This window comes from Zea mays, chromosome 7, assembly GCF_902167145.1.
Source record: "Zea mays cultivar B73 chromosome 7, Zm-B73-REFERENCE-NAM-5.0, whole genome shotgun sequence".
NCBI lineage: Eukaryota > Viridiplantae > Streptophyta > Magnoliopsida > Poales > Poaceae > Zea > Zea mays.
This window is the reverse complement of record NC_050102.1, coordinates 143,644,942-143,716,302: the sequence shown is the minus strand read 5'-3', so window position 1 is coordinate 143,716,302 and position 71,361 is coordinate 143,644,942. Positions and strand designations below refer to the sequence as shown.

General features: G+C 46.3%; 3 protein-coding genes across 5 annotated transcripts; 2 read left to right on the top strand and 1 right to left on the bottom strand.

The window, feature by feature from the left end:
- Positions 1-14,983: 14,983 nt before the first annotated feature.
- LOC100282732 (uncharacterized) lies at positions 14,984-17,447 on the top strand. 2 transcript variants are annotated; one of them, XM_008653238.4, is made up of 8 exons: positions 14,984-15,357; positions 15,682-15,828; positions 15,901-15,966; positions 16,079-16,147; positions 16,279-16,368; positions 16,502-16,660; positions 16,797-16,922; positions 17,117-17,447. In XM_008653238.4, exons 1-7 carry the CDS (start codon positions 15,124-15,126, stop codon positions 16,890-16,892), a joined length of 861 nt encoding a protein of 286 aa, XP_008651460.1. In that variant the 5' UTR covers positions 14,984-15,123; the 3' UTR covers positions 16,893-16,922; positions 17,117-17,447.
- A 13,257-nt stretch (positions 17,448-30,704) lies between these two features.
- LOC100282466 (uncharacterized) lies at positions 30,705-41,415 on the bottom strand. Its single transcript, NM_001155376.1, has 6 exons — positions 41,215-41,415; positions 40,166-40,244; positions 40,042-40,073; positions 39,341-39,582; positions 31,235-31,471; positions 30,705-31,142 (listed from the first exon to the last, which is right to left on the bottom strand). Exons 2-6 carry the CDS (start codon positions 40,216-40,218, stop codon positions 31,134-31,136), a joined length of 573 nt encoding a protein of 190 aa, NP_001148848.1. The 5' UTR covers positions 40,219-40,244; positions 41,215-41,415; the 3' UTR covers positions 30,705-31,133.
- Position 41,416: 1 nt separating this feature from the next.
- LOC109940757 (uncharacterized) lies at positions 41,417-52,219 on the top strand. Of its 2 annotated transcripts, XM_020540925.1 has the most exons (10): positions 41,417-41,782; positions 44,619-44,706; positions 49,943-50,086; positions 50,189-50,462; positions 50,540-50,642; positions 50,758-50,891; positions 50,961-51,042; positions 51,136-51,259; positions 51,399-51,553; positions 51,752-52,219. In XM_020540925.1, exons 1-10 carry the CDS (start codon positions 41,442-41,444, stop codon positions 52,185-52,187), a joined length of 1,881 nt encoding a protein of 626 aa, XP_020396514.1. In that variant the 5' UTR covers positions 41,417-41,441; the 3' UTR covers positions 52,188-52,219. The 2 variants fall into 2 exon arrangements, 1 of the variants encoding a protein (XP_020396514.1); XR_004851534.1 differs by lacking the exons at positions 49,943-50,086; positions 50,189-50,462; positions 50,540-50,642; ... (3 more) ...; positions 51,399-51,553; positions 51,752-52,219 and having other exon boundaries at positions 41,440-41,976; positions 44,619-44,822.
- Positions 52,220-71,361: the final 19,142 nt, after the last annotated feature.

Below are 71,361 nucleotides of genomic sequence, written 5' to 3'. Positions count from 1 at the left end.
GGCATGGGAACTTACCGTGAACACACCAGCCGCAGAATAACCCATACGCCGGTAAGTCATGCATGGAGTACTGGTACCAAACATGCATTCTGAAGTTTGTCTTCGTAGCTCGATCATACGTTCATACCCCTTCCTTCCAGGCATGTACCAATTCATCGATCAAAGGCTCCATGTACACGCCCATTTTATTCCCCGGATGTCCCGGAATTATCAACGACACGAATATATTCTGCCTTTGAAAGCACACACCAGAGGGGAGATTGATTGAGATAACAAACACGGGCCAACATGTGTACGGGGCAGCGCTCATTCCATAGGGATTGAACCCATTTGTGGCCAACGCAACTCGTACATTACGAGCCTCTTTGGCTTTCTCACGGTGAATGGCATCAAAGTGTTTCCATGCTTCACCATCGGATGCGTGCACCATCTTGTCAGGATTGTATCGTTTTCCATTTTTGTGTCATGTCATCTGTTTCGCGGATTCCTCTGTCATGTACAGACGCTGGAGCCTCGGTACGAACGGAAGGTGCCGTAGGATTGTCAAGGGGATGTCGAGCTGCCTCTTCTGTCCATCACCAGAGTCTACCTCCATGAACCTAGACGATTTACACTTGGGACAGTACTTTGCTTCCGCGTATTCTTTCCTAAATAGCACGCAGCCCTTCAGACAAGCATGAATCTGCTCATACGTCATCTTGAGTGCACGAAGGAGTTTCTGTGCCTCGTACATGCTCTTTGGCAGAACGTGATCATCCGGAAGCAGGCTCCCAATAACCGTCAACAAGCCATCAAATGCGTCTCTCTCATGTTGTACTGCGACTTGAACGCCATTACACGCCCAATGGCATCCAGTTGAGAAACCTTTGTCTGCCCGTGAAGGGGCTTCTGTGCCGCGTCGAACATGTCGTAGAACGCCTTTGCAGTCGGCTCTGGCTCGTCATCCATACATCCTCCCGTGTACTGTGCCTCCTGATAGTCGTTCAACATATCCGCTAGCCCCGCATCCGCGTCATAATCCTCGACACGTTGTCTCAACACCTCCTCTCTCGTACGATGCGCTTCACCATGAAATATCCACCGAGTATAGCCCGGCGTAAACCCATTCTTCCAAATATGTTCTACCATGGCCTTCTTTGGTTTTCTTTTCCGGTTGGCACATTTGTTGCACGGGCATGAGACTAGACTCGCTCCTTTAGCAGCTTCGCCATATGCTCGTTCCACGAAATCATCGGTCTTTCTAATCCATTCAGTGGTGACATCGTTCCTTCCTCTACGGCCTGTGTACATCCACTCACGGTCCTCCATCCTCTAACATAAGACTAGCAACAGAATTTCGGCAGCACCTCCCTTGTACGGGGAGGTTTCGAAATCCTGCAAATAAAACTATCAGCACGATGGCTGACATCCACACATAATTCAATGGCACGATGGCCGACAATCAACAATAATACATATTAACCTAATCATACACGTATTAAAACTAATCATTTCATATAAATCATACACGTAGAACATAAAGCAAGCAATCACCTTGGAGGTTTGGTCGCGGGCGAGACGACGGGGCGCGGGCGAGACGATGGGTCGCGGGCTAGACGACGGTTCGCGGGCGAGGCGAGTGCACGACGAGGGGCGCGGGCGAGGGCGAGGGGCACAGCGGGGGCAGGTGAGGGGCACGACGAGGGGCACGGCGAGCGTGGCGGGCGCGGGTGAGGGGCACGTCGGGCGTGGCTGCGGGCACAACGGCGAGGGCGCGGTCGGTGCGGCGCGGGGCGGGCGCGGCGGCGCGGGCGCGAGGGGACGACGGCGGTGGGCGAGGTGAGAGAGTGAGAGAAGTGAGAGAGTGAGGAAGAAGAAGAACTGACCAGCGCTATCTACGAGTACTTTGCCGAGTGCCCGTGATCTGGCACTCGACAAAGTTTTTTTTTAATTTTAAAATAAGCTTTGCCGAGTGTCCCTAGGCGACACTCGGCAAAGACTCTTTCAGTATACTTTGTCGAGTGCCACCCAGCTGACACTCAGCAAAGTACATTTGTATTTTTTTATTTTCCCAACCAAACTTTTTGTGGTGTGTTCCTACACTATGTAAACCTATATGTACCATTTTGGGACAATTATAACAGTGTTTGCAATAGCTAGTAGATTTAATTCGTTTATTTGAATTTCTTCGGGAAATTCAGATTTGAACTGCAGGTCACTCGAAACTTCGAAAATAGTGCATGAAAAAATGATATTCATGCTACTTAGCACAAGTTACGACCTATTTCAGTAGCGGACCGGAAACTTCGAGCACCATGCTCACTCAACATGGCCGTGAACTTGCCATCCAGGTGTTTAAAAATTGTATAAAACACAAACAAACTCAGAAAATCATGAAACCTGTCCACGTGTCATGATATCATATGTAGAGGTTGTGATAAAAAATTTAGAATGTTTGGAGAAAGTTGTGAGACATTATGTGTAGAAACCTAAGAGAACTACACATGAAATCATGGAGTTTCAATGTGGATCTCTTAGGTTTGTACACATAGTGTGTCACAGCTTTCTCGAATTTTTTTCAAATTTTTATCACAACCTCTACATATGATATCATGACACGTGGACATGTTTCATGATTTTCTGACTTTGTTTGTGTTTTATACAATTTTTAAACACCTGGATGGCAAGTTCACGGCCATGTTTAGTGAGCATGGAGCTCGAAGTTTCCGGTCCGCTCCTGAAATCGGTCGTAACTTGTGCTAAGTAGCATGAATATCATTTTTTTATGCACTGTTTTCCAAGTTTCGAGTGACCTGCAGTTCAAATCTGAATTTCCCGAAGAAATTCAAATAAACAAACTAAATCTACTAGCTATTGCAAACACTGTTATAATTGTCCCAAAATGGTACATGTAGGTCTACATAGTGTAGGAACAGACCACAAAAAGTTTGGTGGCCAAAATGAAAAAAACAAAAATATGGTTTGCCGAGTGTCTATAGAAGACACTCGGCAAAGTATTCTTTGCCGAGTGCCCAGTATTAGGCACTCGGCAAAGAAGTCTCTTTGCCGAGTACCAGTCCTCGGCTCTCGGCAAAGACTAACGGCCGTCAGCTTTATGACGGCCGCTAACGGCCCTTTGCCGAGCGCCTTCTTTGCCGAGTGTCCTGCACTCGGTAAAGAGGCTCATTACCGAGAGCCAAACTTTGCCGAGTGCGGCTCTCGGCAAAGCCGTCTTTGCCGAGTGCCCGAGAAAAGGCACTCGGCAAAACGTCCGACACTCGGTAAAGCTTCGGATTCCGGTAGTGAAAGGCTGTAAATGTATGTGTCTAGACCAATCTCTCTCTCTTTAGATTGAGTCAAAGATTATTTTTTGTAACATCTATATCAACTTAAAAATCTTAGTCGTATATATACTGTGTAATATATATAAAAGTGTTGAGCACCAAATTGAGCGCGGACGGTCCGGCCCTGAGGCCGGACGGTCCGCGGTCCGGACAGTCCGCGCCTGTAGGCCGGACGGTCCGCGCCTGCGCAGAATTGGTTAGGGTTCCGAGTTTTGTGCTATGTTTGTTAGCTATATTCGCGGATTTGGCTCGGAATCCGGTCGTGTAAAGGGTCCAGCCCCCCTCCTCTATAAAAAGAGGTCTACGGCCGATTTGTAATCATCAACAATCGAATCAATACAACTTCTATTCGCATTTATTTCCAGTACAATTAGGAGTAGTTCTAGTCTAGTTCTAGTTTAGCCTCTCGATCCCCAAATTCTCCTCCTCTCCTCGACTCTACGTCGATTAGAGGAGTCTAGGTCGGCCGGCCCGAGCCTAGACAACCCCTAGGATCTCTCCTCCCCGACGGGGTCCCTCCCGGGAGCGAGATCCAGGCGCCGCCGGCGATCTTCCGCCGCCCCTGCACACGCGCGGACCGTCCGGCCCCAGGGCGCGGACCGTCCGGACGTCAGGCAGGAAAACCTAGCCCCTGCGCCAGGTCGCGGACCGTCCGGCCCCAGGCCGCGGACCGTCCGCGCCTGACCAGAGAGCACCGCCGCCGGTTCTTCTTGAGTATTTGGCGCTCCGAAAAGGCGTCAACATACTTTTTGGCGACTCCGCTGGGGAAAACACATCTAGGCTCATCAAATCGGCCCTCAATGGCCGGTTCAAGGGAGAGCTCTGATATTTCTCCAAGCAACATCATAGAGCCGACTTGGGAAACCTTGCCGGCTGACGAGCAGCTCCAGTTTGAGGAGCACAAGGAGCGGATGATCCAGGAGGCGAGAGCGAAATTCTTGGCCAACTTCAAAGTGGACAGGAACAACAAGGTCGTCCGACATCGGGCGACGGATCCGGCTTCGCTCCAACCCACGCCAGATATCCCCAATGTAAGTAATACCAACGAGCTACAATCTCTTAGAAATTATGTAGAAGAGCAGCGTGAACAAATGCAGAGCATCATAGGGGGTATGCAAAGCGATGTTAAGAGACTAGTACGTGCATTCGATAAGTCTAACATCGCAAATTTTCCTTCACACGAGGTTGGGTTAGGAGATAACGCGTGTAACACATCGGTTACAGGTTGTCACGACCAGTCACAACCCCTTTATGGGATGCCGATGGACACATACCCTAAGCAACCGCAAATCGGCAGCAAACCAGCCGATCTGCACATACCCGGACCGTCCGCACGTGAGCGCGGACCGTCCGGGCCAGCAACAGTCGGGCCTATTTTTAATGAGTTACCTAGATATGCGCCCGAGCCACCACACACGGCACAGAACCCAAACTACCCAGTCGGACGGTCCGCATATAACCACGGACGGTCCGCGCATGAGTATTTTGAGGAGGATTATTACATGAATCCTCACCCGTCCCAGCAACACTTCCCATCACACTATGCGATGCACCAGCCCATTAATTCAGGATCCAAAGCACAGGAAAGCTTTCCGGCCCCACCTAGAAGGCCGGAAAGAAACGATCAAACCTATGACCCATATAGGGCAAATGAAAATGCACCACGTAACTCAAACCAATGGGGGGAAAGACAACATGCTAATATCCAGCCAACCCCACCTATGTTTGACCAGAGAGCCGGTGGTCTCGCACCGGCTGCCATTGATATAGTTAGGGAAGAAATAGCCGGGGCGTTCCGAGATAAGCTCGGAGTAAGCATGGTCCCTGGGGGGCAATCATATCGGAAACCTTATGACAGCCGATTTGATCACCACCCATACCCACAGGGAACCAGGATACCCGAATTCGCAAAATTTTCGGGTGATCAAGGAAAAAACACGCGCGAACATATAGGCCAGTTCTTAGCACAATTGGGAGAATTGGCCGACACAGAGGCATTTCGCGTGCGCTTATTTTCATTATCTCTAACAGGAACTGCGTTTGCATGGTATGCCACTTTACCTCCTAATTCCATTTCATCGTGGGGGGATCTAGAACAAAAGTTTCATGATCATTTTTTCTCTGGTGACTATGAGTTAGATTTGGTAGATTTAGTGTCATTACGACAGACAAAGGACGAATCGGTTAATGATTACATCCGGAGATTCCGCGATACAAGAAACCGATGCTTTCAAATTCATTTAGCAGAAAAACAGCTAGTAGGATTAGCCTTTAATGGTCTGCGATATTATTTAAAAGAAAGATTAGAAGGCATCCAATTTTTTACACTAGCACAATTACACCAGAGAGCTTTGGCTTGCGAAAGCCGAAGCAAAGAAACTGCTAAAACAATTCGTCACAACGTGCATGTAGTAGAATGCGACCAAAGTAGCTCAGAAGACGAATCAGCAGAAGTCTATGCTGCTGAAATGGTTTGGCCAAAACAGGCCAAATCTTCGGCTTGTGCCTCCTTACAGCCGGTTCAAAAGAAACGGCAAGAGGAGGTTAAGTTTACATTTAATGTTGGTAAGTGTGATAGAATATTTGATGAATTACTCAAAAATGGCAACATTAAAATAAATCACACTGTTCCGTCCGCCGACGAGCTAAAACGTCGTGCATATTGCAAGTGGCATAACTCATTTTCTCATGCCACTAATGATTGTAATGTATTCCGTCGACAGATTCAATCGGCCATTAACGAAGGACGATTGAAATTTCAGGAAATGCAGGTGGACACGGAGCCCTTTCCAATGAACATGATCGACTTTGAGGGCAAGAAAGTCCTGACTCGGCCGAACACAGCCGATGAAGGCAAAGGCAAAAAGATAGTCATCGGCAATGCAAGAGAGGCCGGTGGGAATCATAAAACTTCTTGCAGGAAAGTGGTGGCCGAGAAGACTCCTGATGGAGGGGAGACCTTGAAGGTGACCATCACAGCCTCTGACACTGGGGGGCAAACACAGACAGAGACACAGGCGCAAGAACCCATTCTGCGCATCGCGGACTGTCCGCCATCCAGACGCGGACGGTCCGACGCCTCCCCGGACGGTCCGGCGGACTCCAGCGGACGGTCCGACCACGCTCAAGACTCGCAGCGGCCACGTACCTTCAAGCCACGACGACCAGAAATAGGTACGTGGAAAACAAATACATTTAAAGCAGCTGGTCGGCTGATCAAGCCTGGCCCGACTTTCGATCAGTTGTTATCTAAATATGTGAAAAAGAAGGCCGGCCCCAGTGACCGGCCACTGAAGCGACCCCACTCACCCATTCATGAGCAACGTCAGGTTAGACCGATTGGACCACCTCACCAATCGGAAGAAATGAAAGGTCCTATTATACAAGTGAGACCTAACGTACCTGCATGGACACCTCCACCTCCATATCCACCACCTTATCCATCCATGCCATATCCATACACATACTTACCTCCACCATATGTTCCAAATCAAATGTGGGGTATGCCACCATATCCATTTGGGATGCCACAGTACCCCGCCTGGGGGGCACCCCAAACATCCGTTTTTGATAGGTTGGCGCCGCCAGTGCGAGACCGATTGAGCGCTGCTGAATCTGGTCACCAGGCACAGGCCCAACAAGATTGCCGGACTACTCGGCCTCCTAAGCCGACCAATCCGGCAGGGGGGCATATGCCTGTAGCAACTCAAAGAACAACGAAAAAAGACATCATCAAAATAGGCACTGCAGATGTTGTCATACAGGGAGACAATAAAGGGCCGATGATTTTCGGCGAATCGGCCAACACAACCGAAAAGGATACGGCTACCATCAAAACAGCCGATCCAAAATACTCCATGCCTCGATGGTGCCCAGCGGGATTGACACGATCCCAAAAGAGAAAATTGCAGCGCTTAAGAGCAAAGGAGAGCCAGGAGAAGGAGGCGGAGAAGACATTTAATGACACACATCCACTATACCCACCACCGCAAAAGAAATGGAGACCGAAGGCCGTTGAGAACAAAGAAACGGCCACAGAAATAGAAAGTCAACCTGCATCAGGCGCGGACCGTCCGGCCTCCGCGCACGGACCGTCCGCCGTTCACCAGGAAGCTTCTGGACAACCTGCACCAGGCGCGGACCGTCCGGCCCCCGCACGCGGACCGTCCGCCGTTCACCAGGAGACCTCCAACGACACGACAACATCAATGGAGGAGGACGATCTGCTGGGAGAAGACCTGGTCGACTACGAGGCTTCTCCAGAACGCCCAGGTATGGATGTAAATATTATTACATTTTCCGCTGATTGTACTATTATCGGCGACAATGAACCTGTTGTTGCCCAGTTTGATTTTGGTCCTAAAGAAGCCGCCTTTACTAAACCAAAGGAATCGGTAAATCATTTAAAGCCGCTCTTCGTGCGCGGTCACATTGATGGGATACCGATTGCTAAGATGTTGGTAGATGGAGGGGCGGCTGTGAATCTAATGCCTTATTCATTATACAGAAAATTAGGTAAACAAGATGACGAACTTGTCAAGACCAACATGACCCTCAGCGGTGTTGGAACTGATAGTTCGATCAAAGCCAGGGGAGTCACGTCCGTTGAATTAACCATCGGGACTAAGACCCTTGCTGCTGCATTCTTCGTCGCCGATGTAGAAGGAAATTACAGTTTAATTCTAGGCAGGGATTGGATTCACGCCAATCAATGTATACCTTCTACATTACATCAGATGCTAATACAATGGGTAGGCGATGACATAGAACAAGTACATGCTGATGTATCGGCCTGCATCGCTGTGGCCGATGCCCCTGTACTCTGGACTTATGAGACTGCTACATGTCTCACAGGAGTAGACTTTTCTGATTATCAATTCATAAGTATAGATAAGAAAGGTTTCATTCCTGTAATACTAGAGCCGATGGAGAATCGGCTAAATCCTAAATAAAGTTAAATGATGAATACACACAAAGTTCATGAGTCTTTGGTCACGAACAGTTCGGCCGCCAAGGCCGGATGGTCTGGTTTTTCACAAAAGAGTTCGGACTTTAAAACCGAACATATACCACAGCGAAAAGACAGTATTATGGATGATCCGGTCCCTGAGACCGGAAAGTCCGTCATCACACAAAGATCATCTGATTCCTCTGTGGGAGACATGATAGAGGAATTCAGAGATCTTGATAAACTAGGACAGGGGTTTACATCGGCCGATCCTTTGGAGGAGATTGACATAGGAGATGGTAAAACTCCAAGGCCGACTTTTGTAAACAAGACCCTGGAGACCGATTCTAGAAATGAGATGATCGGTCTATTGAAGGAATATTCAGATTGCTTTGCTTGGAATTATACTGAGATGCCTGGATTAAGCCGAGAGATCGTAGAGCATCGGCTGCCTATTAAATCTGGTTTCAGACCTTTCAAGCAAAGAGCTAGAACATTTCGTCCGGATCTTCTCCCACGCATCAAGGACGAAATCCACCGGCTGCTAGAAGCTGATTTTATCAGACCTTGCAGATACGCAGAGTGGGTCTCCAATATTGTGCCGGTGGAGAAGAAGGAGACAGGTAAACTTAGAGTATGCATTGATTTTCGCAATTTAAATAGAGCAACTCCTAAAGACGAATATCCCATGCCCATAGCCGACACATTAATCAATAATGCATCAGGAAATAGAATTATTAGCTTCCTTGATGGTAATGCCGGATATAATCAGATTTTCATGGCCGAAGAAGATGCGTCTAAAACGGCCTTTATATGTCCAGGCTTCATTGGTTTATTTGAGTGGGTTGTCATGACATTTGGTCTGAAAAATGCTGGTGCTACTTATCAGAGGGCTATGAATTTGATCTTCCATGAATTGTTAGGAAACACTTTGGAAGTTTACATTGATGATATTGTAGTCAAATCGGCTGAGTTTAGTTCTCATATAGCTGATTTGCGCAAGGCCTTTGATAAAATGCGTCAGTATGGTTTGAAAATGAACCCACGTAAATGTGCTTTTGGGGTGTCGGCTGGTAAGTTTTTAGGATTTGTCATACATGAACATGGTATAGAGATAGACCCTGACCGAATCAAGTCTATTCGGAATGTAGGGCCTCCGACCTGTAAGGTCGAGGTACAAAGGTTCCTCGGTAAGGTGAATTATTTACGAAGGTTTATTTCTAACCTAGCCGGGAAGATTGATGCGTTTACCCCTATTCTTCGGCTTAAGAATGATGCCGAATTCGCTTGGGGGACAGAACAGCAAGAAGCATTTGATCTCATCAAAAAATACTTATCTTCGGCTCCCGTATTAAAAGCACCACGAGCAGGAGTGCCATTTCGATTATACATTGCAGCTGAGGATAAGGTCATTGGGGCTGTTCTGATACAAGAAACTGAGGGGAAGGAGCATGTGGTGACATATCTAAGCCGAAGGTTGGTGGATGCTGAAACAAGGTACACTTTTATTGAAAAGTTATGCTTATGCTTGTTTTATGCCTGCACCAAATGTAGATGTTATTTACTGTCTAGTCATTGCACTGTTTCTGGTCAAGCCGATGTGATCAAATACATGTTGCACAACCCAATTATGAGTGGTAGAATTGGTAAGTGGGCTTATGCACTAATAGAGTATGACTTGGCCTACGAACCACTGAAATCTATGAAAGGCCAAGTCGTAGCGGATTTTATTGTAGAGCATCGGGTTAATGATGTTTATGAGCTAGACATGTCATACCTCACTATTACTCCTTGGACTTTATATTTTGATGGATCGGTTTGCAATGAAGGGCAAGGGATTGGCATTGTGCTTGTGTCACCAAGTAATGTCTCCTTTGACTTCTCTAGCCGATTGGAAACTCATTGCACTAATAATCAAGCTGAATATGAGGCCCTCCTATTCGGTTTAGAACTTTTAGATGGTATGAGAGTAAAACATGTGATGGTATTTGGTGATTCTCAGCTGGTTGTCCAACAAGTGTTAGAAGAATATCAATGTCTTGATGGTACTCTAAATAGTTATCTTGAGAAATGTTGGAGCATAATCCATTCTTTTGACGAATTCAGTATTCGACATATCTCTAGAATTGAAAATCATAGGGCTAACGATTTGGCACAAGATGCATCAGGTTATCGGATAAAGAGAGGGAAGTTTCACAAAACTGAAAATCTGATAACCAGTGCAAAGCCAAATTCCCAGGTCGCGGACCGTCCGCGTTATGACGTCGGACCGTCCGGGGTGACCAGAAATGTTCTTCTAATCAATTCGGCTGACAATGAAGCCGATGTAAGTGACTGGAGGACACCTATACTTAAGTATTTACGAAATCCCAATATCAGGACAGACAAGAACATTCGGCGAACAGCTTTCAAGTATGTCTTGATGAGTGATGAACTTTACCGCCGGACAGTCAATGACATCCTACTTAAATGCTTGGGCCCAGATGATGCTATATTAGCCATGGCCGAAGTACATGAAGGAATTTGTGGTACTCATCAATCAGCCCCAAAGATGAAGTGGTTATTGCGAAGGTCTGGTTTTTATTGGCCTAGTATGATAGCTGATTGTTTCAAGTACTACAAGGGTTGCCAAGTATGTCAAAAATTCGGCGACCTACAGTTGGTCCCTGCAGCCGAATTACATCCTATCATCAAACCTTGGCCGTTCAGAGGATGGGGATTAGACTTTATTGGAGAAATTCATCCTTCATCATCAAAGGGGCATCGGTTCGTGTTAGTTGCCACTGACTACTTTACCAAATGGACTGAAGCCGTTGCTCTGAAGAACATGACACACAAGGAGGTAATTGAGTTCATAACTGAGCATATTATTCATAGATTCGGCATTCCCCAGACCTTGACTACAGATCAAGGGACTTCTTTTATGTCAAAGGAGGTACGTGAATTTGCTGAATTATACAGAATTAAGCTGCTTAATTCATCTCCATATTATGCTCAGGCCAATGGTCAGGCCGAGTCTAGCAATAGGACATTGATTAATTTGATAAAAAAGAAGATATCTGATAATCCTAAACATTGGCATAAGATTTTGTCTGAAGCTTTATGGGCTCATAGGATATCTAAACATAGGGCTACTAAAGTATCTCCTTTTGAGCTTGTCTATGGGCAGGAAGCAGTGTTGCCTGTGGAAATAAGTTTGAATGCTGTCAGGTTTGCCAGACAAAATGATCTAACTGCTACTGATTATTATAATTCAATGATGGATAATATTGATGAGGTGACCGACAAGAGGATGATAGCCTTGGGAGCAATAGAAAAGGACAAGATCATGGTAGCCAGGGCATACAACAAGAAGGTCAAAGCAAAATCATTTCAGGTAGGGGACCTGGTATGGAAGACTGTTCTACCTCTAAGGAATAAAGACCGGAAGTTCGGGAAATGGTCACCAAGCTGGGAAGGTCCTTATAAAGTAAAACAGGTGATGTCTGGCAACACCTATTTGTTACAAACATTACAAGGCAAAGATTTACCCAAAGCCTTGAATGGGCGTTTCCTTAAGCAGTACCATCCTAGTATGTGGCAAGATGCATAAGAGAACCGATGTGATCACATCGAGTTGGTTGCTTTTGGTTTGCTCAGCTCCACCAAAAGGCAGGGGGGCATATGTTGAGCACCAAATTGAGCGCGGACGGTCCGGCCCTGAGGCCGGACGGTCCGCGGTCCGGACAGTCCGCGCCTGTAGGCCGGACGGTCCGCGCCTGCGCAGAATTGGTTAGGGTTCCGAGTTTTGTGCTATGTTTGTTAGCTATATTCGCGGATTTGGCTCGGAATCCGGTCGTGTAAAGGGTCCAGCCCCCCTCCTCTATAAAAAGAGGTCTACGGCCGATTTGTAATCATCAACAATCGAATCAATACAACTTCTATTCGCATTTATTTCCAGTACAATTAGGAGTAGTTCTAGTCTAGTTCTAGTTTAGCCTCTCGATCCCCAAATTCTCCTCCTCTCCTCGACTCTACGTCGATTAGAGGAGTCTAGGTCGGCCGGCCCGAGCCTAGACAACCCCTAGGATCTCTCCTCCCCGACGGGGTCCCTCCCGGGAGCGAGATCCAGGCGCCGCCGGCGATCTTCCGCCGCCCCTGCACACGCGCGGACCGTCCGGCCCCAGGGCGCGGACCGTCCGGACGTCAGGCAGGAAAACCTAGCCCCTGCGCCAGGTCGCGGACCGTCCGGCCCCAGGCCGCGGACCGTCCGCGCCTGACCAGAGAGCACCGCCGCCGGTTCTTCTTGAGTATTTGGCGCTCCGAAAAGGCGTCAACATACTTTTTGGCGACTCCGCTGGGGAAAACACATCTAGGCTCATCAAATCGGCCCTCAATGGCCGGTTCAAGGGAGAGCTCTGATATTTCTCCAAGCAACATCATAGAGCCGACTTGGGAAACCTTGCCGGCTGACGAGCAGCTCCAGTTTGAGGAGCACAAGGAGCGGATGATCCAGGAGGCGAGAGCGAAATTCTTGGCCAACTTCAAAGTGGACAGGAACAACAAGGTCGTCCGACATCGGGCGACGGATCCGGCTTCGCTCCAACCCACGCCAGATATCCCCAATGTAAGTAATACCAACGAGCTACAATCTCTTAGAAATTATGTAGAAGAGCAGCGTGAACAAATGCAGAGCATCATAGGGGGTATGCAAAGCGATGTTAAGAGACTAGTACGTGCATTCGATAAGTCTAACATCGCAAATTTTCCTTCACACGAGGTTGGGTTAGGAGATAACGCGTGTAACACATCGGTTACAGGTTGTCACGACCAGTCACAACCCCTTTATGGGATGCCGATGGACACATACCCTAAGCAACCGCAAATCGGCAGCAAACCAGCCGATCTGCACATACCCGGACCGTCCGCACGTGAGCGCGGACCGTCCGGGCCAGCAACAGTCGGGCCTATTTTTAATGAGTTACCTAGATATGCGCCCGAGCCACCACACACGGCACAGAACCCAAACTACCCAGTCGGACGGTCCGCATATAACCACGGACGGTCCGCGCATGAGTATTTTGAGGAGGATTATTACATGAATCCTCACCCGTCCCAGCAACACTTCCCATCACACTATGCGATGCACCAGCCCATTAATTCAGGATCCAAAGCACAGGAAAGCTTTCCGGCCCCACCTAGAAGGCCGGAAAGAAACGATCAAACCTATGACCCATATAGGGCAAATGAAAATGCACCACGTAACTCAAACCAATGGGGGGAAAGACAACATGCTAATATCCAGCCAACCCCACCTACGTAGTACAGCGCGCACAATACATACACACATGCATGTCTCTGCATTCAGCTAAGCAGCTTACGTATTGACGACCGCCTATGAGAGGATCTGAGTGGAGTGTTAAGTGTCTATTAATTATCTGGGTCACCCGGACAAGAAGCAATGCGCTCACGTGGATCAGAAGCTTCAGAACACATGCTGCACAAGTATCTAGCTAGTACTGTTACATATACAAGACCAAACAAGTTCATGCGTACAATGCAATGTGCACCATGTGTGTGTGTGTTCACGCGTGGGCCTGCTACTCGTACTTGAAAAATGAAAATGACCGCGCAAGAACCTATACGTACCTCTTTAAGACGAATAAATTAAATAGGAGGAAATAAGGACAGCGAGGTTTTAATTTCCTTGCCAAAATTCTCGTTTTTAAGAAATTTATCTATTTAATTTTTTTTTATTAAGACTACTCTAAGGAAATTTGATCGCCATGAACATTGTAGCGGCAGTTATTTTTATTTTAGGACGGATGTGGTGTAAAAAACATGAAAGGCGCGCGGTAGACGACTGACTGACACACGTCCGGGACCGTCCAGTGTCTGCACTGCATGCATGCAGCCCACTCAGAAGGCCGTCCTGATGACCACCGCCAGGAAGATCCTCAGTGTCACATGGTTTTTACTTGCAGTTAATGACGCAGCTACTTTGTAGGTGATGTTGCAGGCCGGGGACTACTGAAGAAGCGCATGCAGCCCATACCATATCTCAGGCAGGCAGGCAGGCTCAGCCGTCAATCGCGTTCGAGTGTTCTCCATTATTATCACGACGACCCAGGACCAGGACCGTTAGTTGCACGTAAATTTGATTTGCTTCTGTCCACAAAGCCTCGTAACCTTTTGTTGCTACGCGCTGGAGAAGAATGCTTAATTACCCTGCATATGGTAAAGTTGTAGTAGTTCACAGACAAACTTTAACCTGCTGTGTCCATTCTTCAACAGATAGGACGGCGCTAGAGATACAACCTTGCTTTGCAAATTCTTCATTCTTCACATAGTACACTTGTCTTCTTTGTCTAGTGTCCGGTATTAGACAAACCATCTATTTGTCGAGAGTGTGTTTCTTTGCCTAGTGTCCGAGGATTTGCTCTCGGCAGAGAATTTAGCACTAGGGAAAGATCGTATGTCCGGTAGTGTACTACTGGTCAAAGTTTAAAATTTGTGCAGCCTACAGGAATTGACATATTTCTTTCTTCGTTTCCTGGTTGAAACGACTATGGAACTACTGCTGACCTGCTGCTGCTATGTGTCCCCTCCCTTTACAATAATCCTCCTATTCTGACTAGTCCCTTCTCACTTCTAATAATATTGTACAAGGGAGAAATCAAATTAAATCTCTTCTAATAATTTGATTTGGTCTTATCATCTCCCTTAGCTCCCTCTCTCATTCGTCTCCCCTCTCCCCAGCTGCCTGTGTATATAAGCCAATGGCAAGTCGCCAAGATAACCAGACTGGAAAAGCATCGGCACGGGCGGTAGGATAAAGTAGCATAGCATACCACAAAAGGTGCTGCTTGACAGATGGCAAGCTTCCCACACCTCACGCAGATGGAGCATGGCCTAGCCAGTGGTGCCTCCCATGGCACGCCGAGCTTCTTCTTCTGCCATGGCACAGCCACGGCGGATTCAGCCTCGCTGGAGACCTCGTCTGGTGTTCTCGACACCTCCCCACGAGGCACTTCTTCTGACGACAACAAGGCCTGCAGGAAGCACAAGGAAGATAGTGGTGCCAGCTTCAGCTCTGCTCGCTCCAAGGTACGTAGTTCCAGTTTACCCCCAAGATTACTGGTGCATGTATAAGAATAGAACAATGTTTCATAGCTTTATTTAGCATTCTCGTAAAAAAAAATGCTTCATAACTTGTAAAACAGAAACTGTGTTGGTTCTTGATGGAGATTAATATATCCTCACCAAACGCTAGCACAACGTTTGACCATAACTTTTAGAATACAAGATTACGGTTCTCGATAGGGATTTTTGAAAAGGAAGTTCGTCGTTGTTGATAGAGATTAGTTTCATGAACATGTGTGATGGCTCTCAGTTTACTAGCTAGCTCGTCTTGTTTGGTCGAACAAGCAGGACTCAAACTCAAAGGAAAGCAGCAAAAGGAGCGGAGGAAAAAGAGACAGAAGCAGCAAGAAGGTGGACGAGGAGGAGCCCAAGGGGTACATACATGTCAGGGCGAGGAGAGGACAAGCAACGGACAACCACAGCCTTGCAGAGAGGGTACTGTGCACCATAGCATGCGTATTTTCACCGCCATCCTGCTTATCTGTTCTGCCGTTTAATTTCCTTCAGGTGAGGAGGGAGAGAATCAGTGAGAGGATGAGGGTGTTGCAGGCCCTGGTCCCTGGCTGTGATAAGGTTAGTTTTGCATTGGTTACCGACCAAATAAATTGGCCTTTAATTTGCATCTTAACGCATGGTAGTAATTAATTCCAAAGGGAGTCATGCATGTTTCCTTTAATCCATGCAGGTCACTGGAAAAGCCCTCATTTTGGACGAGATCATCAATTATGTGCAGTCCTTGCAGAACCAAGTTGAGGTGATAATACACATGGCAAAGAAATAAACAATAGCTAGATTAATTACATGATATATACATGTCGAGGCCCTCCTTTTTTGGTTAGAAAGATGTAACTATAACTGGAGAGTCCACTTGCTTCTTGGTTGCAGTTCCTTTCCATGAGGATTGCTTCCCTGAGCCCTGTGCTGTATGGTTTTGGCATGGACAGTAGTGATGCTTTCAGTGACCTTATAACTCAGGTATGCAACACACACACACACACCTCACAATCTCTGCTGTCCCCCTTGTCTTTTCCATATTCCACCTCTTGGCGCCATCACGGCGTTCACAAAAATCACAGACTTCCAAGTTCCAACTCACGTGTCTCAGAAGATCGAAGGGATGGCCCACCATGAGGCGTTCGCGATGCCTAGCAGCTCTGTCCTGAACGGCACTCCGTCGGAAGCTCTCGTGGACACGCACACCTCCAGCTCCTCCCCGTCCTACGAGGTCCACGGCGACGGCGGCACCGCCAGCGTCTCTTTCCCTCAGGTTTGCCTTCAATCTGTTCGTTTCCATCTACGTACCAGTACCACACGTGATCATTCAGGATTATTCGTGAGCTCCAAAGTATCGTGGTCAGTTTAGCCAGAAGCCTGACCCCCTGTCTGCGTCTTAACATCTTCAGGACAGTGGCAGCTACATGGTGCAAACAGTAGGTGAGCCAAGGCAAGAGCTGTTCAGCCAAGTGGTGTTCAGTAACCACATGTGCCCTTTCCAGTAGGGAGAGAGCGAGAGGATGGAAGGACGACAGGTAATGCAGCAAAATTCGGTGGATCGGAGCCATATGCCCATATATGTCTGAATCATTCTAACTATTTAGTATCTACTATATGATATAACTTAGTATATCTTGCAGAATGTGTGTATATCTTTATCAAATTTAATTCTGAATAATTATGTTTTCTGTTTTTTCTTCTTCTTCCACTTGTTTTTAAAAACTTGCAGGAAGCAATAATGTTGAGATCCTATGGAGGTGGAGGCCACCACCAGACGAGTTTGTGATGTTGGACGCAATCCATCCCCTCGTCGGTGGCCGTAACGGGAACCCCTGCGGTAGCTAGCATTAGCAGTAGTAATAATAGTAGGCTGTTGGTTACATCATCCTGTTAGATCTCAAGGTCTCTGTCGGTACCGCATCATCTAGTAGGCATTGTTGCTGCTTAGCTTTTGGGCTCTCTTATTACCAAGGGTTGCATGCATGCCATTGTATTGTACTCTCCAATTGGAAAAAAAAGAAAAAAAATCATTTGTTCATAAACACAGTCAATTTGTGCTCCCTCGCCTAGCTCATAGCATCCCCCCTCCCCTCTTTCGAATAGGCGGCAAGAGATTTGCCGCCAAGGTAATACTATAATATTAGAGATAAAAAAGGAGAGTACAGAGGTCCCAAAGAGACAACTTTGAATAACCGTGTGTCTCTACAACTTTGAATATATTTAGGGAATTGGAAATGGACAGCATTTTGCATGTTTACTAGCTTGATCGTGAATGCTCCTGATAAAACCATTTTTAACCTACTAGCTAGAAACTAGAATAGTGTACTGGATATATCGAGGAGTAAATGGCTATGTACCACTGGGCGCTGGTCCCTGCACGGACAATAAGTTAGCTGAGCTCTGTTCAGATCGGCGCTGTACCTTAAGAACAATTTGCATCACTCTGGACCGAAGGCAGCAAGGAGGCGCACGCCGTTTATTCTGATCCCCACCGGTATTGTCCGCGGAAACCTTAATTCAACCACGCCGTAGGGTTCACAGAATAGAGACCGAACACGACCATCATGTCGGCCCTCACTTCTATATTTTCAAACTGATCTTATAGCATAAACATATACCGTATGTTTGGTTGCCCGTGTCGCCTGGTGCATGGCCCATAGGATGCAGAAATAAAACAAACTCATTGTTTGGTTGACTATTTTCATTTTTGGACCAGGCCACACGCGTGCAAATACCCACGCTCATCCAGGCCCACGGCATACGAGCAAAATCCTCGTTCGTCGCGAGCCAGGACGCGCTCGCGCAGTCCGAGCTAGGGTTTTCTCTCGCCCTCAAGCTCTCTGCCTCTCCCCCCGTCTCCTCTCGCCCTCGAGCTCTTCGCCTCTCCCCCCCGTCTCCTCTCGCCGTCGAGCTCGCCCCCCGTCTCCTCTCGCCGTCGAGCTCTCCCCCCCGTCTCCTCTCGCCCTCGAGCTCTCCGTCCCCTGTCTCCTCTCGCCCTCAAGCTCTCCGTCCCGTCTCCTATCGGCCTCGAGCTCTCACTCCCCCGTCGCTTGTCGCCCTCGAGCTCTCGCACCCTCCACTCTCGTCGCTGGTGAGGATCTCAATCCTTCAGGGTGCGTCAAAAGGTATGAGGTTTGATATTCTCTTGCACTCTTCCCCTTGCTACAAGATCTTGGTCTGATTTGATTGTCCCAAGTGTTAGGTTTTCTCAGATCTAGTCCATGTCGAGCTCTTTCAATTGCCTGCTCTCTAGCTAGATTTGAAGGTATTTTCTTTTAGCTAGATTTCAGATCTGAGAATATGGGAATTTTATGTGTTGCGAAATGTTGGCTCTGAGCTCCATTTGCCTGCTCTCTAGCTAAATGTTGGCTTTGAGTATTGCTTGAATGATAGATCTCATACTTGTTGTAGCAGGATCTGTATACTTGGCTCTGTATACTTGGCTTTGAGTACTTGGCTCTGTTTACTGAATATAGCGAAATGTTGGCTCTGTATACTTGGCTTTGCGTATTCTGCTCTCTAGCTAGATCTTGCTGTTCTCATACTTGGCTCTGTTTACTGAATATAGCGAAATGTTGGCTCTGTATACTTGGCTTTGAGTATTCTGCTCTCTAGCTAGATCTTGCTGTTCTCATACTTGTTTTAGCAGGATCTGTATACTTGGCTCTGTATACTTGGCTTTGAGTACTTGGCTCTGTTTACTGAATATAGCGAAATGTTGGCTCTATATACTTGGCTTTGAGTATTCTGCTCTCTAGCTAGATCTTGCTGTTCTCATACTTGGCTCTGTTTACTGAATATAGCGAAATGTTGGCTCTGTATACTTGGCTTTGAGTATTCTGCTCTCTAGCTAGATCTTGCTGTTCTCATACTTGTTTAAGTCTCTAAGCTGTGATGTTACCTTGAATGGTATGTGATGCTTGAATCAATGGCATTTGTTTGAATATATTCATACTTTTTATTACTTTCTGAGCTGTCGATCAATGGTATGTGATGTTTCAATGCCTCTGGGTGGCGCATCTCTTATATGTCGCAGTCGTGGCTCGTGTAAGAATTTGTTATCATATATTTGCAACTAGCACATCACTATGTTAAAATTGTTATGTTCTAAGCTATAGATCAATGTTCTATGATGCTAATATGCCTCTGAGCTATAGATCAATGTTCTATGATGCTAATATGCCTCTGAGCTATACATCAATGTTCTATGATGCTAATATGCCTCTGAGCTATACATCTGAGCCAACTTAGACCTCTAATCTCATTTTTTCTATTTTATCACTCTAGCAATGAATCCTGCTATTGCACGCCGTCGGCTAATTGCAAAGGCAGTGGTCCTTGTAGCAGTTATGTCAGCTTGGTTGGATGCATGGTTGAGGCACCGACTGCATGCTAGGAGGTGTATCACTTATGGCCCAATGCACCAAAGAGACCAAGAGAGGCAAAACAACCTGAGATTCATTTATGAATCCACTGATGTTGAGTGTGCTGACTTACTCAGGATGAGAAGAGCCCCTTTTATGCAGTTGTGTGACCTTTTTCGCACTAGGCAACTATTGAGAGATAGCATTCATAGCTCAGTAGAGGAGCAGGTTGCCATGTTTTTACATGTGGTAGGTCATAACCAAAGGTTTAGAGTTATACACATGACCTTTCGAAGGTCTATTGAGACCATTAGCAGATACTTCAAGGAAGTATTGTATGCTGTTGGTGAACTGAGGAATGAGATGATCTTGCCACCTTCAACTGCTACACCAACCAAAATTAGAGATAGCCACAGATGGTACCCATATTTCAAGGTCAGCCAAATCCAAACACACCACTACTTTTCATGTTGGGTTTGTAGTAACAAATGTTTGCCCCAATGTGTAGGACTGTATTGGTGCCATTGATGGCACTCATGTGCTAGCAAGAGTTCCTAGAAATCAGAGGGTTGCCTTCCTTGGTAGGAAACACACCACAACACAGAACATCTTAGCTGCTGTAGACTTTGATCTAAGGTTTACATATGTTCTTGCTGGCTGGGAGGGATCAGCACATGATGCCCTTATCCTTGCTGATGCCCTTGAGAGAGAAGATGGTCTAAAAGTGCCCCAAGGTAAAAACTAGTTTCCTTGGTATCCCCTAATATTGGTCTACAATGCCCTAATATATGATATATGATGTTAGGTAAATTTTACCTTGTGGATGCTGGTTATGCTGTCAGACCTGGGTTTTTACCCCCTTATCGTGCCACACGGTACCACTTGAGTGAATATGGGGGGAGGAATCCACAGAACCCCAAAGAGCTCTTCAACCTTAGACATTCATCACTAAGGGTGACAATAGAGAGGGCCTTTGGTGCTTTGAAGAACAGATTCAAAATATTATACAACAAACCTTTCCATCCATACAAGACACAAGTAAAGCTAGTCCTAGCCTGTTGTATCCTCCACAACTGGATTCTTCGTCATGGGAATGATGAACATATTCCACTGGAAGAAACATGGGCTGCAAATCAAGTTCATGAGGAAGCTCCCCATGACCTTGTCATGGACAATGCTGCATGGTCTGCTACCAGGGACAATTGGGCTCAACAAATGTGGTAGAATAGGGCCTCACATAGGGGATAATGGTCATTATGTATTGTGCTAAGTTGGCTGAGAACATTGTCTATTAGCAATGATGAACTATCTACAAATTTGAACTCACTTTCTTTGTGCTAAGTTGGCTGAGAACATTGTCTATTAGCAATGATGAACTATCTTCAATTTTGAACTCACTTTCTTTGTGCTAAGTTCCTTTATGTGATGTGCTCAGTTGCAATGATGACATTACTTACATCATGATACCATTGTCGACTAGCAATGATGAACTTTCCTATGCTACTTCTACTATTTTGTTACTCTTCTATGCTACTTCTGCTATTTTCTTCTACTATCTCCCCCCTAATCTCTATCTCCCCCCTAATCTCTATCTCCCCCTAATCTTTTACTTGTTCCAGCTATGGCTGACATGGTCTCTGAGGTTGCTGGTCAGGGGGCTAGGCCTGCTCTTAGGTGGACTGCTGTAATGTCTGGGTTTGTTCTCCGTCGTTTTGTTGACTTGATAGGAAATGGGGTTAAGACTGACAAGGGTTTTAAGGAAATCCACCTTAACTCTGTTGCTAAAAATGTATCTGAGTTCTGTGGCCAAGAAGTAACAGGCCAACAAGTGTACAATCACCTTCGTAAGTGGAGGTCTAGGTGGGTCAAGGTTTGCAAACTGAAGGACATTAGTGGCGCTCTTTGGGATGAGGATAACTTTGTCATAAGCTTAGAAGAGGGTCATTATGCTGCTTACATCAAGGTTAGGACCAATACCTTCTATTTTTCTAACCTGTTAATGCCACTCTTCCACTTCAAATTCTCTTGTTCTAACTTGAGTTGCTAACTCAATAGGATCACCCAAAAGATGCTGATTACCTCAATAGGCCCATAGAGAACTATATGCCTATGCAAATCATATTTGGAAGTGGGGTTGCCACAGGTAAGTTTGCAATGGGTTCAATGAGCCTTTGGGCAAGCCAACTGACATTGTTGACATCCTAGATGATGGCATTGAAGTGACCTCAAAGTTTGTTGATTGTTCCAATCTAACTAACAAGGGGAAGACTGTTGACAAGGGTACCCCTGGTGAGTTCAATGATAACAAGCCTAACTTAGGGAAGAGGAAGAGGTTCATGACTGATGAGGATGTTGATGTGTTCAATGGGATGAAACAAGCTGTTTCAGATGTTGCTGCTGCTGTCCGTGAAAGCATCCATGCTGAAGCAGCACCTGGGATCTACAATGCTGTAATCAACTGTCCTGGGTTCTCTAGGGAGGCTCTCATGTATGCCCTAAACCACATGATGGAGCACAAGGCCACCTCCCTGGTGTTCCTGGACATGACTCCTGATGATCGTGACCTATGGCTCAAGACTTTCCTAGCCAAGCACTACCACAACTGATGTGATCTGATCTGTCTAAGAACAATGATGTACCCCTGAGTTCTATGGGTGTATGGGTTTAGGACATCTATATTGTTTAAGAACAGATTTGGTCCACTTGCTCTATTCCATCTATCCTAGATGCTACTTAAGAACAATGATGTATCCCTGAGTTCTATGGGTTTCCCTGTTTAAGAACAGATATGCTACAATTTATCTGATGTGTCTCTCCTTTATCCTGATTAAGAACAGATTTGGTACTTGAGAACAATGATGTTTCCCTGTTTGAGAACTGATATGCTACACTTGATCTGATGTGTGTGTCCTTTATGCCAATGATGATAACAAAAGTGAATATTAAGCCTACTCAGTTAGCCAGCCACTAATGACAGTCATTTATGTTGTTTTGCTGTTTTTGGTGTTTAAGAACAGATATGCTACACTTGATCTGGTTTTGGTTTTTGAGAACTGATACTCCTATCTATATACTTTACACTGTCATGTGTGGTTCTGTTCTGTCATCTTGAGCTGTTCTGTCATCTTGAGCTGTTCTGTCATCTTGAGCTGATTACACTGTCATCTTGAGCTGATTACAATGATGTTATGTCATCTTGAGATGGTTACACTGTCATCTTGAACTGGTTACAATGATGAACTGTTCTGTCATCTTGAGCTGAACTGAATATCTAGTAGTTGGCTACACTGTCATGTAGGATCAATTTTGATGAGATGAGGCTAATATTAATAACTATTTCAGATTTACACTTGATCTGTTTAGCTGAACTGTATATTCTATTTGCTTGAGCTGTTCTGTTCTCTCATGTGTGGTTCTGTTCTGTCATGTGTGGTTCTGTTCTGTCATCTTGAGCTGGTTACACTGTCATGTGTGGTTCTGTTCTGTCATCTTGAGCTGTTCTGTCTTCTTGAGCTGTTCTGTCATCTTGAGTTGTCATCTTGATGTTCTGATTACAATGATGTTCTGTCATCTTGAGCTGTCATCTTGAGCTGATTACACTGTCATCTTGAGCTGATTACAATGATGTTCTGTCATCTTGAGCTGGTATTTAACTGATGGTATTTGCTGCACTTGATCTAAGAACAGATTTTTTTGTCACCTTGAGCTTGTACGCTTCAACATTGTACAAACTGATGGGATCTACAATGCTTTATTCATGCCAAGAACAGATTTTTTGTCTTGATTGTGTAATTTATGACATTGTAATTTATAATTGTGTAAATTTACAAGTGTAATTTATAACTGTGTAAATTTATAAGTGTAATTTATAACTGTGTAAATTTGTAAGTGTTTTGAAATGCGTTTTAGTTTATGGCATTGTAATTTTAGATATGTAGCTGAGTCGTGCAACCAAACAGTAAACCAAACAGCGGCTCTGCTGATCCTGGTTAACTGTGGACAAACAACCAAACAAGTAGACTTGTTTTGGTTTGCACGAATGCATGCAGGCTATGCCCAGCCTGCATCTGGGCTTTGACCTGGATCACCTGATCCTGACAACCAAACAGCCGCATAGCAAATGCATAGTTGATGCATATATGACGATGTCTATAGGGCAAAGAAATGTGGGACGGAATAGAAGCCAAATATGGAGTTTTCGATCTAGATATTGAGTTGTATGTTATGTAACAATTTTATGACTATGGCCCTGTTTGGATAACTCTAACTCCAGAAAATTTGGTAGAATTGGTGAGTAGGTCATTAGATGCTCCAGAAAATCGTAGAGCTAGAGCTATAATGTCGGCGTTTCGAGACCGGGGGTCCCTGGGCCGACGAGTGAGAATGTCGCCGCGTGCCCCAGCCCAGATGGGTCGGCGCGAGGCCGAGCGCGAAGGGGGAAAGAAGGCGTGAGAGAGGTGGAAATCCCACGGCCTTCGTGTTCGTCCCGCGCCCAGGTCGGGTGCGCTTGCAGTAGGGGGTTACAAGCGTTCCACGCGGGAGGGAGCGAGCGGCCTCACGCGAGCGCCAGTCCCGTCCTCTTCCCCGCGCGGCCAACCCTCTCTAAGAGGGCCCTGGTCCTTCATTTTATAGGCGTAAGGAGAGGATCCAGGTGTACAATGGGGGTGTAGCAGAGTGCTAACGTGTCTAGCGGATGAGAGCTAGCGCCCTAAGTACATGCCATCGTGGCAGCCGGAGAGGTTTTGGCGCCCGGTTCGTGTGGTGTCGTGGCCGTCGGAGGAGCGCTGGAGCCTGGCGGAAGGACAGCTGTCGGGGCTGTTGAGTCCTTGCTGACGTCCTCTTGCTTCCGTAAGGGGGTTGAGAGTCGTCGTCGTCAGAGAGCGTGTGGGGTGCCATCATTACTTGTCGGGCGGAGCGAGCCAGAAGGGACGCCGGTCTCGTTCCCCGTAGCCTGAGTCAGCTTGGGGTAGGGTAATGATGGCGCCTCCTGTTGACGTGGTCGGTCCGTGCCCTAGGTTGGGCGATATGGAGGCTCCTCCGAGGTCGAGGTCGAGTCTGTCTTCCGAGGCCAAGGTCGAGTCCGAGCCCCTGGGTCGGGCGAGGCGGAGACCGTCGGCTGAGGCCAGGGCTGAGTTCGAGCCCTAGGGTCGGGCGAAGCGGAGTTCGTCGTCTTCCGGGGCTGAGCCCGAGTCCGAGCCCTAGGTCGGGCGGAGCGGAGTTCGTCGTCTTCCGGGGCTGAGCCCGAGTCCGAGCCCTGGGTCAAGCGGAGGCGGAGTTCGCCGTCTTCCGGGATTGAGCCCGAGTCCGAGCCCTGAGTCGGGCAGAGCGGAGTTCGCCGTCTTCCGGGACTGAGCCCGAGTCCGAGCCCTGGGTCGGGCGGAGCGGAGTTTCCTATGGTGCCTGAGGCCGGGCCTGACTGCCTGTTAGCCTCACTCTGTCGAGTGGCACAGCAGTCGGAGCGTCGCAGGCGGCGCTGTCCTTCTGTCAGGCCGGTCAGTGGAGCGGCGAAGTGACTGCAGTCACTTCAGCTCTGTCGACTGGAGGACGTGCGTCAGGATAAAGGTGTCAGGCCGCCTTTGCATTAAATGCCCCTGCGATTTGGTCGGTTGGCGTGGTGATTTGGCCAGGGTTGCTTCTTGGCGAAGACTGGGCCTCGGGCGAGCCGGAAGTATGTTCGTCGCTGGAGGGGGTCTCGGGCGAGACGGAGATCCTCCGGGGTCGGCTGCCCTTGCCCGAGGCTGGGCTCGGGCGAGGTGTGATCGAGTCCCTCGAATGGACCGATCCCTGACTTAGTCGCACCCATCAGGCCTTTGCAGCTTTGTGCTGATGGGGGTTACCAGCTGAGAATTAGGAGCCTTGAGGGTACCCCTAATTATGGTCCCCGACATATAAGTCATTAGAAGACATTTAGATAAGTCATTTCGTTTATTATTTAGATTAGAAATATTTTTAAGACTATTTAAATTAATATTATAAACTACAACTTTACACTAGAGCTGGAACATGGAGTCATTCTAAACTGGGCCTATATATATAATGATTGATGGTTATTCTATAGTAAAACAAGTTCATGAAATATATAAAGTGATGAAAGAACTCAAGAATTTTGGTTATTTGTTCCCGGATAAATTTATGATGGGTTGCATCATTCCTAAGCTACCACAGACTTAGATAGTTTTCGCTACTTCTCTAAAATATAAGAGACAACTGTTTGGCACCACCGATCATTTTAGCTCTTTAGATGTTAAAGGGAAGGTGGGTGAGAACCAAAGATGTCCACGACAAGATAGTTGTTGATGGGAGTATGGGAGTACTAATGCCCATGTGGCACCGAAAAAATTCTCAAACTTCCACAAAAACAAGTTCAAGCAAGACATCAAACAAAAGAACACCACTCCTTTTAATCTTAATAATAAATAAATAAGACGAGCCGATCAAACTTGGTATAAAAAAGTCAAACGAGTTATAAATTACAACAAAGGGAGTACTTATCTAAGTATGAAATATTTATTGGTAAGGGCGAAAGGCTTGTCTTCATCTGATGCTTGCTTTAAATCTATTTACCATATGAACCACGATAGTTAGATAGATATTTGGCATTCACATTTATGACATGTAAATTTTGGTTGCTTAACACACTTAGCGGGTACGAATTTGATTTCAAACTTTGATTTGCCGAAACCTAAAGATCGAAGAGTTATCACCTAGCATTGATATATATAATCTACTAGTTAGGTGCCCCGTACGTTACTACAATTTCTATGTATGCTTATGTATAGAGTATGAAACACAAAGATATATATGTTCTATTGCTTAGATGGGTGTGAATACGGGTTTGAAGTTAATAACTATTGTTTAAATCATCATTTGTGCTTTTTTGCCATTTAACTAAATGTGAGCAGCAGGGGGAGGAGTGAACGGAAGGGAAGGGGTGACGCACAATGATGATAGTGAAAAATAGTGGTGAACTAGAAACTTAAGCCTTAATTGCGTTCTAACATTCTATTCTCTCCCGAAATGACTGGTAAATTATTCCATGGATGTAGAAAGAATGAAGCAATTAACATGCCGGTTTCTTCTGCCGGCCAGGCCAACGACACGATGCAATGCGAAGTTGCAAGCTACTGGTTGCCGACCGCGGTGCCATCTGATGCATGGGGAGCGCGTGGACGAATAATCCCCACGGCCGTCCAATCGGCCGGCCACTATTCTCACGCGCGGTACGTCGGCACTCGCCGCCACCTAGCAGCATGTCAACTCGCGGCGTCTCGATCGCGCGACACGGGGACGGAGTCAGTGACGACGGCGACGCTGGACAGTGACGGCGGCGATCACCACCGTACCTCTGCAGGTGCGGCTCTGCCCGGACCCCGGCCCGCCGGCCTGTGCCGCTGACGATGACGCCGGAAGGAACGAGGCTGACACGGACGGTGACACTGAGTGACTAGCGCGCGGCAGGATCTTGGATTCGATGGATCGATCGATCGCGATCCGTTCAGCTAGCCCGACGGAAGTGACACATGTACAGAGAGAGACCGTTGTTGCGTGTCCCCGAGTGATGTCGATCGATGAACAGCGATGGCGCGCGGCACCCGACAAGCACGAGCAAGCGACGGGGCCGGGGGGCAGCGGGGAGAGCCGGCACGGCCGCATGGGCCGATGCGTGGCCGTGTCCCGGAGCGGTCGGTCGGCGCTCCCAGGCCCCAGCGGCGTCAGGGGACCCGGCCGGCCCGGTTCAGGCTGGCTCGCAAGGGGCACGTACGTACGCTACTTATGACCTAATCACTGCCTGCATGCTTCAACTAATCCGTGTCGTCTCGATTAAGAGACAAGAGTAGTGTGTGCGCGTGCCTGGTCCGATATGACTGGCTTCCGTGTGGGCCAACGAACGATAACGATTGATCCTGTAACGTGTGGTAGACTGGTAGTGAGTGCTGTACTACCTTGCTAGCTAGCTAGGGGTGCTCGATCTCATGTCATGTGCCATTCAGATGCCTGTGGGGCTGCCTAGCCTAGGCATGCATGCATGTGACCGCATTTTGATTTTGTGTATGTCCTACAAGCTTTCCGATTTATCTATCTTTATTCAAGCAGCATACGGTTGCACATGCATGTTTTTTGTGGATTGGATCGGAAGAGCCTTGATGTAATCGAAGGTGTATTTTTATACTCTACACATGCACGCACGCATGTGTATATAAAGTGATTAAACATACTACTAAGCATCAATCAGAGGCCATGCTGCATTGCCTCCCTGATGCAGTGATTCTCACCGCAGTTTTTTTTCTCTCTCCACAGACTGCAAATGCACGCATAAGATTCAGTGTACGAAGTACGGCTCGGTCAAAACAATCCAGCGGTAGCGGGTAGTACACCGCCATGATGCCTGCCACTGCCGCGCGCGCATTACATTTGCTGTGGCAAAGCACAGTAACCTGAGTCAATTCAGACGCATCGACGCAAAAGGCTGTGCTGCAACTGCATGCAAATCGACCACAGTTGCAACTTGCAGGCAAGAGCACTCATTCAATGCGAACGCAGAGAGAGAGAGCGCAGATTATTGTTGTTGTTGTTATTACAGGGACAATATAATTAGAGCCTGAGGCTTTTCGTTTGCCAGTCGTTTGCCGTCTTTAGGCCTTGTTCGGTTATTCTAATTATATATGGATTGGATGAAATTTGAAAAAATTTAGAAGAACTTTGACTTGCTTGGAATTTAAACCTACCCAATCTCACGCAAACCACATGTATTGAGAGATGGATTAAGAGCTAACCGAACAAGCCCTTATTAGTACGCGAAATGCCAGGCGGTGAGGCGGGCCTCGACGATAACTCTCCGTGCATGGACATGGACCTGGACCGGACCGATCATCCTCCTCCGGCCACCCCGCCCGACCTCCCATCCCGGCCTGCCGCCGGTCAGCGAGATGCCTCGTCGATGGTGCCTGCCCAGAGTCAAATCCCCCAACAGTGCACTCCCCGTCGCTGTCCTTGTCCCACTGGGACAGCTCCAACCGATCGGGGCCAGAGGAACAGCTACACATCCGTCCGAATAATAAAGCATCTTCAGACCACGCCATCTCCAGCACTCCCCCATCGCGTGGACACCTGCCGGTCTGGTCTGAGGCTCTGAGCGAGGCGCGCAGCCGCGGCCGACGGGATGCGTGCACGGCAGACAGCACGGGCGCATGCGCGAACGCACACGGGTGCCATCTGCCATACTATTACTACCCGGCAGCAAGGGATGGCCGGTCATGGAGCCCGGGTTCCAGGTGCATGCCGAGAAACCGATTTTTCGATCCCGCCGCGCGGATGGACATGGACCTGGTCCGGTTGCATGCGCGCGCGCTACCTCCCATCGGCTCCGTGCCACTGCCACCCACGGAGACGCGGCGCAGATATGGCAGGTGCCGACGCCGGCGGTGTGTCTGCACTGTGCCGAGGAGTGGCCGGCGTTTGGGACCGGGCGCCGGCGAGAATTGGGCGTGACCCTGGCCCGGGCTGACGCTGACGCGACGGCGCGAGGCTTTTGGGTGGGGTTGTCTGTAACTGCCTAACTGGTGTCTTGTTTTGGCCTTGCGTCGGGTCCATGGACGCTGCTGCGCTGGACGTGTTGCCTTTGCGTGCTTGTCCTAGGATCTATATATGCTACGTGTTGACGCCGGGTTTGCCGGCCTCGGCCGGCCACCTCTTACTGTCTGGTTTACTTTCAACAAAAAAAAAAAAAAAAAAAAAAAAAACTGGAGATGGAACTTCATTTCAGTTCCATTTCAGCTTGGATGTCGGTATGTGTCGAGACTACACAAATGCTTACTTGTTTTTATCTAAGGCGAGGTAGCTAACGACTTATGACTATTTAACAAGAGGTACAACTAACACTTAGCTGGTCTGGTCTATTAGCTAATCCGATCTGAACCTATCTGCTAATTTTAGTTACTGGCTAGTATTAGTTTTAGAGGTTTACAACATGGCCGCCCTTAATAGGTGCGCGAGCAAACAATGCTGCTGCAGCTTCATAGTAGTGATGCTCGCGTCGTAGTAAATGGCGGGCGCCCGATGCTGCAACAAAAGCGGTCACGTTTTCAGACATCAACTGCCGGCATCGGCCTGCGATACCAATGCAATGCAATGTCATGCCATCAACTGCCATCCGTCCGTCATTTATGGCGCGAGGCAGACGCGTTACCGGCCACAACGGCAAGTAACCGACCTGCTGCCTGCCGCCTGCGCCGGCCGCCACTCAATACATGCAGGTACGGCGGCCTTTTGGCGCTACTGCGGCCGCGCACAGCGTTCACGGCCACACCCCCCCTGCGCGCCGCTGCGGCACGGACGGACGCGGGCGGGGGTATGGACCTGCCTGCGCTTCGTGGTCCGGCGGCATGGTGGGCGCGGGCGCGCCGCGGCCCGGGCTGGCATGGCGCGCGGCCGCGGCACATGAGCCGGACCAGGGCGTGCGGTGGTCGGGTGGACTCGCCGCCCGCTCGCTGTCCGCGGTGCGGCGCCTTTTTACTCGCTTGTTCTGTTGCGTTGCGCGTCCCCTCCCCTGCCCTGCCTGCCTCCCCCACGTCTCTGCGCCGTGTTCCAGGCGGCAGACACGGGGCCGCCCGGATGCTTCTGGGCGGCCACCGCCGGCAGCACTGGTTCCCTGTTGGCCGCAGCACGTGTCGCCCAACCATTTGCTGGCCAACTAGTTAGAACTAGAAAGCCACGACGCTAGCTTCAAAAGCACAGCATCAGATCCTTCCAACACGAATCTGCTACCCCTGCCCGACCCCTGTGCCGGCAGCCTGCAATCCCCATCCAAAACCGACGCAATCCTTGCGCTTGCGCCCGGTCAAGATGATTTCAGAACACTTTGAATTCATACAGATAACACAAATAGGCTCAGATTTCGGAATCAACAATAGACAGTGCTTCCGCTGGACTGCAGCACTCGGCACGGCTGACGCTAAAGAGAAGTGAAGCTTTTAATGCGAGTCACGCGTAACATGTATCCAATAGATCAGCGGCCACATGATACTATCATAGAGACGGTACAACCATGGAAGAAGCACGTTAAATGACCAGGCAGTGAGCAGTAACGGTACGTTTTGCTTTGGACCAGAAGGACCAGTAGCCAAAGGGTCCGGACTAATAACATTGACTACTCGTTCACACAAAGGGGTCACTGGGTAACAGCCCCAACTAAGGCTACTCGCCCTTGCTATGAAAACAGAACAGCCTAATCATTCATCGCACAACAATCAGAAAACTAACAGAAACATTCTGGTACATTTTTTTTCTGTATCTCAGGAAGGCGCAGATGTGCAGCTAGGTTATCCTCACAATGGTACGATATAAGTCTCCCGGTCACCAGAGTCTCTCCACGCCCTCGGGATCCTATGATTTCTGTGTGGTAGTTCACGCAAAAGGATGCAGTAGACAGGTAAGAAGCGAAGAGATGTTCTATAGCGAAGTACATGAATAGAGGGAGTCCTCACCTGGATTGGAAGGTAGAGCTTGAACTCAGGCGGCAGCTCCTCCTCCGAGTAGAGGCGGTCAGAGAAGTAGATTCTGCGGAGCCGGCAGTTCGCATGAACTTGCACCCGCAGCGTCTCGACGTAATTTGTGCCGTACGCCCTTTTTGTCAGATCAGCAAGGTTCAACTGGATGTTGTTCCAGCCATCGTCGAGTTTCAACGGCATCGTGCAGATATATGGCTTCACCCTTGTGACAGACTGCAAAAGGGTTTAGAAGTCAGTGTGATTGGCATCACAGGCACAGTGTGCACACACAATTTAAGTGCCTCGTATTTTTTTTTAAAATAAGTGGCGGAAAAAACCGAAGGGATAAAATACACCAGCCATTCAACTCAAGTCCAACCATGCAAAAGAAAGTGTCAGTCAACCCAAGTCCACCTTACTAAAGAATAGGTCAACCATCATTATTACAATTAGTCAATTATTTTCATCAAATGCCTAAAGAAGGGTTGGTGGGGAGGTGAAATTATAAGACGAAATATCTGCATGCAGGCTGCAAGATTTGCACAGCCGTATTGTTAACTGATAAAAACATCATACACACCACAAGTGTAGAAGCCAACAAATCTCCTATCTCAAACTTCACTCTACAAACAATGTCAGAAGTATCATCTACAGTTTCGCGTCCCCTATTTTACACGATCCACCGAAGACATCCTAACAACAGCATGCAGGAAAGGGGCATTAAGGACTAGATTGACAGAAGTCCAGGAGTGCAAGTTTACAGGGTATAATGATATGTCCTATGTTTCAATTTCCCAAAGCCCAAGGCGAAGCAGAAGACATCTGAAGACTAGATTACATTTACACCACTCAAAGAAAAAATACTAGAATAATAAAACTTATATAAATTAAAAATCGCAGGTACCAATTGCCAATCCAAGACTTAATATATTTCTATTGTTTTTTTTTTCGAACACGCAGGAGAGCTGCGTATCATTGAATTAAGAAGAAGGGTCTAAAATTAGACCAAATACAAACACAACAGAAAAAAGAAATAAAGAAGAAAAAGAAGAAAGAAAGAAAAATAAACAAGGCCTACTGGACTCTCTACTAGAGCCCTACAAGACACCTGGAATGGGAGCTGTAATAAGGGCAAGATGCTTGGCCCCCGCAAACTTCCAAATAATAATTTCTTCTTCAGCTCTTCTAATAGCCCCCTCCAGGCTAGGTGTAACTCTATCAAAAACACATCCATTTCTATGGTTCCAGAGAGTCCAAAGCCCAAGGGTAATCAAGGAATTGAGCCCTTTTTTAGCAATTCCCTGAACCAGCTCACTGCTTCTGCTCCACCATTCCATTGCTTTAGCTTCTCCCACCACAGGAGCAAAGGCGGATAAGTTGACCTGTCCCAACAGCTGAAACCAAAAACTCCTAGCAAAAACACACCCCACCAAGATGTGATCAATAGTTTCTTGCTCTTGGTCACACAAGACACATTTGTCAGGATGGCTAAGTCCTCTCTTCTGCAGACGATCTGCTGTCCAGCATCTTCCAAGATCAGCAAGCCATAAAAAGAATTTACATTTGGGAGGGGACCAGGTTTTCCAAATAAGATCCCAATACTTAGCCACGGTCGAACCGATGAAGAGGCCATTATACGCTGCTTTTGCTGAATAAATTCCATCATTAGCGAACCTGAAAATATGCTTATCCTCCCTGTCTGGATAAAGCTGGACATTTTGAAGTTCATCCCAGAGATCAAGTAGATCGGCAAAGACACCTACTGTCAAGGCCCCTTTAATATCAGTTAACCATTTTCTGTCTGTCAAGGCCTCAAGCACAGTTCTGTTGTTCCTAATCCTTTTTGGCACCGCTGCAAGCAGCCGAGGAGCAATGTCTTCAATATTCTTTCCGTGGACCCAACGATCTTGCCAAAATAAGGTTGAAGACCCATTCCCAATGTTAGTGAGCAGGGCAGTGTAGAAAAAGGCCTTTATTTTGTTGGATATCTGCAAGGGCAATGAGGCCCAAGGCCTATCCGGATCTGTTTTGCGCAGCCACAGCCATCTCATTCTTAAGGCCCATCCTAGTTCTTTAAGACTAGAAATCCCAAGTCCACCAATTTCCAGAGGTCTACAGACTCTTCCCCAAGCTACTAAACAATGTCCTCCTCTGACCTCTTTCCTTCCACGCCAGAGAAAACCTTTTCTGATCTTGTCAATAGCTTTGAGCGAGGCTGTGGGTATGTCAACTGCCATGACTAGATATATAAGCATGCCAGTCATCACATACTGAACCTGCACTCTTCTGCCTGCCCTTGTCATGAGATCCGCTTTCCACCCAGAAAGTTGATCAGCCACTTTGTCAATAATGGGCTGCATCTGATTTTTGGACAGCTTTTTTAGAGACAAAGGCAGACCAAGGTATTTGCAGGGGAAAGACGAGAGTTCGCAGGGAAGCCAATCATTGAGGGTGACCAGCTCTTCCTGACCACATCGAATTGGATACACACTGCTTTTCTGAATATTAGTTTTTAATCCTGAAGCTTCTCCAAACAGATTCAGAATACCTAGAACAGTATGGATTTCACTCTCCCTTGGGTGGAAGAATAGAACTGCGTCATCAGCATAAAGTGAAATTCTGTGCTGTAGTGGTTTGGAGGAGAGAGGCTGAAGCTGTCCCTCCTCATCCGCTTTAGCCACCATACATCCAAGGATGTCCATTACTAAAATAAAAAGCATAGGGGAGAGGGGATCCCCTTGCCGCAGTCCTCTCAAGTGGTGGATGGTGTGCCCCGGAACTCCATTGAGTAGAACCTGTGTGGAGGCAGTTGCTAAAAGGCCACACAAGGTATCTCTCCAAATCTGCCCAAAACCCAATTGCTGGAGGACTTCAAGCAGAAAAGGCCAAGATACAGAATCAAAGGCTTTAGTGATGTCAAGCTTTAAAAGTACCCTTGGTTGGCCTTGCTGGTGAAGCAATCTAGCAGTCTGCTGGACCAACATGAAGTTGTCTTGGATGAAACGGCCTTTAATAAAGGCACTCTGCCTTAGAGACACTAGATCATGCAGTCGCTGGGACAATCTGTTGGCCATCAACTTGGTGACAAGCTTAGCAATGCTATGTACCAAACTGATAGGTCGAAAGTCTTTTACCTCCTCAGCCCCCTCCTTCTTAGGGATAAGGGTAACAAATGCAGTGTTAAGTCTCCCAAACTGCTGAAATTTTCTGCACCAAATTGCAGCAATAACAGCCATCACATCCCTTTTGATAATTGGCCAACAAACCTTATAAAATCTACCTGTGTACCCATCAGGCCCTGGAGCCTTGTCTGAAGGAAGCTGCATTATGGATTCCAGAACCTCATTTTCACCAATTTGCGCATCTAAATCAGACAGGTCATGTGAAGGTAGACCCAGGTAATCCAAATCAACAGTCAAGGATCTGTCCTCCTTGCAGCCCAGAAGCTTGAAATAAAACTCATCTACCGCTCTGGCCTTCTCGCCGTGGTCAGTGAATGTGTGCACCCCTGAAACAATCTTGGCAACAAAGTTCTTCCTTTGCCTGTGCCTAGCATGCATATGAAAAAGCTTGGAGTTGGCATCGCCTTCCTTAATCCAACTGATTCTGGACCGAAGGCGGGCAATAGTGCGCTTGAGGGAGGCAAGGGCTAAGGAATGCTTTTTAAGACCTCTCAAGAGCCATACCTCCAATGGTGACAAGAGTCGAGAGTCTTGGGCGATCTCCAACTGATGAAGAATTTCTCTAGCAAGTGCCAACTGGGAGGACACATGGCCAACCTTCTTAGCACTCCATCCCTGCAGAGCCTTGGCAGTTGATTTCAATTTCAGATCAAATGTCAGGAAAGGGCAGCTTCTTTCACTAACTGAATTCCAAGCTTCCGAAACTACATCTTGGAACCCTTCCAATTTTGGCCAAAAGGATTCAAAATGAAACCGACGCTTGCCAGAACACATACTGTTAAGCCCAAGAATCAGTGGGCAGTGATCTGAGTCCTCTGAAGCAGCACTTTGAAGGAGATGGTTAGGAAACAGTGCATCCCAATCAGTAGTGCATAGAACTCTATCCAGTCTGACCAGTGTTGGTGAAGTTTGATGGTTAGACCACGTATATTTGCGACCAACAAGGGGAGTATCAATCAGGCCAACATCATTGATAAACTTTCTGAAACGACCCATCATAGATCTATTAATATTATCATTATTCTTGTCTTCAGTCTTGTAGATGAGATTAAAATCTCCCACAATTACCCAAGGCTCAGAGCAGATGCTTCTGATATGCCTCAACTCTTGGAGAAAAAGGATCTTTTCAGTATTACTTTGAGGTCCGTAGACACAGGTCAGCCACCAAGACTGCCCAGTAATTCTCTGAAATTGCAAGGAGATACTATAAGAATCCACTCTGTTAAGCCCTGTCACCTTGATATGCTTTTTCCATGAAATCAGAATTCCCCCACTAGCACCATCTGATGGCAGCATTATATACTGATCAAAATCTGCTCCCAAAATAGTCAGCATCTTTCCTCTGCTGATTTCCTGCATTTTTGTTTCCTGAAGACAGATAACGTCTGCACCACAAGCATCAATGCACGTTCTAACAGAACATTGTCTAGATGCAGAATTGAGACCCCTTACATTCCAGCTCAAGATTTTTTTTGGATCCATTACAAACCACTTACATCAGCGACCTCTAAACGACAATTTAACAGGCACTAATGCCAACACTGGTACTACCCAACTTGAGATCATCTGGCACCACCCATCCAAAAAAGGACGCCAGCGCCTCAATATGTGAAACAGGAAGTTCAGTGGAGAACACTTTCAGATAGTCTTCTCTGGCCTGCTGGGTGACTGCCCCAGGGTCCCCAATTACTTTCAAGGCCTGCATGACTTTCTTTGTGGTTCTTGAAGATAAGTCCATCTTGTCAAATTCAACTCCCACGCCAGCAATTCGACGGCTGCGGCGTGGGATAAATTCTGCAATTTGGGCATTTTTCAACGTCATAAAAGGGGGGTCCCCTGGTGTTGCAAGAAGGCCTGAGATCTTTTTGGAAAGTTTATCAAGGAATTGTTTGTTCATGGGCTGTAAACTGTTTGTTTGGGTCTCCTGTAAAGCTGACTGACTATCTTCAGTAGTAACTGCCAGGCTGACCTCTCGCGCCGTGGGCACTGCATTTTCATCAGTATCAATCCCGCACGTCCCAGAAGCGTTTGGCCCACTCCGTTCTTCATTCAAGTTTCTAGATTTGTCCCTACTGTTGAATCGTTTTCGTGAGTATACCACCAGCTTCTTGAATGATTGACGGTCCCTAATTAGCAGCGTCCTTGGAAGTTCATTGCCAGTAGTGCAGTGACTGGGTTGGGGTAACAATTTCCTGGTTGAGGACTTCCGTTCACTGTACGAAGCATCAGGAGCACCCAGAGTCAAGGTTGTCCGCACAACCTTAGTAAGGTACACTTGATGGGTGAGATCCGTCATAGCCCATTCCACCGGGTCAGCCACAAGATCATCCTGGCGCGGTGACATCAGGTATCGCAGTTCTTCATCCAAAAGTCCCAAAGGCCCATTAGCTTGGGGCGAATCAGTCCGGTCCCCCTCCAGCGGCCCAGCAGCAGCTAACTGATACTGGGGCGAGGCTGACCTCGACTGATTCAGCGACCCAACAGCCAGTGTCCCCTTGGTTCTGTCCCCATCAATAAAGGAGTCAGTTCGGACCCCAATGTTGCTTGCCTCATTAACCAACTGTCTGCACTGCTTCCATGAAGGGGATGGCGACTCCTGGGTTTTTTCCTCCGTTATGAAGGAGTTGGCCCAAGCATCGAGCTGTACGTCAATTAATTGGGCAGCGCATGCATCAATGATCGGCTGGAGCTGCGCGTCATTTACTTGGGCAGCGCATGCATCAGTGAACGGCTGGCTGCATATCCGCCTGGAGGAACCCGAGGTGCCACCGACCAGCTGCATTTCCCTCTCACCTCCCCAGGTCGGGAAGTCATTAAGGGGCTGCAATGAAGGTTGTTCATTAAATCCCGAGGCGCCTGAGCCTGTGCATGTCCTTTCAGCTTCCTCAACCAAGCACAGCGCCCTACTCCTTCCAGACACAAATTGGGCGCCTATCCGAAGGTGAACAGATTCCCTTGGTGGCTGAGGTGGAAGGCGGCGCTGCTGGGAGTTAGCTGGATCGCTGTCATCTTCTTCATCACACTGGCCATCATCAGAGGAAGGGGATAGAGTGTCAGTGTTATTGGTCAACTGAAGGGCCACCGGTGACACTGTCATAAAAATGTTGTATGTCAGACACCGTTTCTTCTGTTCATCAATGCCCGGCTCGACGATATGAAGTTCCATTTCCGAATGCAGTCGTTTTGGGTCAAAACACCAGGCGCGTAGCAGAAATGATGTTCCTGAATCCCTTAACAGTTCCAAAACCCAGCACGAATCCTGTAGGAGCATTTTTGCCGTGGAGAGATCCCAAGCATGTGCTGGAATTCCTCGAATTTCAATATCAACCAGTGCCGCCATAGACGTCGTCGAGGCGTGTGAGAATCTCGTCCATCTTTTAAAGCTGAGAGAAAATCCAGGGCCTCTGAAAGGTCTTCCTTCATTAAGAATTTGGGTCGCTGTGTGTTCATCAGGCAGGAATAATAGGAAATCCTCTGGCGTGGCCTGCTGGATAGACATGTCGGCAGGGCTGATGCCAAAACATCGCGCCAATTCCTCAATCACCTCTTCCCCGCGAACCGTCGGCCTGGTGCCAACCACCGAAACAAACAAGGCTCTCCGAAGAGCAGCTTCCTTTCTTGCCAGATCAGCGGAGAACTCCAGGACGCAGGAAGGTTTCCGAGGCAAGGTGATCCGGACAGCATCAGGAGGATTGGGGTGTGGCTGACTTAGCCCCGAATTCAGTCCCGAGCTGCCTTTCCCGCGCTTTGAACGTCTTCTCTTCTTCTTCATACGTCCCTCAGTCGGATGCATGTCCCCCTGTGCTCCTTTCTCCACTACTAAGGAGTTCACTGGAGGGGAGAGTCTTCGCCAAACTGGGGGCTTGCGCTGAACGGCTGGACGATCCATCGTCGGTGGACCAGAAGTGTCCTCACCAGACAGACGCAGCCACACCGGAGTACGATCGCCACTAGAGCCCAAACGCTGCCACACCGACTTTCGCCCAGCTTCCGGCAAGGAGCACCTTGCCGCTTGATGGCCAAACTTGAAGCAGCGATAGCACCTCGTAGGACGTCGGCAGAAAGCTACCAGGTGGGAGGTGGATAGGCACTTGTAGCACTTCCCTCGGAGATCCACTATGGATCCTCGACGAGGAAGATGGCGCCTCCTGTGCTCAACCACCCGCCAGCCGTCCTCCTTTCGACGTCGACTATCAGCACACGATCCTTGCACCTCCAACTGGCCACCAGCCTTCGTCTTCAAGAGGGGAGGGGGAGGAGCAGGGGCGAGACCAGCATATCCAGAAGGGTGAAGGAGAGCTTCTTTATAAGAACGAGAAGCAAGGGAGGATCCTCCCGACGAGTCACCACCATTAACGTCTTCACACCAGCGCTGGGACTTGGAACGTCCTTCTTGCTGGGGGATCGGGCGACTGACCTGGCTGGGGGCAATCACCGAGGGGGTGGGGGCCGAGGAGTTGGTCGACGGGTCCGGAGTGGATTTCGGCGAGAGGCTGGTGGAGGTGGAGGTGTGAGGGGGAGACGGCTGGGCGGGGTAGGGAGAGGGAGAGGGGCTGGGAGAGGGAGGGGGAGAGCTCATCGTGGCGAGTCTTTTTCCTGCTTAGGCAATTCCATATTTCTATTGTTATTATTTTTTATTACAATATATGTTCTGAAGTTTGAAATAAAATTGCAGGCATCAATTGTTCATCCTAGAACCTCATACAATTCCACCATTTTTTTTGCTATGATCTATGTGTTCATGTGAAATACTATTTATGGATAGCAGGTGGTGTTTAACAGAAAGGATCAACAAAACTGAAGTTAGAAAGGAAAAGAAAATGATAAGGGGCCATTGATGAAGCATAATCAAATCTATCATATAAGTAAGGCACACAATTTACTTCTTCAAAAAATGGAATGATCAGCAGCTCTTACACACTTGAAAATTTGATGCTCGAAATCGACGTCGGACATTCTTGTCATCCAGAACTTGGATCTCAAACGTGAAGTATTTCTTAAGATTTTTCACAATAATAGCCAGAAATGGAAGCTTAATCCCAAGAGTAGCAGAAGGATCAGCTGGGCATGTGATGTAAGTTGACTGTACATTTGTTCCAACAATTTCAAGTACATTAGATTGGATATCTTCATCTTGGGGTCGTTTAATGTGCCCATTCACAACTGCAAACGGATAAAACATTAAGAAACGGAAATGGTACATTTGACACAGGTTCGTGAGAATGAAGCACATATGTATTTATTGTTTAGGTCCCAGAAAAAGCTAAACTAGCAGGTTGCAGTGTATGTGCTGATGGACAAGTTTACACTTTCATGTCAAATATTTCATGAAGATTTAACATTGCTGCTGGAAGCCAACGATCAATAACAATCCAATTATCCAATGATATTCTAGCTGATGAAGTTCATGTTTTTCAATTTTCATAATCTATCCCACACACAAAGTAAACAAAAGTTAAGAAAGGCAGCATCAGAAGCAGATAATGCTTTAGCAACTGAAAGCTCGAATCCTAACCAAATTAATCGATGCTCTTATTTCGTGTCAGCACTCAGCAGAACAAAATGGAACAAAGGAAATCAGTATTTGAGCATTAAAGAGGACACATCAAGAAGATGGCAAACCTTCCTTATCCCATATCTGCAATGGCTTGGTCCTGAACAAATCACAACAGAAATGCATGATATATCTTGATCAAGGTCACATGATAGCAAAAGGAGACTAATATGGGATTATCACACTATGTACCCGAGGCTATAAAGAATGGACAGGAACCCAGACTGAAATGTATTCTTGAACATGTTCTGAAGCTTGTAGATCAATTAAACTGCAAAATACAAGAACAAACAAAAATAAGAACATCTTCATTCTGAAATCCACAATAACGTCGGCATCAGCTTGGCACCCAGCATTTGAAATCTTGAAACATGACAAAGCTATTGAGAATGTGATAGCATGTGATTTCATTCCTTTGATGGCGCGGTTAATTAAACCATTGCATCCTCATGAGAAGTAATATAAGTAAAATCGCATCAGCAGTGTCAATAACAATAGTTGAGATATGTCATCACTCATCACACAACATAACAAATGTGGTTGTTAGTATTTTTCTAGAAAAAACTAAGGTGGCTCCAGCAGATTACCTATTTAAAACCTCCTATCGCACTCCCTATTTCAAACTCCACTCAGTACAAAAGAGTATTTTGCACGGCCATTTGCAGGGTCCGCTGGAGTCAGCTTTAAGCCCCGTTTGGTTAGAGGAACTAAAGATTAGTCTCTAGTTTTTAGTCTCATTTAGTCTCTTTTTTGCCAAACATAAGGACTAAAGTAGAGACTAATTGGCTTTAGTCTCTAGTCCCTCAAAGAGGTGCTAAAAGGGACTGAAGGGCATTTTTTCCACTTGTTGCCCTCACTTTTTCCATCGACGCCGCACACAACAAACAAGGTAAGGGTATTTCAGTTTTTGTATACTGCATTTAATGTGTTGAGAATATGTTTAGTCCCTCTAACCAATCAGGGTAGGGACTAAAGTTTAATCTCTGGATTAAACTTTAGTTCTAGGACTAATGGAACGGGCCTTAATCCCCTGCCTCAGGGTCGTACCCAGTAAAGCATATGTCTACACCCAACTTTTGCCAAGAAAACGAATTTCATTAGGTATAACTAATACATATAAAAGCTCGTAATTAGATCAGATCCGAATACAGATACCCTAGCCAAACAGATTAAGTTAGGTTCGAGTGCTCGATTTGGCGTGGAAGGGGGGGGCGCTCGACGGCGAGGGGGGCGAGGAATACCTGGGGAAGCAATCGACGAGGCTAGACTCGAGCACGTGGCGTAGGGGCGGCGGCGGTCGCCTAGTTGTGGCTGCGCCACGAGAGCTCGCGCGCGAGCACGCAAGGTGGACGGGAGAAGAAAACTCCCTAATTTTTTGTGGGCCTGTAACAAGGCTGAATCTAAAGTCTTAAAACCTGAAGCCGTTTGCTCGCACGCCCGCGTTTGGCGGGTTACGTACGTTTTCGGCATGGGCGCTCGCCACGTACGTTTTCGGCATGGGCGGTCGCCACGCCCGTTCGTGTTCAGCGAGGTCTGCTGCGTCGTCCACGAATCGTCCCCGTGCCCCGGTCCCAGGTCACGCGCGGACCCACGTGTAGCGGCTTCGGGAGCTGCTGCCGCTGCTGTGCCGGTCCCAGGTCACGCGCGGACCCACGTGCAGCGGCTTCGGGAGAGGATTTGGGCCGTCGCGCGGCGGCTTCCGATGCGTCTCCTCGCTGAGCCCGCCGAAGCAGTGCTCCACAGTGAGGGCACGTCGCAGCAGTGCCGCGGCATGGGCATCCTCACAGTCCTCCTCCGGACGGCCATAAGGTTGGTACCTAGCATCCATTTTTGTTATTCTTACCTCCTTCCTCGTCTTCCCCGTCTCTGCCTCGCATTTTTCGGATCTCCTTCCTCCGTCTTCCTTGTCTTCCAGATCTGATTTCTTGCCGACGCCGCTGGGATTGCCTGTTGCACTGATGCCGTTCGTGACCTAGCTCGGGTGGAGGCGGTCGTGGTCGTAGGTTTGTTTGGCTAACTACGCTTGCTTCCGCATCTTAGTCCTCTGCTTAGTGTGCGTTCTTCTTTGCTTCCTGGAACACACGTGGTTTGGTTTATCTCTGGTGTACTGCAGAGGTTAGATTAGTGGCGCACTTAGCAGTTTAGTGGTACTTTGGACTTTGGTGAGATTAGATAGTTGTACTTTGCAGTATAATTTGTAATCCAACTAAGATATTTCTGAATACCCAAAAGTTAATACTGATCTCTGCAATTAAAGAGAAGAACCGAAACGAAATTTATTATGCTATACAGGAATGAAATAGAAACATATCTAAAATGTGCTACAATCCATTAATTTAACAGAACATACACGGCTGCACTGTTTACCACGAGATAAGTGCAATAATCAACAACCCTGATAAGATAGCGATTGTCAATGATACACAAGGCTATTCTGATAGCATTATACCTTGCATAAAAATCATTAACCAGCTCCCTTACTTCAGGCACCAGCTCCAGAAAGTTACGAAAGTTCATATTGTCAATGACTTTGCTCTATGAAAAATGCGCAAGCAATCACATTTCGAGAACAGTGGCATAAAATGGAACACATTCCACAAGAAAAATAAGTACTGATAGGCAAACCTTCAGGTCTGAACGGTCAAAAGAAGCAAGTGCACAAAGGGCACCATAGACTGTCACGTCTTGAGGAGCTATGACTTCAGAATAATAATTTAGATTGGCTTCACAGTTTAGTGGTATGCCTTGAGAATTAGACACATAAGAGTCGCCCATTTCTGACCATTTTTAAAAAAATTAGACACATTGGCCTCAACCATTTGGTGTATGCCTTCCTGATGACAAGAACTAAAGAGATAGAAAACACCAACCATAAGGTGGAAAAATACTTTTATATATGGACAGAGGAGTATGTGAGAGAGGTTCTAGACTACTAGATTATAGGTACAGTCTTCTAACATGCATGAATTATGACTTCAGAGTGTGATAGACAATCGAGAAATCAAAAGGCTGGCACATATCTCAGAAATTGATATGCTTCCATGCCAGTGATATTATGTGCATAAATGCTATGCTCTGTGAAGTAGAAATCAAATGTAAGTGATATAAATGTAATCATAATTTATATGGTTGCATAAACAAATCTCACACGAGATCAAAGGGACTGAGGTTAGATAATCATTGCATGATCCAAGAACAGACAACTACAAAGAATCTCAATGTGCATGAGAACAGATATGTCCATGTAGAGAATAAAACCCTTGTTTTGTTTTATCATTAACACACGAGATCACAATTAGATAATCATTAACACACGAGATAACAAATCTCACACGAGATCAAAGGGACTGAAGCCATTAATTGAACTTGTTCACAATTAGCACGCAAGACTCTAATGCAGTAGAAGCAGAAGCAAACATAAGACCACCAAAAAATCAAAGGGAGTAGACAGAAAACAAAGTGTGAAGCTTGAATGATGCCCTCTCCGTAAGCCACACAAAAGGTTCTACCTCTTCATGTAATGCAAATAAAAGCACTCATATCTTTGTGCCTAAAAGAACAAAAGGATTTGAGAAAAAAAATCAAAGCAGCAAACCTTGAAAGCAGGCTCATCCCAACAAGGGAAGCAGCGCCTTGCATCAGGTTGGCCCCGGAACTTTCTGTCCAGGTTCACACCAGTGCTTTATGCTAGAATCTAGATTCAGATTCGATGTTTCGCTGCTGGGGCTGTCCCAAATGGAACGCATTACCAATGGGTTACATTCGGATCTCGGGACTGGAGTCTCAAATAGGTCAACATATATGTATGTTCAGAAACTGTAAGTATCTGAACATCTATAGGTAGGTCCTGCTAAAGTCCAAGAACTGCCTGTAGCTTTCATTATTGTACTCCATGCTTTCTATTTATCTTAATGCAAATCTGGTATACTCTATTGTTAACAGCCAGCTGACCATGATGCCCTCAGCCTAAGGTACTTGTAGCTGTTTCAACTCTGTTCTTCTAATCTAAAAAAACTAGACCAACCTAGGAGGAACAATAGGTACTTGCGTTTGTACTGCAATATGCAAATCATACATGTTATTGTGTCTCCCTAAAAAATATAAACGACACTGAATGCAATAATCCATTGAATAGAGAAAAGGTGACCATGAGGTCTCTTGAGTCTTAACACTACTAGGAAGTCTGAATTGTGTTCATTTGTTTACCAACCTGAAGACTGAATTAATCTCTTGTTGTTTTTTAATGTGCTCTTGTTTTTTATGTCGTTCTCCTTTTAGCTACACTATATTTTCTTATGGCGAACCAATAGGAAAAAGTTACCCAACAGATTGCATCAAAATCACCTAGCCAAGCTTGGAGTTGTTTGACGGTTGCGTCAAAAGCACCTAGCCATTTCTACTATTGTTCAAGAGCACTTTTGTGTTGTGTGGTATTGCTGAAGTTTGGATTAAGGAGAATAGTTCGACCAAAAATCTGTCTGATAGGTATCAATCTGAATAGTCTGGTATTATTTGAATAGTGACGTCATGTTAATTTTCTTGTTTTTACAAAGTTGTCTTCTAGGAGATGCGTAAATGTTTCTCTCTACTTATGTGCAGAGATATGTCGTTGCTGGTTCGCTAATTCTTATGGTTTTTTTCCCAGTGATTTGGGTGCTTGCGTGCTTGCTGCTTGGGGGAATTTTATCACAACTTGGAGAAGACCCCTCGCCATTTTGCATTTCCAATCGTCGGTTAGTTTGTGTGCCTAAGCGCCTGCCCTGTTTTTTATGTGTTGTTTGTTACAAACCAATTTTTCACCAATGTTACGTGATGTTCTTCCATGCTATGCGATATATAGTGCTATGCCTGATTCTCGCCATGACCCGAAGCGCCTGAGGCACGGTGCAGTTGCGCAGGGTTAGTGCTCATAGTATCGCTTCTTTGTTTATGCGCGCAACGGCCGATACCCATCCTAATTTTTTATGCTTCTCTTGCGGGCCAAAAAATATGCAACCTCTTTAGATTGCCCGGTCTTTGAGACAGCTGATGGCCATCGCATTATGGATGGTGAAGACGAAATAGCCCCGTCTAACCTTCCGGGACCTTCTAACCAGCCGATACCTACGCTACAAGGAACACGTGCGTACAACCGTGTTTGGGCAGCCATTACTGCAGCAAAAAAATATGGTGTTAGTGATACTTATGTCATCACAGGTAGTAGATCTATAATGTCGTTCCCTTCAGCGCTTGCCACATCCAATAGGCTACACCGACGCAATAGAGTACGTCACATGGTAACTGACCAGCCATTGTCAACCACGCTTCCTTTGGACAAGTCATACGTAGATGCTCTAAAAGGTATGTATTATGCCCAACATTTCTGGTAACATTCTTCCTACTTTGTTGATATGCTACCCTTTCTCTTCTTCCTATGTAGATGCCTACCCTGAGAGGTCATACTACGGTGGACCTGAACACATATGCCCATATTGCCATGTTGTTTTCTGGTTCCAAGAGCGTGTCAAAAACGATTCCTTCTCCACCTAGAGGAAAATTGTGTACAACCTTTGCTGCAAAGGAGGGAAGGTGAACCTAAAACCATTTGAACGTCCGCCGCCTTTGCTTGCTGATCTTTTGAAATTTGATGGAGGTACTCGCTCGAGGCGTTTCTTGAGGCTTATCCGGCCGTACAATTCATTGTTTGCATTCACCTCTTTCGGTGCAGCTATCGACAAAACGATAAATAACGACACTACACCTTATGTTTTCAAAATTAATGGGGTGGTGCACCATAGGATTGGCACCCTACTTCCACAGCGTGGGACACAACCAAAATTTGCCCAACTGTACACATATGACACGGAGCATGAGACCCAGAATAGGCTAGGCATTTTTGAGACCGATGATGGTGCTGCTGGCCAGCCAGACCCTGAAATGGTGTCGTCACTGCTCGATATGTTGAATGAAAACAACTCGCTTGTCAAAGCGTTCCGATGCGCGAGAGAACGCCTTGAGCACGAGGGTGATCAAAAGATAACACTCAGATTGTTAGGCTGTAACACACGCCATGATGTACAATACAACCTACCCTCAAATGGTGAGATTGCTGCCATTATTGTTGGCGACTACACGATCGGGGAATACACATATGATGTTCTTGTGCATGATAGAGAGTGCGGCCTCAAACGTGTTTCATGCTTGCATCCAGCATACATGCCTTTGCAATACCCATTGTTGTTTCCTTACGGTGAAACATGGCTTCCATCTTGGTATTAGGTACTTTGGTGATGACGATGTTGGTTCATCAAAACGAAAATACGTCACGATGCTTGAGTTTGTAAGGAGACACATGCACTACAGATTGGACGAGCCAAACCCATATACGTGTTACGGTAGATTAAGTGATCAAATAGATGTCGATGTGTATTCAACTATCGAGGGAAACATGCTACAGTTCATAGCAAGCCACCAAAGCGATCTACGGTCAGAAACAGTTCAGGGCATAGCTGACGCCATTGATAAGGGCTTCGTTAGTGCTGATTCGATTGGCGGTAGGGTAGTTGTACCTGCCAGCTTCACTGGTGGTAGAAGGTACCATGTCATGAATTACCAGGACGCGATGGCTATATGTAGGGTATACGGACCACCTGATCTTTTTGTGACTTTTACTTGTAATACCAAGTGGAGGGAAATAGCAGATGCCTTACGCTTTGAACCTGGCCAACAACCATGCGACCGTTCTGACTTGGTGGTGCGTGTGTTCCATATGAAAGTAAACGAATTCGTAGCGGATATTAGAGAGGGAAAGACATTTGGTTCGATACTTGCAGTCCTATACACTATTGAATTCCAAAAGCATGGTTTGCCGCATATACACTGCCTTGTGTGGCTAGCCGATGGGAACAAAGAGTTTAGTGCTTCTATTGTTGAGAGATTCATTTGTGCTGAGATTCCTGATATCGCCGCTGACCCTTTAGGGTTTGCTTTGGTCGACGAATTCAAGATGCATGGTCCCTGTGGTGCTGACAACAGAAGATGCCCATGTATGAAAAACGACAAGTGCAGCAAAAATTTCCCAAAGCCCTTCCAAGATGAAACCATCTTAGACGGCTTTGGCTTTACTATCTATAGGCGCAGGCCTGATGGCAGACATGTTCTCAAGAATGGTGTGAGACTTGATAATAGAAACGTTGTTCCATATAATATGCACCTCCTCAAAAAGTATAATGCGCACATTAACGTTGAATGGTGCAACAAGTCAAACATGATTAAATATCTATTCAAATATGTTACGAAGGGAATCGATAGAGCAAAGGTGTACTTTGAAATCACCGCAAACACGTCTAACGCGTCGCCTGGTGCGCAGATAGCACCGCCGAATGAAATCCAGGAATACATCGATGCTAGGTATTTGTCTACATGTGAGGCATTGTGGCGCGCATTTGAATATGACATTCACTTTAGAGTGCCTTCTGTTGAGCGACTTGTTGTACATCTTCCTGGGTTAAACCACGTGCGCTATGAACCTGGCGCGGACCTACATGCGTTGCTTGCTAGCTCTGCGGCCAAAAAAACAATGTTAACTGAATGGTTTGAGACTAATTTGAGGCATGAACAAGCTAGATGCTTAACGTATTGTGACTTCCCAAAGAAATGGACATGGGATGTCTCAGCCCGATGTTGGAAATCGAGGTCTCGCTGCACAAAAATTGGACGCATGTACTATGTACATCCTACTGCTGGCGAACTATACTACTTACGCATGCTATTGATGATAGTTAAGGGTTCGACAAGCTATGTTGATATCAGGACGTTCAACGGTCAAGTGTATGACACATTTCGTGATGCGTGCGAGGCGCGTGGGTTGCTTGAGAGCGATAATGAGTGGAAGCTGTTGTTTGACGAGGCGATCATATCTGCATCATCGTACCAGCTTAGACAACCTTTTGTGACCGTAGTTATGTTCTGCCCAGTTGGTAACGTGCGTGCATTATTTGATACATACTGGCTATCTTTTACAGATGACATTGGTCGACACCTTAGAGATACATTGGGAAATCCTAACTACAACATACCACAGGAACAACTCATGTCCCTCCTGATACGCAAACTCTCAGATGTCTTTGCTAATAGTGGCGGGAACATAAATGACTATGGTCTGCCAAAGATAGATGTCCAATGCTCTTTTGTGGATGACAACAGATTAATTAATGATGAAATTGACCATGAGCCATTAATGTTGTCGATGCACGCTGATTCGTTGGTTACACAATTGAATGCGGACCAGCGAACCGTTTACGATGCCATACTTGGGCGTGTTTACAGTAACTCACCGGGATTTTTCTTTGTCTGTGGCCATGGTGGCACAGGCAAAACCTTCCTATGGAATACTATAATCGCAAGGTTACGTTCCGAAAAGAAGATAGTGCTTGCAGTGGCCTCCTCTGGTGTTGCATCCCTACTTTTGCCCAAAGGGCGCACTGCACATTCAAGATTTAAAATACCATTCGATGTAAACGATGCTAGCACGTGCAATGTCAATAGGGGTACCATGCTTGCTGAACTTATACAGGTGTCCTCCCTCACTATATGGGACGAGGCGCCAATGACCCATCGTTGGTGCTTTGAGGCTTTAGATAAGACAATGCGTGATATTCTTTCAAAACATACTCCTTCAAATGCGCTCCTCCCGTTTGGTGCAAGCCTGTAGTTCTTGGTGGCGATTTTCGGCAAATACTACCTGTTGTTAGAAAGGGATCTCGCTCTTCCATAGTTAATGCCTCTATTACAAACTCTGATCTATGGCGCCATGTTGGCCTCCTTAGGATGCGCACCAACATGCGCCTTTTTGATCCCTCTTTGCAAGTAGATGCGCGAAACGAGCTCGACATGTTTGCCAAATGGGTACTATCTGTTGGTGATGGTACCTTGCCTGCTGAAAGAAGAGCGAGCGAGCGTGAGGCTACGTGGATTACAGTCCCTGAAGATTTGTTGCTCCGAGTTGAGGGTGATAAGGTAGCTGCGCTTGTATCAAAAGTATACCCAGATTTTCTGTTGAATTACCGAGATCCCACGTACCTTTCCTCGCGTGCCATTGTTTGCCCAAATAATGCCACAGTCGATGACGTTAACAACTACGTTCTCTCGCTTGTCCCAGGAGACACCATCCAATATCTGAGTTGTGACGTTATAGCAAAATCATCAGAAAACATACCAGACTTCGACGTCCTCTACCCTACCGAATTCTTAAACTCAATTGATGCGAACAATTTCCCTACCCACAAACTCGAGCTAAAAAAGGGTGCCATTGTGATGTTGTTGCGCAACCTGAATCAAAATAAAGGTCTCTGTAATGGCACACGACTTCTTGTCACTCAACTCGGTCAACGCATCTTGCACTGCGTAGCGCTTACAGGATCAAATGTTGGGGAAGAAGTCTTAATACCAAGGATTGCCCTCAACACTACAGATGTGAAGTGGCCCTTCACACTTCAGCGACGCCAATTTCCAGTACGTCTGTGTTATGCAATGACGATAAATAAAAGTCAAGGGCAAACGTTATCAAGAGTTGGTATTTACCTCAAGAGACCTGTCTTTACACATGGCCAGCTTTATGTGGCTGTCTCCCGTTCAACGTCTAGAAATGGACTTATAATCCTGATTGAAAATGAAGATGGCTCGTGCGACTCACAGACTCGGAATGTTGTTTACAAGGAAGTCCTTGCTGCCGCTGATGCGGCTGCCACTTAGCCGTTTTTCTACTTGGTTATTGTAGCGCCCCGTGTGGCGTTTGTAAATAAGTAACATCGTCAAGTACCTACGCGTTTGTTTCTTATACTTTTATTTCTACGTTTGCTGCTGCTAATGTGTGCTATGTATAGGTTGGTACGAGAGCCATGTTTTTTTGTCATGCTTTGCACATGCTGTTTCATGCATGGGTTCCGATGTCCTTGCTCTTATGTTTTTTCTTCCTGTTTTACCTTGTAGATGGGAGACGTGTTGATCCTGGAGCTCCAGCGTGGAAACACTTCTGTGACCATATGCGCTCGTGTTTCTCGTTTATGGGATTTCTGTGATCCTCAGGATGAAGCAAAGTTGCTCCATTGTGATATGGTGCTGCTTGACGAAGAGGTACAACATCTGCACGCTTATCTATTTGGTAAAGGGAAGGTGGCATTGGTATGAGATTAATTTTTATTATGTTGTTGTTTCCTCCATCGCTGCTTTGTGCAGGGAAACGGTATCCATGCTGCAATATTCCCACCAGTCATACAAAAGTTCAAGCCTCTGATAAAAGAAGGAGTCGTCTACAACATCACATACTTCCGGGTCAGAGCCTCGAACAATTTGTACAAGCCTGTTTTCAATGAGAACATGATTACCTTTACAAACTGGACAAAATTGGAGGAGGTTGTTGAGGTTCCACCAGCATTTCCTGTGCTTACCTACTCACTCACACCGATAGACCAGCTCCATTTGTGTGTCGACAACAGGGAGTACTACACATGTAGACTTTCTTACTTATATGCTACAAAGTTTAAGAGACTATAATTTTGTTGTATTCATTAATTGGATCCAATACAGATGCCATTGGAATTGTCACTTCCATCTCGGTCGTGGCGCCGCACCGATCCAGAGGGCAACATACAACCAACTCTAAGAGGACTATTTCCCTGTGCAATGTCAGGTTCGTTGTACATAGTTGTTACTGTAGTTTTAGCCACGTAGGGATTTGTTTCCTCTGCCTTCATCTACATATGCTTCATTATATGACTCTTCCTACATACTTAAACTAAAAACAGCAACAACAGTTCGGTAAATGTTGTTCTCTGGGGTGGGCAAGCTAGCTTATTCCCTGGAGAACAGATCTACAACGATGGTCAGTCCTCTCCACAGATCCTGATGTTTGTTGGCACGCTTGTTAAGAAATACGCGGGTATACTAACTCTAAGCTTTTGCATTTAGTGCTTTTTTTATAGTTGGGACCTAATGCTCTTTGTTTTAGATGGACTGTGCTTGTCTGGAGGCTCACCCTGTAAGTGGTACATTAATCCTGATGTTCCTGAAGCAGGTGCCCTCATGGCTAGGTAATATTCTGCTATGTCTGCTGCACGTATAAGACTGTTGTTTGTCTTCGCTCTGTTCTAACTTGAGCTTGACTCATTGTATGTACAAACCAGTGCGAGGAAAGCACATAGTCCCATTAAGTGGAACGAGGTTCTGTCTTCGAATCAGCCTATGCCTCATGTTCCTGAGGAACAGAAAATCGCTTACATCAGAGATCTGCACCCATTTGAGAATAAGGTATGTTCCATGTTTCATTCACTTCGTCACTGTTGCCTTACCAACTGCCATGGCCTTCTGTTACTGTTTTCCTACAGTCGTGTCATAGTTGGTTGAATCTGGGAATATAGCATGAGCGTATATTTACATGTTCGTGCAGGATAGAGAATTTTTGGTGACAGTCACTGTAAAAAAGATTGGTGATAGGTGGTGGTACAGTGCATGCAAAAAATGCACCCGCACAGCTGTGGCTCATGGGGATTCCTACATGTGCGGCGATCAAGTTTGCGCTACCATTGGCACGCCCAACCAAAGGTTAGGCAGCATCTCTTCGCTTCAATTGCCTCCATTCTACCATTGCCTCCCAATAACTCTCGCTGTTTTGACTTCCCACTCACATCTAATATGCAGCGTCTACTTTTCTATGCATCACCCTGACTGAACGTTTCCATTTCCTATACACATGGCCTACCCATTTTCACTGTGCTGACTCGGTATCGCCATGTGTTTTAGGTACAAACTGCTTCTCACTGCAGGGGATGAGACAGGTGACACAGACTTCATCCTCTTTGGTCGGATGGCGCAACACATCATTAAGAAGCCGTGCGATATGCTCATTGCCAACAATCCGATCGGCTTTATTCCTGATCCAATCACAGATCTGCTCGAGAAGACGTATATATGGAATGTGAGTTTCTCTGACCACACAATCAATACTGGAAATATTTGTTTCCAGGTCAACGCAGTCGTGGCAGAGATAGATACTGCAAAGGACTCCATACAAGCATCTTCATCGGGGCCAAAACAGTCACAAACTGTGCTTTTGCAAGGCGCACCCAGTGGCATTGAAGACACTCCGACCAAAGCCTCTAGCTTGGTCATGCCTTCAACCCTGCTCACGTTACAAAGTTCCGCAACCAGTGTGCAAGATAAGGTGTGCATCCCATAGACTTTCAGATTTATGTTGCAAACAGTATGCGCTCGGTTACTGACCCCTTATATGCAGACTATTGGTATTGGCAGTGTAACACCCCAGGTGTTACCATGGCTAGAGCCCACCTTGATACTAAAGGGTAAGAGCACATGTGGAAGAACTTAATGAGCAAAAGCATGAGGGCCTTGGAAAGCTAGAGGTTAACCAAGGATTGTGAGCTGAGTAACCAAAAGCATTACTCTAATCCTTGCACACTTACTACCTTGGATGAGAGGGGAGAAGAACCCTAGACCTCTCTTAAACCCTATCTCCCAAAACCCTAGATAAGAAGGAAAAGAGAGTGAACAAGTGTGCAAAATTGAGTAACATTTACCCAAACTTTAAGTACCCTTATAACCAGTAATTAGGGAAGGGAAATATTGCAAAAAGACCCCTGGAGAAACCCCAATCCAAATCTCCAAGTGGAGAGAGAGCTAGAGCTCTCTATTTCTCTCTAAGTCCAATTTTTAACCCTAATCTAAAGATCAACCGTGTTCACTTTGAAGATGGCACCAAAACCACTTAGGATCTATACCAAAAATGTGGCATACCACCTAAGGCACCCCCTGGAAAAAGTGGAGACCGAGCCTTTGACGTTTGACAGGTCTTGGCATCAGTTTTGTCGCGATGTGGCAGTGAGACAAGCCAGATTTGGCGTCCGTCTATCTCTTGATCTAGGGCGTATCCTCCATTGGAACTCACACATGGGAGATAGCCCTAGGTGCCAGGAAGAGGTCTGCGCCGGATTCATGGCAAGATTCGCACGTTTGTGATCTCTGCAGGCGTTTGAACAATGGAAGAAACACACCTCCACGTGTTCGACGCATTCTGCCCGCGCCAGAGCACGCCCGCGCGTGCCCCCGCATGCCCAGCGCCGCGCCCGAGCCAAGCCAGCGCCATGGCCCGCGCCCGCGCCTATAAAGCCCTCCCAGGCTTCGACTGCACTCTTCCGCGCACACTCAAACTTCACCGGAGCTCAGCTCGCCGCCGTTTGCCCGTGCGCGACGTTTTCGCGGCCACCCAACCCACTGCCGCCGTAGACCGGCCAGCCCAGCCTTTCCCGACCCCGTTCGACCCTCGGAGACGAGTGAGCACACCTCAGTGAAGCTCCCCGAGCGAGGAATTGAAGTTTGCTTCGCCGGAGAGGCCAGCCCACGGTCGCCGGAGCTCTCAACCCCGCCAGAGTGCGTGGACCGGGTAATCCACTCAACCTTTCTTCGATTCCTTGTACACACGGTCACTGCGTTACCCCGTGAAGCTCATCGTACCTTTGGATTGAACCAGCTCGCCGTGGTTTGGCCGGTACACTCGCCGCCGACGAGAACACCCGCCTGCGCGCGTGGACCGAGTGATTCCGGCCATCCCCGCCGTCGAGCCGTACCTCGCCGTGACCGCCAGAGCCTCCCCGAGCCAACCCTGCCCTTCGCCGAACCTATCTCGCCGCCGGTAAGCCGCGCCACCCTTTTCTTTCCCGCGGTTACTGTTTGCATTGGGGGAAGGACTGCGGGTGAGAGGGAGAGAAGGTCAGGGGGCTTTTTGAATTGTCAGCGACTCAGGGGAATAGTGGCGCAAGGGTAGAACTACGAAGGTTGATTTAGTTTAAACCCAGGGACCTCGGTGTAAACTGTTTTTCCAGGAAACTCTTATTAAATCTGTTTTTAAATTGAACAGAGACTTCAAAAATTCATAACTTCTGTTTAGTTTATCCAAATTTGGTCAAACCAATTTTGTCAGACTCTAAATAATGTAACCTACTTAAGAAAAATATAAAACCCCCTATGTACTATAGAAAACTTTAAAGCTCTGATTTAATTATAGTTTTGGCCAAAAGCTCAATAATAGAAAGAAAAATAGTTGTATTATTTGACTAGGGCTAGAAAAATTTGGGGAAGTTTATATCTACCTACTAACCCAAGTAAAAATGCTAAACCTTTCTGTCCACCCCATTTAGTTAGTTTTTACCCTTTATTTTACAATATGCTTAAGGTTAAGAAAAATAGAAAATGTGATTTAAATAATGAACCAAAAGGCACCCCTATTTTTGTTAGGATACTTATTCAATATAGTTCAGTGGAAAAATATATCACACCCTGTTTTAGTATAAAATAAGTAGGATAAATTTTAATTGAATAAAACAGGGATAACTTAGAAAAACCCTACAAAAATAACCCCAAGGTGAAAATATCCCCACCCTTGGGATAGTAAATGTTTTGTTGTTAAGAACTTAAGAAAAATATGAAATCTGCTGTTTGACATTTTTCAAATAACAATATAGTAGAAAGTGCCTTTTTGACATTAAACTTTAGAAAAGCATAACTAAATAACCACCCCTTAGCTTTCTGTGATTTTTGGCACATAAGCCTATTATTACTGTTGGAGGCCAACAAAAATAACCCTTAGGACAGACCCCACATCTAATTAGGAGTTGTAGTGTAAAGTGGCCCATTTTACACCACTCTTGTTATTTTTGTCTTAAGCTTAGCCTTTATTTGGGGAGCCTCAAATTCTTAAAATAGGCTAGAATAGCAAATGGCAACCCACTGTAATTTTTATAGAATTTTTGGAAATTATTACACCACTGTCGTAGTTCAAACCTCACTAGAAACCCTAAATAGAAATAAAAAAAGGGGGAAGGAAAATGGTAATTAATGTCATCCTAAAACCCTTGTAATTTGTCCACTAAAATATATAAAGACAATACAAATCCACTATGTTATCCCCAATGAAAACCTAAGCCTAAAAAGTAATAAGCCTAACCCACTAGAAGCCCCGCATGACTAAGAAACCCTAAGTTACTTCTTGGCTTAGTTTTCTTTTTAGCATAATGTTATTAAATCCTGCATAATCATAACATACATGTTCATTGCATTCGATAGACTGTAATCTTGCTGACGGAGAGTACATCCTTGTGCCGGAGCAAGGAGCTGCTCAGGAGGTAGCCCCAGATCCCGCACCCGAGTCTGCACCAGAGGACCTGCCTGCCACTGCTTTGGAAGGCAAGCCCCGGTTTATGCATAACCTGTTATTTATGATATTTTACTTCACTTAATGATTGTAGGACTGATTGTGCACTTAGGTGTAGGAATTGTTTGAAACCCTAGTTGCATGATCTCAGGAATCCTTTTGAGATGGATACTAGTATGCTAGGTCGAGTAGTTGCTTTGATTAATTAGGATCTCGGTAGAAGACGAGTGATTTTTCTAGCACTCGCGTGAGATCAGGAATTGGTTGTACCCACTTTATATCATATTGATAGTTGGTTGGTGGACACAGATCCATGGGGATGCGTGGTCTACGAGGTGAAATTGGAATAAGGATTAACGTGCGGATACCTGTGTCAAGCGTTTGAACGTACTAAACACATACCGAGAAATATGGTAAATCGGTAAGCCTAGTACCTGAGTGAACTTGCCCGCAGATTGCCCTCCTCACGCGACCTGAGACGTAGTCTCCCATTCCGGTTATGGTGGGTACAAGTGCGGTCACTGCACGAAGGCAGTCGGGGTCAGTGAGGCATTGTACGCCAAGGCGGTGAGCCCCTTTCTGTTGCCAGGGAATCGATGGGGACGGTTGATGTATGTGGGGACGGAGTGCCTCGCCACGTCGTGTGTTTAGGTTTACCTTGCAAGGATAAAAACTCGATTCGAATCGTCTGCTTCTCACAGCTAATGAGACTGCTTGATCCATTGTACTGCATTGAGTAACAAGTGGAAATGTGATGGGTTGATATAAGCTCTTAAGATATGGAGACATTACTTGATAGGAGCTCACTGTAACATCTACACTGATCACAAGAGTCTCAAATACATCTTCACTCAGGCAGATCTGAACATGAGGCAGAGGAGATGGTTGGAATTAATCAAGGATTATGATTTGGAAGTACATTACCATCCTGGTAAAGCTAATGTTGTGGCAGATGCCTTGAGCAGAAAGGCCCAGTGCAATTGTATGAACATGGATGCAAGAGTCACCACTCTGTGCGATGAGTTGTGTAAGTTGAACCTGGAAGTTGTTCCTTCCGGTGAATTAAGTTATATCTCAGTGGAGCCCACATTGCAAGAGCAAATAGTTCAGGCACAGATTGGGGATAAGGGTGTACAGGTTATCAAAGACATGCTCAAGCAGAAAGCGGAAAAGTACCAGTGTTTCCGTCAGGACAGCAAGGGAATTTTATGGTTTGGAGATCGATTGGTTGTTCCCAAGGACCCTGAGCTCAGAAAGAAGATACTGGATGAAGCTCATCTTTCCAAATTCTCCATGCACCCCGGTAGCAGCAAGATGTACCATGATCTCAGGTCTTTATATTGGTGGACCAGAATGAAGAGGGAAATTGCCAAGTATATATCCGAGTGTGACACCTGCCAGAGAATCAAGGCTAGTCACTTGAAGGCAGCAGGCCCTTTGCAACCCCTTCCCATACCATCTTGGAAATGGGAGGACATTTGCATGGACTTCATAGTGGGATTACCCAATACCTCCAGGCACCATGATTCTATTTGGGTTATCGTGGACAGGTTGACCAAGACCGCTCATTTCTTGCCAGTCCACACCACCCACAAGACAGAGAAGTACGCAGAAATTTATGTTGATCAGATAGTAAGATTGCATGGTATTCCAAAGACCATTATATCTGACAGAGGAGCACTGTTTGTGGCACGCTTTTGGGAGAAGCTGCAAGAATCACTTGGGACCCAAGTAATCCGAAGCTCAGCATATCACCCTCAAACAGATGGCCAGACAGAAAGGGTGAATCAGATTTTGGAAGACATGTTGCAAGCATGTGCACTACACTACAGAAAGGATTGGGACAAGTGTCTGTCTTTGGCAGAGTTTTCTTACAATAACAGCTATCAGTCCAGTCTGAAGATGGCACCTTTTGAAGCCTTATATGGGAGAAGGTGTAGGACCCCGCTGAATTGGTCTCAAGCAGGAGAAAGGGAAATATTTGGGCCAGATTTGGTACTTGAGGCAGAAGAAAAAGTCAGAGTCATCAAAAAGAACTTAGAAGCTGCTCAGGCCAGGCAAAAGAGCTATCATGATAAGAGGCGGAAGCCTCTACAGTTTGAGGTGGGAGATCATGTCTATCTTAAGGTATCACCCACCAAGGGTGTCTAGAGATTCGGAATTAAGGGCAAGTTAACTCCTCGATACATTGGACCCTATGAGATAAAAGCAAGTTGTGGACCTGCGGCTTATCAATTGGAATTGCCACCCCACATGTCAGCAGTTCACAATGTGTTCCATGTCTCTCAGCTGCGGAAATGTGTTCGCCTACCCACTGAAGTACTGCCAGAACCAGACATTGAAATAGAACCAAATTTGTCCTATCAAGAGTACCCCATCAAGGTATTAGATCAAAAGGAGAGATCAACACGGGCAAGGTCAATCAGGATGTATAAAGTTCAGTGGAGTCACCATTCAGCAGAAGAAGCTACATGGGAGACGGAGGATTTTCTACGCTCTCGCTTCCCCGACTTTCTACCCAAAGGAGTCGGTACGTAACCCCAAAACACCACCACCCCCACCTGCCCTTTGAAAATAATTTTAAGAAAAACTTAGATAACAAGGATAGTCTAAGTTGTGGATTTAACTTAAGAAGGGCTCCCTTCTGAAGTTGCAAAGAGAATGACATTCGAATAGCAGTTAATAAGAGAAACTTGAGTGTAAAGGAAGAATAACACCAACACACCTTCAAGCACCCTCCAAGGGCCTCTACCTAAAAATCTCGGGACGAGATTCCCTTAAGGGGGAGGGCTGTAACACCCTGAAAGGGAATTAGGCTTACACCTAGTTCCTAAATAATTTTGGTGGTTGAATTGCCCAACACAAATCTTTGGACTAACTAGTTTGCTCTAGTGTATAAGTTATACAGGTGTCAAAGGTTCACACTTAGCCAATAAAAAGACCAAGTGTTGGGTTCAACAAAAATGCAACGGAGCAACCGAAGGCTCCTCTGGTCTGGCGCACCGGACTGTCCGGTGCGCCACCGGACATGTCCGGTGCACCAGAGGACTCAGGTTTCAAACTCGTCACCTTCGGGAATTTCCAGAGGCCACTCCGCTATAATTCACCGGACTGTCCGGTGTGCACCGGACATGTCCGGTGCTCCAAGGAAGGGCGGCCCCAGGAACTCGCCAGCCTCGGGTTTTCATTCCAGCCGCTCCGCTATAATTCACCGGACTGTCCGGTGTGCACCGGACTGTCCGGTGCATCTGCGGAGCAACGGCTACTTCAGGCGCCAACGGCTACCTGCAGCGCATTTATTGCGCGCCAGCGCGCGCAGAGGTCAGGCACGCCCATGCTGGCGCACCGGACACTCTACAGTACATGTCCGGTGCGCCACCGGACATCAAGGCGGGCCCAGAAGTCAGAACTCCAACGGTCGATTTCCAACGGCACTGGTGACGTGGCGGGGGCACCGGACTGTCCGGTGTGCACCGGACTGTCCGGTGCGCCATCGAACAGACAACCCAGCCAACGGTCAAGTTTGGTGGTTGGGGCTATAAATACCCCAACCACCCCACCATTCATGGCATCCAAGTTCTCTACTTCCCAACTACTACAAGAGCTCTAGCATTCAATTCTAGACACACCAAAGAGATCAAATCCTCTCCATCTTCCACACAACGCCCTAGTGACTAGTGAGAGAGATTTGCTTGTGTTCTTTCGAGCTCTTGCGCTTGGATTGCTTCCTTCTTTCTTGATTCCGTTTTGTGATCAAACACTCACTTGTAATTGAGGCAAGAGGCACCAATTGTGTGGTGGCCCTTGCGGGAAGTTTGATTCCCAAGTGATTTGAGAAGAGAAGCTCACTCGGTCCGAGGGACCGATTGAGAGAGGGAAGGGTTGAAAGAGACCCGGCCTTTGTGGCCTCCTCAACGGGGAGTAGGTTTGCAAAAACCGAACCTCGGTAAAACAAATCCGCGTGTCACACTCTTCATTTGCTTGCGATTTGTTTTGCTCCCTCTCTCGCGGACTCGTTTATATTTCTAACGCTAACCCGGCTTGTAGTTGTGTTTATATTTGTAAATTTCAGTTTCGCCCTATTCACCCCCCCCTCTAGGCGACTTTCAATTGGTATCGGAGCCCGGTGCTTCATTAGAGCCTAACCGCTCGAAGTGATGTCGGGAGATCACGCCAAGAAGGAGATGGAGACCGGCGAAAAGCCCACTACAAGCCACGGGAGCACTTCATCGGAAGAGTCCCACACCAAGAGGAAGGAGAAGAAGAAGATCTCCTCCAACAAAGGGAAGGAGAAGAAATCTTCTTCTCACCACAAAGAGAAGAAGGAAAAATCTTCTTCCCACAAGCCGCGTCGGAGTGGGGACAAGCAAAAGAGGATGAGGAAGGTGGTCTACTACGAGACCGACACTTCATCAACATCAACCTCCGACTCCGATGCACCCTCCGTAACTTCTAAACGCCAAGAGCGTAAGAAGTTTAGTAAGATCCCCCTACACTATCCTCGCATTTCTAAACATGCACCTTTACTTTCCGTCCCATTAGGCAAACCACCAACTTTTGATGGTGAAGATTATGCTAGGTGGAGTGATTTAATGCGATTTCATCTAACCTCACTCCACAAAAGTATATGGGATGTTGTTGAGTTTGGTGCACAGGTACCATCCGTAGGGGACAAGAATTATGATGAGGATGAGGTGGCCCAAATCGAGCACTTCAACTCTCAAGCGACAACAATACTCCTCGCCTCTTTAAGTAGAGAGGAGTATAACAAAGTTCAAGGGTTGAAGAGCGCCAAGGAGGTTTGGGATGTGCTCAAAACCGCGCACGAAGGAGATGAGCTCACCAAGATCACCAAGCGGGAAACGATCGAGGGGGAGCTCGGTCGGTTCCGGCTTCGCAAAGGGGAGGAGCCACAACACATGTACAACCGGCTCAAGACCTTGGTGAACCAAGTGCGCAACCTCGGGAGCGTCAAGTGGGACGACCACGAAATGGTTAAGGTTATTCTAAGATCTCTCATTTTCCTTAACCCCACTCAAGTTCAATTAATTCGTGGTAATCCTAGATATACTAAAATGACCCCCGAGGAAGTAATCGGGCATTTTGTAAGTTTTGAGTGCATGATCGAAGGCTCGAGGAAGATCAACGAGCTTGATGATCCATCCACATCCGAAGCTCAACCCGTCGCATTCAAGGCGACGGAGGAAAAGAAGGAGGAGGCTACACCAAGTCGATAACCTATAGACGCCTCCAAGCTCGACAATGAGGAAATGGCGCTCGTCATCAAGAGCTTCCGCCAAATCCTCAAGCAAAGGAGAGGGAAAGACTACAAGTCCCGCTCCAAGAAGGTTTGCTACAAATGTGGTAAGCCCGGTCATTTTATTGCTAAATGTCCTGTATCAAGTGACAGTGACCGAGGCGACGACAAGAAGGGGAGAAGAAAGGAGAAAAAGAAGTACTACAAGAAGAAGGGCGGCGATGCCCATGTTTGTCGGGAGTGGGATTCCGACGAAAGCTCAAGCGACTCCTCCGACGACGAGGACGCCGCCAACATCGCCATTACCAAGGGACTTCTCTTCCCCAACGTCGGCCACAAGTGCCTCATGGCAAAGGACGGCAAACGGAAGAAGGTTAAATCTAACTCCTCCACTAAATATGAGTCTTCTAGTGATGATAATAATAGTGATGAGGAGGATAATTTGCGTGTTCTCTTTGCCAATCTTAACATGGAGCAAAAAGAAAAATTAAATGAATTGATTAGTGCTATTCATGAAAAGAATGACCTTTTGGACTCCCAAGAGGATTATCTAATTAAAGAAAACAAGAAACATGTTAAGGTTAAAAAGGCTTATGCTCTAGAAGTAGAAAAATGTGAAAAATTATCTAGTGAGCTAAGCACTTGCCGTGAGATGATTGACAACCTTAGGAATGAAAATGCTAGTTTAAATGCTAAGGTTGATTCTCATGTTTGCATTGTTTCAACTTCCAATCCTAAAGATAATAATGATGATTTGCTTGCTAGGATTGAAGAATTGAATATTTCTCTTGCTAGCCTTAGAGTAGAAAATAAAAATTTAATTGATAAGGCTAAAGATTATGATGTTTGCAAAGTTACAATTTCCGATCTTAGAGATAAAAATGATATTCTTCATGCTAAGATTGTTGAACTTAATTCTTGCAAACCGTCTACATCTACTATTGAGCATGTGTCTATTAGTGATAGATGTAGAGATATTGATGTTAATGCTATTCATGATCACATGTCTTTAATTAAACAACAAAATGATCATATAGCAAAACTAGATGCTAAAATTGCCGAGCACAACTTAGAAAATGAGAAATTTAAATTTGCTCGTAGCATGCTTTATAATGGGAGACGCCCTGGCATTAAGGATGGCATTGGCTTCCAAAGGGGAGACAATGTCAAAATTAATGCCCCTCCTAAGAACTTGTCTAACTTTGTTAAGGGTAAGGCTCCCATGCCTCAGGATAACGAGGGCTACATTTTGTACCCTGCCGGCTATCCTGAGAGCAAAATTAGGAAAATTCATTCTAGGAAGTCTCACTCTGGCCCTAATCATGATTTTATGTATAAGGGTGAGACATCTAGCTCTAGGCAACCAACCCGTGCCAAGTTGCCTAGAAAGAAAACTCCTAATGCATCAAATGATCATGCCATTTCATTTAAAACTTTTGATGCTTCTTATGTGCTTACTAACAAATCCGGCAAAGTAGTTGCCAAGTTTGTTGGGGGCAAACACAAGGGTTCCAAGACTTGTGTTTGGGTACCCAAAGTTCTTGTGTCTAATGCCAAAGGACCCAAAACCGTTTGGGTACCTAAAGTCAAGAACTAAAATTGTTTTGTAGGTTTATGCATCCGGGGGCTCAAGTTGGATACTCGACAGCGGGTGCACAAACCACATGACAGGGGAGAAAAAGATGTTCTCCTCATATGAGAAAAACCAAGATCCCCAACGAGCTATCACATTCGGGGATGGAAATCAAGGTTTGGTCAAAGGATTGGGTAAAATTGCTATATCACCTGACCATACTATTTCCAATGTTTTTCTTGTTAATTCATTAGATTACAATTTGCTTTCTGTTTCACAATTATGTCAAATGGGCTACAACTGTCTATTCACTGATGTAGGTGTCACTGTCTTTAGAAGAAGTGATGATTCAATAGCATTTAAGGGAGTGTTAGAGGGTCAGCTATACTTAGTAGATTTTGATAGAGCTGAACTCGACACTTGCTTAATTGCTAAGACTAACATGGGTTGGCTCTGGCACCGCCGACTAGCCCATGTTGGAATGAAGAATCTTCATAAGCTTCTAAAGGGAGAACACATTTTAGGATTAACAAATGTTCATTTTGAGAAAGACAGGATTTGTAGCGCATGCCAGGCAGGGAAGCAAGTTGGAGCCCATCATCCACACAAAAACATCATGACGACCGACAGGCCACTGGAGCTCCTACACATGGACCTATTCGGCCCGATTGCTTACATAAGCATCGGCGGGAGTAAGTACTGTCTAGTTATTGTGGATGATTATTCTCGCTTCACTTGGGTATTCTTTTTGCAGGACAAATCTCATACCCAAGAGACCTTAAAGGGATTCTTGAGACGGGCTCAAAATGAGTTTGGCTTAAGGATCAAGAAAATTAGAAGCGACAATGGGACGGAGTTCAAGAACTCACAAATAGAAGGTTTCCTTGAGGAGGAGGGCATCAAGCATGAGTTCTCTTCTCCCTACACGCCACAACAAAATGGTGTAGTGGAGAGGAAGAATCGAACTCTTTTGGACATGGCTAGAACCATGTTTGATGAGTACAAGACACCGGATCGGTTTTGGGCCGAGGCGGTCAACACCGCTTGCTACGCCATCAACCGGTTATATCTACACCGAATCCTCAAGAAGACATCCTATGAACTCCTAACCGGTAAAAGGCCCAACATTTCCTATTTTAGAGTTTTTGGTAGCAAATGCTTTATTCTTGTTAAAAGAGGTAGAAAATCTAAATTTGCTCCTAAAACTGTAGAAGGCTTTTTACTAGGATATGACTCAAACACAAGGGCATATAGAGTCTTTAACAAGTCTTCAGGACTTGTTGAAGTTTCTTGTGACGTTGTGTTTGATGAAACTAACGGCTCTCAAGTAGAGCAAGTTGATCTTGATGAGATAGGTGAAGAACAGGCTCCGTGCATCGCGCTAAGGAACATGTCCGTTGGGGATGTGTGCCCTAAGGAATTCGAAGAGCCTCCAAATACACAAGATCAACCATCCTCCTCCAAGCAAGCATCTCCACCAACCCATGATGAGGACGAGGCTCATGTTGATGAAGGAGAGGATCAAAAGGATGAGCCACCTCAAGATGACGACAACGATCAAGGGGGAGATGCAGATGATGAAGACAAGGAGGACGAACAACCAAGGCCGCCACACCCAAGAGTCCACCAAGCAATCCAACGAGATCACCCCGTCGACACCATTCTCGGCGACATTCATAAGGGGGTAACCACTCGATCTCGTGTTGCACATTTTTGTGAGCATTACTCTTTTGTTTCCTCTATTGAGCCACAAAGGGTAGAGGAAGCACTCCAAGATGCGGATTGGGTGATGGCGATGCAAGAGGAGCTCAACAATTTCACAAGGAACGAGGTATGGCGCTTAGTTCCACGTCCTAACCAAAATGTTGTAGGAACCAAATGGGTCTTCCGCAACAAGCAAGATGAGCATGGTGTGGTGACAAGGAACAAAGCTCGACTTGTGGCCAAAGGATACTCCCAAGTCGAAGGTTTGGATTTCGGTGAAACCTATGCACCCGTAGCTAGGCTTGAATCAATTCGCATATTATTAGCCTATGCTACTTACCATGGCTTCAAGCTTTATCAAATGGACGTGAAGAGTGCCTTCCTCAACGGACCAATCAAGGAAGAGGTCTATGTTGAGCAACCTCCCGGCTTTGAAGACAGTGAGTATCCTAACCATGTCTATAAGCTCTCTAAGGCGCTTTATGGGCTCAAGCAAGCCCCAAGAGCATGGTATGAATGCCTTAGAGATTTCCTTATCGCTAATGGCTTCAAAGTCGGCAAGGCCGATCCTACTCTATTCACTAAAACTCTTGACAATGATTTGTTTGTATGCCAAATTTATGTTGATGATATTATATTTGGGTCTACTAACGAATCTACATGTGAGGAATTTAGTAGGATCATGACACAAAAATTCGAGATGTCTATGATGGGGGAGTTGAAGTATTTTCTAGGATTTCAAGTCAAGCAACTCCAAGAGGGCACCTTCATTTGTCAAACAAAATACACTCAAGACATTCTAACCAAGTTTGGAATGAAGGATGCCAAGCCCATTAAGACTCCCATGGGAACAAATGGGCATCTCGACCTCGACACGGGAGGTAAGTCCGTGGATCAAAAGGTATACCGGTCGATGATTGGTTCATTACTTTATTTATGTGCATCTCGACCGGACATTATGCTTTCCGTTTGCATGTGTGCAAGATTCCAATCCGACCCTAAGGAATCCCACCTTACGGCCGTAAAACGAATCTTGAGATATTTGGCTCATACTCCTAAGTTTGGGCTTTGGTACCCTCGGGGATCCACATTTGATTTAATTGGTTATTCGGATGCCGATTGGGCGGGGTGTAAGATTAACAGGAAGAGCACATCGGGGACTTGCCAGTTCTTGGGAAGATCCTTGGTGTCATGGGCTTCAAAGAAGCAAAATTCGGTCGCTCTTTCTACCGCCGAAGCCGAGTACATTGCTGCAGGCCATTGTTGCGCGCAATTACTTTGGATGAGGCAAACCCTGCGGGACTACGGTTACAAATTAACCAAAGTACCTTTGCTATGTGATAATGAGAGTGCAATCAAAATGGCCGACAATCCCGTCGAGCATAGCCGCACTAAGCACATAGCCATTCGGTATCATTTTCTTAGGGATCACCAACAAAAGGGGGATATCGAGATTTCTTACATTAACACTAAAGATCAATTAGCCGATATCTTTACCAAGCCTCTTGATGAACAAACTTTTACCAAACTTAGGCATGAGCTCAATATTCTTGATTCCCGCAACTTCTTTTGTTAGATTGCACACATAGCTCATTTATATACCTTTGATCATATCTCTTTTATATGCTATGACTAATGTGTTTTCAAGTCTATTTCAAATCAAGTCATAGGTATATTGAAAGGGAATTGGAGTTTTAGGCGAAGACAAAGGCTTCCACTCCGCAACCCATCCTTCGCCGTCGCTCCAAGCCACTCTCCATCTTTGGGGGAGAGAACAAAAGGACTTCATCTTTGGTATAATCTTAACTCATTTATTTATGACCAAAGAGGAAGACATTTCTGAAAGGGCTCTAATAATTCCGTTTTTGGCGATTCATGCCAAAGGGGGAGAGAGTATGAGCCCAAAGCAAAAGGACCGCACCACCACCAATTTCAAAAACTTAGTGTTTTCCAAGAGTATTTATCAATTGGTATCCTATTGTGTTCAAAAGAGGGAGAAAGTAGTATTTCAAAAATGATATATCAAAACCCTCTTGAACACTAAGAGGAGGATCTCCTTTAGGGGGAGTTATGTTTAGTCAAAGGAAAAGCATTTGAAACAGGGGGAGAAAATTTCAAATCTTGAAAATGCTTTGCAAAATCCTATTCATTTACCTTTGACCATTTGCAAAAGAACTTTGAAAAGGATTTACAAAAAAAAAAATTGCAAAAACATAACATGTGGTGCAAGCGTGGTCCAAAATGATAAATAAGAAAGAAACAATCCATACATATCTTGTAAGTAGTTATATTGGCTCAAATTCCAAGCAACCTTTACACTTACATTATGCAAACTAGTTCAATTATGCACTTCTATATTTGCTTTGGTTTGTGTTGGCATCAATCACCAAAAAGGGGGAGATTGAAAGGGAATTAGGCTTACACCTAGTTCCTAAATAATTTTGGTGGTTGAATTGCCCAACACAAATCTTTGGACTAACTAGTTTGCTCTAGTGTATAAGTTATACAGGTGTCAAAAGTTCACACTTAGCCAATAAAAAGACCAAGTGTTGGGTTCAACAAAAATGCAACGGAGCAACCGAAGGCTCCTCTGGTCTGGCGCACCGGACTGTCCGGTGCGCCACCGGACATGTCCGGTGCACCAGAGGACTCAGGTTTCAAACTCGTCACCTTCGGGAATTTCCAGAGGCCACTCCGCTATAATTCACCGGACTGTCCGGTGTGCACCGGACATGTCCGGTGCTCCAAGGAAGGGCGGCCCTAGGAACTCGCCAGCCTCGGGTTTTCATTCCAGCCGCTCCGCTATAATTCACCGGACTGTCCGGTGTGCACCGGACTGTCCGGTGCATCTGCGGAGCAACGGCTACTTCAGGCGCCAACGGCTACCTGCAGCGCATTTATTGCGCGCCAGCGCGCGCAGAGGTCAGGCACGCCCATGCTGGCGCACCGGACACTCTACAGTACATGTCCGGTGCGCCACCGGACATCAAGGCGGGCCCAGAAGTCAGAACTCCAACGGTCGATTTCCAACGGCACTGGTGACGTGGCGGGGGCACCGGACTGTCCGGTGTGCACCGGACTGTCCGGTGCGCCATCGAACAGACAACCCAGCCAACGGTCAAGTTTGGTGGTTGGGGCTATAAATACCCCAACCACCCCACCATTCATGGCATCCAAGTTCTCTACTTCCCAACTACTACAAGAGCTCTAGCATTCAATTCTAGACACACCAAAGAGATCAAATCCTCTCCATCTTCCACACAACGCCCTAGTGACTAGTGAGAGAGATTTGCTTGTGTTCTTTCGAGCTCTTGCGCTTGGATTGCTTCCTTCTTTCTTGATTCCGTTTTGTGATCAAACACTCACTTGTAATTGAGGCAAGAGGCACCAATTGTGTGGTGGCCCTTGCGGGAAGTTTGATTCCCAAGTGATTTGAGAAGAGAAGCTCACTCGGTCCGAGGGACCGATTGAGAGAGGGAAGGGTTGAAAGAGACCCGGCCTTTGTGGCCTCCTCAACGGGGAGTAGGTTTGCAAAAACCGAACCTCGGTAAAACAAATCCGCGTGTCACACTCTTCATTTGCTTGCGATTTGTTTTGCTCCCTCTCTCGCGGACTCGTTTATATTTCTAACGCTAACCCGGCTTGTAGTTGTGTTTATATTTGTAAATTTCAGTTTCGCCCTATTCACTCCCCCTCTAGGCGACTTTCACACCCCAGGTGTTACCATGGCTAGAGCCCACCTTGATACTAAAGGGTAAGAGCACCTGTGGAAGAACTTAATGAGCAAAAGCACGAGGGCCTTGGAAAGCTAGAGGTTAACCAAGGATTGTGAGTAACCAAAAGCATTACTCTAATCCTTGCACACTTACTACCTTGGATGAGAGGGGAGAAGAACCCTAGACCTCTCTTAAACCCTATCTCCCAAAACCCTAGATAAAAAGGAAAAGAGAGTGAACAAGTGTGCAAAATTGAGTAACATTTACCCAAACTTTAAGTACCCTTATAACCAGCAATTAGGGAAGGGAAATATTGCAAAAAGACCCCTGGAGAAACCCCAATCCAAATCTCCAAGTGGAGAGAGAGCTAGAGCTCTCTATTTCTCTCTAAGTCCAATTTTTAACCCTAATCTAAAGATCAACCGTGTTCACTTTGAAGATGGCACCAAAACCACTTAGGATCTATACCAAAAATGTGGCATACCACCTAAGGCACCCCCTGGAAAAAGTGGAGACCGAGCCTTTGACGTTTGACAGGTCTTGGCATCAGTTTTGTCGCGATGTGGGCAGTGAGACAAGCCAGATTTGGCGCCCGTCTATCTCTTGATCTAGGGCGTATCCTCCATTGGAACTCACACATGGGAGATAGCCCTAGGTGCCAGGAAGAGGTCTGCGCCGGATTCATGGCAAGATTCGCACGTTTGTGATCTCTGCAGGCGTTTGAACAATGGAAGAAACACACCTCCACGTGTTCGACGCATTCTGCCCGCGCCAGAGCACGCCCGCGCGCGCCCCCGCATGCCCAGCGCCGCGCCCGAGCCAAGCCAGCGCCATGGCCCGCGCCCGCGCCCGCGCCTATAAAGCCCTCCCAGGCTTCGACTGCACTCTTCCGCGCACACTCAAACTTCACCGGAGCTCAGCTCGCCGCCGTTTGCCCGTGCGCGACGTATTCGCGGCCACCCGACCCACTGCCGCCGTAGACCGGCCAGCCCAGCCTTTCCCGACCCCGTTCGACCCTCGGAGACGAGTGAGCACACCTCAGTGAAGCTCCTCGAGCGAGGAATTGAAGTTTGCTTCGCCGGAGAGGCCAGCCCACGGTCGCCGGAGCTCTCAACCCCGCCAGAGTGCGTGGACCAGGTAATCCACTCAACCTTTCTTCGATTCCTTGTACACACGGTCACTGCGTTACCCCGTGAAGCTCATCGTACCTTTGGATTGAACCAGCTCGTCGTGGTTTGGCCGGTACACTCGCCGCCGACGAGAACACCCGCCTGCGCGCGTGGACCGAGCGATTCCGGCCATCCCCGCCGTCGAGCCGTACCTCGCCGTGACCGCCAGAGCCTCCCCGAGCCAACCCTGCCCTTCGCCGGACCTATCTCGCCGCCGGTAAGCCGCGCCACCCTTTTCTTTCCCGCGGTTACTGTTTGCATTGGGGGAAGGACTGCGGGTGAGAGGGAGAGAAGGTCAGGGGGCTTTTTGAATTGTCAGCGACTCAGGGGAATAGTGGCGCAAGGGTAGAACTGCGAAGGTTGATTTAGTTTAAACCCAGGGACCTCGGTGTAAACTGTTTTTCCAGGAAACTCTTATTAAATCTGTTTTTAAATTGAACAGAGACTTCAAAAATTCATAACTTCTGTTTAATTTATCCAAATTTGGTCAAACCAATTTTGTCAGACTCTAAATAATGTAACCTACTTAAGAAAAATATAAAACCCCCTATGTACTATAGAAAACTTTAAAGCTCTGATTTAATTATAGTTTTGGCCAAAAGCTCAATAATAGAAAGAAAAATAGTTGTATTATTTGACTAGGGCTAGAAAAATTTGGGGAAGTTTATATCTACCTACTAACCCAAGTAAAAATGCTAAACCTTTCTGTCCACCCCATTTAGTTAGTTTTTACCCTTTATTTTACAATATGCTTAAGGTTAAGAAAAATAGAAAATGTGATTTAAATAATGAACCAAAAGGCACCCCTATTTTTGTTAGGATACTTATTCAATATAGTTCAGTGGAAAAATATATCACACCCTGTTTTAGTATAAAATAAGTAGGATAAATTTTAATTGAATAAAATAGGGATAACTTAGAAAAACCCTACAAAAATAACCCCAAGGTGAAAATATCCCCACCCTTGGGATAGTAAATGTTTTGTTGTTAAGAACTTAAGAAAAATATGAAATCTGCTGTTTGACATTTTTCAAATAACAATATAGTAGAAAGTGCCTTTTTGACATTAAACTTTAGAAAAGCATAACTAAATAACCACCCCTTAGCTTTCTGTGATTTTTGGCACATAAGCCTGTTATTACTGTTGGAGGCCAACAAAAATAACCCTTAGGACAGACCCCGCCTCTAATTAGGAGTTGTAGTGTAAAGTGACCCATTTTACACCACTCTTGTTATTTTTGTTTTAAGCTTAGCCTTTATTTGGGGAGCCTCAAATTCTTAAAACAGGCTAGAATAGCAAATGGCAACCCACTGTAATTTTTATAGAATTTTTGGAAATTATTACACCACTGTCGTAGTTCAAACCTCACTAGAAACCCTAAGTAGAAATAAAAAAAAGGGGGAAGGAAAATGGTAATTAATGTCATCCTAAAACCCTTGTAATTTGTCCACTGAAATATATAAAGACAATACAAATCCACTATGTTATCCCCAATGAAAACCTAAGCCTAAAAAGTAATAAGCCTAACCCACTAGAAGCCCCGCATGACTAAGAAACCCTAAGTTACTTCTTGGCTTAGTTTTCTTTTTAGCATAATGTTATTAAATCCTGCATAATCATAACATACATGTTCATTACATTCGATAGACTGTAATCTTGCTGACGGAGAGTACATCCTTGTGCCGGAGCAAGGAGCTGCTCAGGAGGTAGCCCCAGATCCCGCACCCGAGTCTGCACCAGAGGACCTGTCTGCCACTGCTTTGGAAGGCAAGCCCCGGTTTATGCATAACCTGTTATTTATGATATTTTACTTCACTTAATGATTGTAGGACTGATTGTGCACTTAGGTGTAGGAATTGTTTGAAACCCTAGTTGCATGATCTCAGGAATCCTTTTGAGATGGATACTAGTATGCTAGGTCGAGTAGTTGCTTTGATTAATTAGGATCTCGGTAGAAGACGAGTGATTTTTCTAGCACTCGCGCGAGATCAGGAATTGGTTGTACCCACTTTATATCATATTGATAGTTGGTTGGTGGACACGGATCCATGGGGATGCGTGGTCTACGAGGTGAAATTGGAATAAGGATTAACGTGCGGATACCTGTGTCAAGCGTTTGAACGTACTAAACACATACCGAGAAATATGGTAAATCGGTAAGCCTAGTACCTGAGTGAACCTGCCCGCAGATTGCCCTCCTCACGCGACCTGAGACGTAGTCTCCCATTCCGGTTATGGTGGGTACAAGTGCGGTCACTGCACGACGGCAGTCGGGGTCAGTGAGGCATTGTACGCCAAGGCGGTGAGCCCCTTTCTGTTGCCAGGGAATCGATGGGGACGGTTGATGTGTGTGGGGACGGAGTGCCTCGCCACGTCGTGTGTTTAGGTTTACCTTGCAAGGATAAAAACTCGATTCGAATCGTCTGCTTCTCATAGTTAATGAGACTGCTTGATCCATTGTACTGCATTGAGTAACAAGTGGAAATGTGATGGGTTGATATAAGCTGTTGATTGCTAATAATGCTTGCTACTATGTATGAGTAGATAGTACACTTTTAGCCTTAAGAGAGTCACACTTAAATTGACAAAGTTAAAACTTGACTTAGAAACTCAGCTAGTGCTTTTGGCAACCAAACCCCACAGCCAAACAGCTGCATGTCTAGAGGTAGAGGAGTAGACTCCTCACACCGGGTAAGTCTAGCTGAGTATTAGTATACTCAGCCTTGCTTGTGGCATAATTTTACAGGTTCCTTGGAGGACATGGTT

Bases quoted from the DNA above. Each gene is read 5' to 3' on its own strand.
- LOC100282466 (NM_001155376.1), bottom strand. From the start codon at position 40,218: ATGTTCAAGAATACATTTCAGTCTGGGTTCCTGTCCATTCTTTATAGC. The intron at 39,583-40,041 runs GTTTGCCATCTT...ATCCGTTTGCAG, and splicing joins GCAGATATGGGATAAGGAAG to TTGTGAATGGGCACATTAAA. The intron at 31,472-39,340 runs GTGTGTAAGAGC...ACCCTTTTGCAG, and splicing joins TTCGAGCATCAAATTTTCAA to TCTGTCACAAGGGTGAAGCC.
- LOC109940757 (XM_020540925.1), top strand. From the start codon at position 41,442: ATGGGCGCTCGCCACGTACGTTTTCGGCATGGGCGGTCGCCACGCCCG. The intron at 50,892-50,960 runs GTATACTAACTC...TCTTTGTTTTAG, and splicing joins GCTTGTTAAGAAATACGCGG to ATGGACTGTGCTTGTCTGGA. The intron at 51,260-51,398 runs GTATGTTCCATG...ATGTTCGTGCAG, and splicing joins TGCACCCATTTGAGAATAAG to GATAGAGAATTTTTGGTGAC.
- LOC100282732 (XM_008653238.4), top strand. From the start codon at position 15,124: ATGGCAAGCTTCCCACACCTCACGCAGATGGAGCATGGCCTAGCCAGT. The intron at 15,358-15,681 runs GTACGTAGTTCC...TCGAACAAGCAG, and splicing joins TCAGCTCTGCTCGCTCCAAG to GACTCAAACTCAAAGGAAAG. The intron at 15,829-15,900 runs GTACTGTGCACC...AATTTCCTTCAG, and splicing joins ACCACAGCCTTGCAGAGAGG to GTGAGGAGGGAGAGAATCAG.